Consider the following 72,089-nt stretch of genomic DNA (forward strand, 5'->3'; position numbering starts at 1 on the left):
TGACCGATTCAAAATTGTAGGGCGAGTTCGCGACTTTAGGACGTCTCCCAAGCCTTTGCATTAGCTCCTACAACCTTTACCCCGGGTTCATTTTAATTGACTCCCTATATTCATTAGATTCATTGGTTACAGGTTTCGGGATCATCGCTCTGATACCATTTTGTAACACCCCCATACTCCAAGTGCCTTACCAGGACCACTCAGGTATAAAGATGCTACCATCTCGGTTGCCCGAGGCAATGATAATCATAAGACAATAACGAAACAGTATTTAAATAGTATAAAGTTAAGTGAAAGGTTACAATCCAAAACCAAATACCAAAATACGGTTACATGTTCTCAAAACCAACTGTCTACTCTACTAAACAAAATGTTTAATAAACTACTCAGGCTACAGCGGAAGACTCTATCATCTGAAAGTGGCACATCCCAACTATCCCATGTAACTCGACTCATACCTGCTCAACAACTGCTCACCATCCCCGAATGGATCACCACAGTTTTTAAAACAATAAACGGGGTCAGTACTAATCACACAATTTATATAATCCAACAATACAACAAACAACACAGCTCAATCGTCACAGATATACTCCAAACTCCATTCCCAACTCCACAATACTAACTACACACTAAAGTGTGTAGCCCTGCCAGAGTGCCCATCGCAACAGGTCACTCCACGCCGCCAGTGGGGGACCGCAGCCGTTCCCACCTAATCCCCGCTCATCTCCATTGAACGATAAACCCAAATTCCTTAATGTGCACATCCCTTCTGTGGCGGGTTCCACAGAAGGCGAATAATGGGCGTGAAGCCACTCCCTCAAGTGACTCCACTCAGCCAGGGACGCGCCCCGAAGAACACAGATAGATACAATCAATCACAACTACTATCAACAACCAAACCCAACAATCGTCACAATACGAGTATGATAATATTCAACAATCACAAAACACCAACAACGCATTATGAGACTAATACTGAGTAGGGAAACCCTACCTGGAAAGCAACACAGTCAGACGATCTCAACAGCTGTTATCAAAAGGCCTCTTCTACGAATCCTCCTCCTAACATACAATCATACAATTACTACCAATCAAAAAACACAACAAAACCCCCAAATCCCCAAATTAGGGTTTAACTAACTTTAACGAAATACCATAAAAACAGTACGTAGATCTTACCCTCGACGCAAGGATTACAAAGGTATAAAGAAAGACGAATTCCGACCTTCCAAGCTCCGGGATTTGCCAACAATGCGATTGATGCGAAGAACGTAGATTGTTTTCTCTTTTGAAAGTAATTAGGTTTGTAAAAGTGTCTTAAGAAAGTGACGGAAGTGATTATATACTAAATAGCATTATTAACAAAATCCGACAAATCATCCCCCGTAAACCGGCTACTCGATCGAGTAGCTGACATACTCGATCGAGTGCCGCCTACTCGATCGAGTATCGAGGTTACTCGATCGAGTACCTAACAGGTCAGAAACTGTTTTAAAACACAACACACCCTTACTCGACAGAGTAAGGCCCACTCGATAGAGTACCCAGAGACTCATAAAACCGTAGTATTACAGAGTCGCCATTAAAGCAGTATGTCAGTGAAAATGTAAAGAATTCAGCGGAAGAATCGATGAAAAACTGTAGGATGTTGTTGAAGAATATAAAGGAAATCAAACAAAACTAAAATTGAATCAACATTTTAGGTGTTTTTTTGATGAATTTGACAAAAGAAACAAAGAAATCGCAACGATTTTGATGTAAAAAACGCATCAAAGATGATGAATTAACATCTAATCAGGATCGAGTGACGATGATACCATATTGAATTGTGAATTTATGATGATTTTGTGATGAATGTAAACAATTGATCAACTGAAATGATGAACAACAAGAGTAAATAATGTTGAGATATTATTGATCAAAAGCTTAACTTACAACTATACACAGTATGCTATTTATATACAAATGTAAAACATTTACATTGGAGGAAAATATTTGTAACAAACTTTTGTAGCTGACTGGTGATAGGCTGTCACTGTAACAAACTTTCCTTGCACCGTCAGTGCTGATGTGGAGGAACTATCCAGAAGCTTCTAGATGATGTAGCTGAAGAGCAGACCCTTCATGGTGAAGATTGGGACTGATGCTCTGTCTGGATCAGTGTGGCCTTGCCTCCAGTCGTGCATTATCACTGGATGAACATACCAGTGTCAACAATTAGTGTTCACTATCTATATTTACTACTATTAAAAAATATTGATCTCCTAATTAATTTTATAATATTAATCATTCTTTAACTTTTACATAAACAAGGCTAATAAAATATCTCTTTGAAATTATATATGCAAATTTTCCACCCTTTTCAAAATTGAGGTAAACCGTATTAGTTTAATTAACTGTCAATTTCTCTAATATCTATATCTAAAATACCGTGCATATGCATGAGAGTTACACTAGTCATATTTCAATCTAATAAATCTCTCAATTACTCACATCAATAAACCACAGGCAGAACTAGCCGCCGCACTAGGCCACCCATACCACTGGACCAGTAAATCTCCTCTCCTAGATCACTGAAAACAACTTTCCCTACCCCTCTCCACTGCCACTGTCAGAAACTTGATGTTGCATAATACGAAGTACTAATAGCTATATACTGTATTGCATAATAAGAAGTACTAATAAACAACACATTTCGACACCTTAACACATTAGCAATATTTTTTATTTACAATAAGTGATATGTTAAAAGATAAGTAAAGCGCCACCCAAAATGGAACACCAAAATAAAAGAGAGGGTTAATTAAGAAGCCAACAAGTCCAAAATTGAAAAGCCCAAAACCCTCGGCAACTCCTAATCCCATTCCCCACCAATCCACCACCATTTGTAGATAAACCTCCCCTTTTTACTTTACTCTTCCTAAATTCCCACAACTCAACAAAACCATCACCAACAGGAAAAATGGGTCTACTATGGTGGAAGAACAACAAGACCAATCCCGAGGAAACAAAACCAACCCAACAAAACAACAACAACAACAACAACAACAACAACAACAAGCTATCATCATCCTCTACCACCGGAAGCGGCGGAGAAGTAGCGACGATGTACGGAGCTGAGGAGGTGAAACGCCCTCGCCCTACGGAAGTCACTGTTTTTGAATTCGGGTCGGCTTCGGATCGTGTTACCATTGCTGGGTACTGTCCTGTTTCTGAGGAACTTGAACCATGTCGCTGGGAAATTCTCACTGCTCAAGATTCTGATGCACCTCAGTTTCGAGTTGTCTTTTGATTTCTCTTCAATTTTATCTACTATCTTTTGGTTATGCCAATAATAGCTTGGTAAAAATCCCATCCGTTTTTTTTTTTTTTTTTTTTTTTTTTTTTTAAATGTTATTGGATGGAGTTTACTGTTGCGGTTAATTGTGTTTCTGAAATTGTGTTTATTGATGATGATTATAATCAAGGTCAAATTTGGAAGGGAATGAACAATGTTATTTTGATTCTTTGCTTTCTTAGGCCCGTTCTTTTGGATTGCAATTGTCTGAACTAAACTCAACTCGATTGAACTGAACCCAACTAATTTGGAAAACAAAACTGAACTAAATTGAACTGAACTTAGTTCCAAATGAACGTGGTCTTAATGTCTTATTAGTATTAGATTATTAGGGTATAAAACCATATTGGCCTTAACCTTCTTTTTCTTTTTTTTGACTCATCATATAATGGCCTCAATGACCCTCAAGTCTAGTCTTAGGCCTTGCTTGGGATGAGAGTAATTATTAAAAGAGTAATAGAGCTTAAATGAACTAAAATGGACGGGATAGGTGTTGGAGATAGAAATGGGGAAATATAGTGTAATAGCCACTCCATTAAGGAGTAATTGTTCCCTACCTCTCCCCCAAGTAATGCATTACCTCCATACGAAGGAAATAATTCCTCCCTCACCTCCTCTTTCCACCCTCCACAACCACCAATCTCCTCCCATTTCTTCTTGTTTTAGCTCCCATTACTCCCTTAATAATTACACTCATCCCAAGCAAGCCCTAAGGAGTCTTGTTTCCACCAAATGAAATTTCTTTTAATACACGGTAGTGCGAAGAAGAAAGGTAGTGCGAAGAAGAAAGGTAGTGCTTATTGATGCCTTTCTTGATAGTGCACTTAAGTTTCATGTGGGATGAGAAAGTAAGAGAAGATGAGATATAATTTTGAGGAGAAACATACATAGATTGTAGACATATTTTTCATAGTCGAGAGGGATCAGTTTATTAGAAGCCTTGTGTTCCTCCCCCTTACCATATTCATACCCCTTAAATAGTTTTAAACAGGATTTTGGTGAGAACTATCGGTGAATAGCAATTTTATCTTTTTGACTTCTTTCGGATTGTTTCTAGAAACCTGAATTCAGTCTCTATTTTGTTATTGAGATTATGTGGGTTAAAGTTGTGTATATCTGTCAGTCCGTCAAGTAAGCTGGCCGTTGTGGTCATAGTATTAAATTGCAGTTTTGAACACAAGTTGTGATACTATCACGGCTACTGTATTGAGTATCGCCTAAGAATGCAGTAGAATAAGGTCCTGTCTCGGTGTTTATGCCATGATGTAAGACCAGGCCTGTGGTAGCTTTCAGCAGCTTGCTTATAACGTCTTCCCATATTTCCCAATTGAAGTTTAAATGCTGAGATTATTGCTGAAATTGGTTTCATTTCCCCTTTGAACAAAGAATCTCGAGGAGTCAAAGCCAACTATGAGAAAAAATGATGGTAGAGGTAGAGGTTATAATCCATAGCACTTTGAGCTGAGGCCATGGCCTCGTGGGTGCCATCGTTGAAACTGCCTCTCAGTAAATTGTTTCGCTGTGTCGTTTTATGGTAACCACTATTCGTTACAACGGGACAGAAAAAGAATCTATTATTCTGATTAAGGATGTGCAAACTTCTCTTATGAGTCTTACACTCTTACTGCTGCTGATTCTGGGAAATATAATAGGCAATCAAGCCTTGAACTCAAGAGAGGGGATTAGTAGTAGTCTTTTGTTTTTGAAAACTTAAAAGATGAGATTTCTGAGCTGGATTTGCTAGTTTTGAGCGACGAGTATAATCCTGCTGTTGTGTAAGTCGATTCATGGGTTTTGGTCTGTCAAGTTTCCTGAGTCACTGTTCAAAAAGTTTTCTAATTGACTACGAGCTGGTCTTATATAAGACCGTTTGCTCTTTTATACCTCCAACTCTTCCTCTTTGCGACCACAGAGTTTTGTTTTCCCTTTCATTCTCCTCAATCTCCATGTATCTATCTTTGACGAACTACTTCAGTCTTCGTTGCACTCTATAATCAAGCCAGGGTTTTGGCTGATTTCTATCGATTATTGGGGTACAATGGACCTATCTGGTTCATTCAAATCCAGATTGGTTTATAAGCAATATTGGTCTTTATCCAATTAACAGGGTTGGTTTTGGGCGCATTTCTCGTGTCTGAGCTTTTGCTATCATGAATTTTAGTCTCATGGTAAACATAATTCAACATCATCGTCAATTCCAAATTAAGAATAATATCAATAATACAGAGTAATTTTCTGTGCTAGGTACAGTTTTCAAAGCCAATTAACTTACATTCAAATGGGGATCATAAAACCCAAAAAAAAAAAAGACATTCTCAGTAAGAAGTAAACTCCTGAACCTGTACAGTATAAGTTAACTACTTCTGGTCTCTAAAAACCCTAAAAGTCCTTGAAGTTACTGATGAAGTAGATCAGATATATGTTGTTTGATTGTTTGTATTCTTTCAGAGCTGCCCAGAAAGATTAGAACTGTTGCAATCAACACTATGCAAGCATATGGCCAATAGCATAGTAACCTCCTCTTACCCTTATTTCGGAGGGCAACAGGAATGGGTTTAGTCAATTTAATCTGCTTCGTATGTGAAGACGCCTTCGTAGACCTCTTTGCCACTGTCACCGACTTCTCTACAGCTTCAGGCTCGTTGAGTGATTCGGGCAAAGGTTCCGGAGGCTTAGCAGGCTCATTTTCAGGAGTCTCTGGATTAAGACCTCTCTTCTTTTCTTTCTTCTTTGCCCGCCGCTTCTCCCTCTCCTACAGGGCACAATTAACGATTAGCTTTGCTCTCTCACAATGGATTGAAAGAAATTTGCGTAAAAAGGTTTTAAAGATACTAACCTTCTCCTTTTGCTCTGCTTCTTTCCGAGCTTTAAACTCAGCCCTTGCTTGCGCTTTCAATGCATTTTGTCTTTTCCTCTCCAATGCTTCTTCAGCCTTGGCCTTCTCCTCCACTCTACGCTGCTCCCTCAATTGAGCTGCTTCTTTCTCTCTTTTTAATTGATTTTCTCTCTTAATCAACTCTTCCTCCTCGTTTGTCAGCTTCGGTTCTTCCTTATATTCCTCTATCTCAATTCTATTGGATATAGCTTCATTCTTTTTGGCAACATTTTGCTCCACTTTTTCCGGTGATTTATCTTTCGTAGCTTTACCTTCTATTGATATATCTGTCTCCATGGGCAAGGCTGCTGTTGGTGAGTCGACCTTGATTGAGGCGTTTTCTCTATCATCAGGGAACTTTTCCAAGGATGGTGGCACCTCGTTAATAGGTCGTGTGTCATCCAATAATCCCTGTTTCCAGAGCTTATGCCTCATGTTACTTTGAATGTACTCCTTTCGGAATTCATCATTCTTATTCCACATTTCCATAAACGTCTCTACCTATTAACAGGGGCATGGCAGGTATGTCAGAAAAAGATAATACACACAATATCACATGGATCAACCCGTATTTGGCTTGTCTCAAATACGGGATCCTTACACAAGACACTGTTGTTAATACTTGGTAAACAACTATCTCACCTGGTTAGCACAATGGCGTTCAAGACTATCCCTCTTGCCTTCTGCTGCATAGTTATACGCTATCCTCAAATCATTCTTGCCTTGGTAGAAAGCCGCGTTCTGCCATTTCAAATATATAATTAGAAGTAAATAACAACGTAACTCCCCAAAGAAAACTCCCAAAAAAAAAAAAAAAAAAAACCTTTTGATGCCGCTGTCGCTTTAGTGTTTGGAGATGAACATATGCCTGTTGGCGAATATCATTAGTAGACCTCACTTGACATTTTAGATCAGCAAGTACGGCACTTTCGTCATCGTGTTTCTTCTTAGCAGCTCTGACATGCTCATCTGCTTTGACAAAGTTAACTCTCAGAGCATCCAATTCTTTCTTCAGAACCTTCAATTGCTCCTCGGCATGATATCTCTGATTACGAGCCTGCTGAATTTCTTGCTGCTGCTGCTGAGGATTAGCCGAGAGTTGTTTACGCTGATGACTCAATTGTCTAATTTCACGAACCAACTCTCTTTCTGCTCTTAAGTTGTGAGTTTCATGTTGTAACGCGTGCTCCAAACTAAGTATCTGTTTCGACACAGAGAATACAAAGTCATCTTAAGAAAATACCTTACAATAACAGCACACATTTGAAAACCTAAGTGAAGTTCATTCGTACCTTGCTATCGAGGTCTTCAACTGTTACTCCATTCTTTGCCTGGTTTATTATAGTATGGGCAAAGTCCACATCCCTCTTTTTGTTCCTTGCCAATTCGTATGCAGCTTTTGCTTCCACCTTGGCGGCTTCCAATATATTTTTGAGTTCACGACAATAAGCCTGTTCAAAAAAGCGAGTTAGAAACAAATAATCCCTCAATCCCCGATCAACAAGCATCGATTCAGTATTACTTTACCTGTTGTTGGTTAGCCTTAACTTGAAAAGCATTTCTAGTTTTTGTCTTTTCAGCAAGTTCTATCTCACTTTGTCGTATTTGCTCGTCATAAATTCTGACATCAGCTCTTGGGATTTTGACCAGCCAGTAAACATGGTTCGACCCATCAGAAGGACCATCATTGGCACAAGGATCAGGGTTAAGCTTATGTTCCGAACTATTGGCATCACTTTGCAGATTAATGTCAGCGTGTGAAAAAGGCGCTACACACTCAAAGGAACCAAATCTGAAGTTTAACCCTAAAGTTCCATCAGAAATGTTATTTAACTTGATTGCCATACCAATCTCGCTATTCTTAGTTTCTGTTCCCGGTTTGTTCTCGTAAGTGAACCCACATGCGGAATTATCTGGAACTGAGGCTTTGGGTTCCACTGATTCCATTGTGCTTTCATCAAATTGACCAACAGTGAGTGAGACGGGGATTTCCATCCCTAAAGCCTCGAAATTACCCTGATTACTTGCTCCTTCAGGTTGATTACACAGAGACTGCAAGACTGGAGTTTCTTCTGGTTTGGAAAACGGTTCTAAACAAATTCGGCCTGTAATATCACCCTTGTCACCTAGATCGAGTTCACATCCAGCTGCTTTTGAATCCACAGACTCCTCGCTTCGTGCCACAGGGTCGTCTTCACCAATTTCGTCAATTTTTGCTTGTATTTCAATCAAATCCTGTTTGTCATCCTCCCCATCACCAGGTTGTAAATTCTGCTGCTGACAATCATATGACTGATCATCTACAGAAATTGCATCAGCATTCAATGAAAACGAAGCCTTGAGATTACCATCACGCGATTGTTCAGCATCCTGAACCTCATCTACAACAGGTTCCGAATCATTAGCCTCCCTGACTTCCAAAACCCTGATACTACCACCATTCTCAACCTCTGCAACTTCAATCTCCGACTTGATCTCCCTACTCTCCTCCTCTGAGTCCTCTCCTGCATTGCTCCCGTTCTCGACTTTCAAACCCTCCCCACACACTTTCACCCCACTCTCCACATCACCATTGACCTTAACACTAGCACCTTCTTCCACACTGAATTCACTAGCATGATCATCATCTATTAATGCAACATTACTGTTACCGACAAAGACGTAATTGTTCTTGACATAACCATTACAAACACCATTAACACCAACATTCATCGTCATGATCCCACACTTTTCACTCTCGACAATCTTAACTACTGTATCAACCATCATTGCAATTCCCGCGGTAAATTAAAACGAACAGAGTAACGTAGAACGTAAACTTAAAACAAACAGAAACTCACAGCAGAAAAATCCAGGAATTGAGAAATGAATGCAAGACGAACGAAACGACAGCGTCGAGGAGAACGGTAAAAATAGGGTTAGAGAGAAAAAGTGAGAAAGGACGGAAGAGTGAAAAGGGAGGATATGCAAAGGAAGACGTCTTCTTTTTGTTTATATACACTTCCGTCCTCTTGTTACCAATAACAGTAGGAGTAGGACTGTGATTAAACTTCTTTGTTTTTTATTTACTCTTTTCTGTCGAGGTTTTTAATTTAGATTGAAATCCAATTAATCCTAATCTTATTCTTCTTTACGAGTTTAAAAAACGGTAATTTTATTTTGATATATAACAAAACGGTAATTAACATTCAGATCAAATTTTACTAGGAGTAGGTGATTGGAGTATAGATGGATAGAGTATGGGTTGGAATAGGATAAGTATTATTTTGTTTTTATTTTACCTATGTGCACTTAAATCAACCGATAAAAGGTTGTTTTATCTTAATCCGAGATCTCGAGTTTGAGTTTTGGAAATGCTGTTAAAATTCATTAACAAGATCCCCTTCAAAATAAAATAAAAACTAAAATTCATGAACAAGAACATTACCACTCTAGTGGTCTTACCCGGTTTGATTCCGGACTAATCCAGATAATCTACACAAAAAAAAAAAAAAAGTAATATTTTATTCTAATGAAGAGTGGTAAGACATTCTTAATTGAATTAAAACATCTTTGATAAATTGGTATTACCATATTTATTTACAATAACCGGTACACACCCATGCAATACATGCACAATGTATGTAAAAATTTACTTTTTTTTTTTAATATATTACTTATGAATGTCAAAATTAACAACTCATTTATTTTTTCACATTTCTCATTCTTATATTTTAATATTAAAAAATTAAAATTGCGAAATTAATCTTTTTTGTTATTGATATTTCCAACGACACTCTTACTTGAACTTTACATCTTTTTTTTTTTAGACAACTGTGTACTATTATATAAAATAAAAGCGTCGATTTACATGATACCTGCAAATTTAGAATTAACATAATTAACAGTACAAACTGACCCAGTAACACAAAGACGACGTTTCTTAAGCGGGGAATGGTAAGAACTTTACTAACTTTACATCTTTGATACTATTGAGTAATATTGTTACGATATTATGACGATATTATTGCAATCTTCGGTGTATAATATTTTAGCTAATTGTGGTGTGTATAATGTTGTGATATTTGCAGGCTAACAATTACGGAACGTATGATGTGTAGCTAGTATATAAGAATCAACTATTGTATCATCTTTATTCATCCCCCTACTACTAAGAGAATAAAATTCTCTTAGTAGTTTCCCGCCCAAGTGTCTTCCCACTTTGATGGGTCTGCCTTATGGATTGTAAACAACACAAACCACGTTCTAAGTTGGGCCCTCGACTTAAACTAATTGATTTTACATTGATTTGGCATCATTACTAACATTCTAAGTTGTAATTCTGGGAATCTTATACATGGAAATAAATTATGCTTTGACTTTTTTAATTATACAATCCTATAGGGAAACAAACTATAATTTGTTGCCCCACAAATTATGCAATGCTAACAATATTATTTCGAAAATCTCAAATCACAATATCTCGAATCTCGAATCACAATCAATTACCCCAATATACAATATCTCATATCAATTCATCAAAGATAAAATCCGAAAAAATAACATCATATCATTTACCCCTAATTTACCCCTAATATATTATGCAAACTCCCTTACTACTCTTAATAGTTTTCCCGCCTATGCTACCCACTCAGAAAAATGGGCCGACTCTTTGAATGGCAAACTAGATAATAATTGGTTGGGCTATAATAATTTATTGGTCCATAATAAATTGGATCCCACTACAACTGATAACACAATGTGATATATTAATCAATTATATCCCCTTACTCCTTAAAAGAATGAGAGATTCTATTTTTTTTCCCCTAAACAATATTTACTCATAATTGGGCTCCTTTGTAAATGTTAAACTATAAATAAATAATGGGTTACTAATTGGAGTTCCACTATACCATCTTATAAACCATACATAAATTCTTTACTCACATGTCACATTATTAAACTAGTGTATATTTTAACAAAAAATTACAATATTAGTTATACACTTCACATAAATATTTTATATGGATAAAAAAGAATCATGTGTTATTTGTGTTACTCTGACAATCTTATTTATAATAAATAACTTTTTTTATTAAAAAAATAGTTATACTGCAAATTTCATTCGGGCTAAAATGTCTAATTTTATCCCTGTTACCTATTATTATTACACATTATTAAAATTTACTTTTACAGTCAGTTTAAATGTTAAATTCTCTATGAAAAAACGATCTAAGAAACCGCGCTTTCGCGCGGGATCTGCACTAGTTCAATAATACACAATCTTTTCCATCTCGTCTGTGTTCATCGTTCTTCATGGCATCAGAGCGATTTTGATTCTGGTTCTTTTACAAAAAAAAAAAAAAAAAAAAAAAAAAAAAAGGAATTCCTTCCACGATGACAGCAGGAGATGGAAATGATTCGCCAAAACAGGACTTCACCACGGCAGAAATTGTCCAACTACGCAGCCTTTTGAATACCAAGGCAGAAGGTAGTCAGATGCCGGTTGCAGGTACAAATAATAATAAAATTGTTAATTGGTTACTTGATAGCGGAGCATTGCACCACATGACAGGTAGATGTGATCTGCTAGAGAATTTGTGGAGTGGAAAAGCATCTACCATTGGCCTACCCGATGGGTCACACATGGTGGCAAAGGAACACGAAAGTGTAACGTTAAATGATAACTTTATACTCAAAGACATGCTTTTTGTACCGTCATTAACTTGTGATTTAATTTCCATCCAACAATTGATTATAGAAAACAATTGCGTTGTGACTTTTTATGATAATCATTGTGTAATACAGGATCAATCTACGAGGATGAAGATTGGACGAGGTGAGCACATTGATGGGGTCTATTACTTCAAGGGTGGACGAGAAAATATTGTGGCACGAGCAAGCACAAGTGGTGATTCGCGGCTTTGGCACAAAAGACTCGGACATCCATCAAGCAGTATTTTACCTCTTTTCTCAAATTTAGTTGGTTTTAATTTGTCATGGAATTCTAGTGATATTTGTGACCCGTGTTGTCGGGCCAAACAAACTCGTTCGGCTTTTAAGTCTAATAATAAGAGAAGTGCCGAATTATTTGCTCTCATACACTGTGATATTTGGGGACCGTACCATACAAAAAGTTTATCGGCAGCATATTATTTTCTCACAATTGTTGACGACCGAAGTAGAGGTGTTTGGGTTTACCTAATGCGAGATAAGGGAGAGGTAAGCCAATTAATGATTAATTTTTGTAACATGACAAAGACTCAATTTGGGAAGGAAGTTAAAATTGTACAAAGCGATAATGGAACGAAATTTCTTTCCGGCATAATGAAAGATTATTACAATGAGCATGGGATGCTTTTCCAAACTAGCCAAGTTGACACCCCACAACAAAATGGTAGAGTGGAAAGGAAACATAGACACATCTTAGAAAAGGCGAGAGCCCTCCGTTTTCAAGGAAATTTACCGCTTGAATTTTTGGGAGAGTGTTCTAACCGCTGCGTACTAAATCAATAGGACACCCACTCGTTTACTTAATGGCTTAACTCCTTATGAAGTTTTATATGGTGAGCGACCTTGTCTTGATAATATATGAGTCTTTGGGAGTGTATGCTATGTTCACAATAAAGATAAACCAAAAGACAAATTTAACGAGCGAGGCAAGAGGTGCGTTTTCTTAGGGTATCCACATAGCAAGAAGGGTTGGAAGGTTTACGATCTAAAGAAAAAACATTTATTTGAGTCGAGAGATGTTATATTTTACGAACATGTTTTTCCTTTCGCTGATGTCAAATTAACGGATCAACATGAGTCTCAACAAATGCACACACCAACACCTGACACACCTATTATTGTGGATGACCCACATGAAAATCATGAGAATGAGCATGAAACAAATGAAACGGCAGGGAGTAGTCATGATAATGAGATTGAAATAGAAGAGATGGTGTAACACCCCACGGTAATTGAAGAGGTCCAGTGATAGGCTTAAATGACTAGTGCTTAAAGGGATTAGAAGTACTACTCATATCAACAAAGTGCACTTTCTTTTATGGTCATCCATGCGAAAGAACTCCAAAGTTAAGCGTGCTTGACTGGGAGTAGTCTTAGGATGGGTGACCTCCTGGGAAGGTTTCCGGGATGCGCATGAGTGAGGACAAAATGCGCTATAAAGAACCCGTGTTGATTTGTGGGCCATGTACACAGCCTGGTGAGCTATCATAAGTAACCGCTCCCGACCCGGTTTGGGCCAGGGTGTTACAGATGGTAGGAGACACGGAAACAAGGGATATGGAACAGGTGCCAAATGAACCAGTGGGACGAGGAGCCCGTGAAAAATTCGAGCCATATTGGAAGAAAGATTACGTTTGCAAGTCAGCCCGAATCATAGACCCCGCTACAGGTGCTCACTCGCTCCAATCGATACCCACAAAGAAAGGTACTCGTTATCACCTTCGAGCCCCTAATTCTCTCCATATTCAATCCTCTTCCTTCTAGTGACTGACTTCTGCTTGAATTAACTTGTGTTTCACTAACAGTTTTCAACTTTGGCACAAAAACCCCTTTCAATTTAGCAGTTGACTTGGACAGTTTGAATATGGGTTGTTCAACATGTGTTTCACAAGATTTTTGAGTGACTTGAGTTGTTTGAATGGGTTGGGTTGGTTGGGTGGGTTGAATGGTTTGGGTGGGGTGGGTGCTTTGAATGGTTAACCTAGGACTCCTTCTTACTGTTGGATTTTTTGATATAAGATGGATAGGTGACTCAGGTTCATTGGATAAGTGAGTCAAGTCTAGAAATTGCCCACTCCTCAATGGTGATATATCATGGTCTTGGCTCTTCCTTGTTGACCTTCTTGGAGAAATTCTGGAATTTCGACTTGTTATCACAGTTGTAACATCATTTGTTACCTTCCTCCTAACATCTAATTTCCTCCTCCCACAACCATCACTACTTGGCCACACATACTCCCCTGACTTTTCTGGCCATTTGCAACATAGTTGAAGGATTTGTACCACAACCGATCCAAATATCAATTTCCTTCTCTCCCTCAAACCTACTAAACATCTCCATCAGACCTTTATCATCCAACAATTCAACAAATTTCATCTTAAAACTATAACTCAGTGTTGGATGCATAGGCAGAGGAGCCTTGATCTTCTTTGCCTCATCATAATAATCATTGATAACATCAATGAGTAGGGATCTATCAGTATCGTCAATATCCACATACACACAACGACCTCTGAAATTCATTTTCAACTTACATTCTCCATTTTGCAATAAAAGTACAGTAATTCAAATATAATATGCATAAGAAACAGAAAAACTCATTTTATAAACAAAGTCTTGATCTTTTTATGAAACCCTAAACCATATAAACACAAAGCTCTCTGAAATTCATTTGTAACTTAATATTCTCCATTTTACAATAATCAAGTACCATAATTCAAATATAATATAGATAAGAAATTAAAATACCATATTTTAAAAACAAATTTTTGTTCTTTTTGAAAACCCTTAAATCCTAATTAAAAAATTAAAACCTTAATCTATATTAAATATTGATTCAATGGCCACCAAATACATCGAAATTTAGATGCAAAAACATCAACAAAACAATACACATTATTTGAGATCATCAAATTTAAACTACAAATACATATAACTCGTTGAAGGGAAGATTACATACCTGGTAATGAAGAACAAATAAAGCCTAACCGTGTAGTGGAGGAATATCGAGGTATGAAGAATCGTTGATGAGGGTGAATTAGAAAAGAATGGTGTTTGAAGTTTTGCAGGGTATAAAGAAGATGACGGGGTTTCAAAAGGGTTTGAAATGAAATAGAAAGAAATGACAATGGGTGAATGTGATGTATATGGTTTCCAATTAGGCAGCCAAGTCACGCCCTGTTGACATCGTAGTCATGTCATGTTGGCAACTTAAAAGGGCCATGTTGGCACATAACGTCAAACATTGACGATTTTGTAATGTTTAGTCACGTTTAGGAATTACTAATTGAACTTAGGGGTACAATTAGTATTCTGTGATACGCGATGGTTTAGCTTAAAAAGAAAAGTTAAGGGGCACAAGAGAGAATAACCCTTAGGGTTCGCTTGGAATGAGAGTAATTATTAAGGGAGTAATAGAGGCTAAAATAAAAAGAAATGGAAGGAGATTGGTGATTTGTGGTGGTTGTGAAAGGTGGAAAGAGGTGGTGAGGGAGGAATTATTACCTCCATATGGAGGTAATGCATTACTTGAGGGGGGAGGTCGGTAATTATTACCCCTTAGGGCTTGCTTGGATTGAGGGTAAAAGGGGGGGAATGAATAGGGGAGTGATATGTAAGGTAGGTTTTCCATGTTTGGTATGGGGGTAAGTATTCACCTCCCGAATCTATTACCCTCATGAAGGGGTAATACATTACCCACCCTCCCCCTTGGGTAATGATTAAGGGAGTAAAACATCTACTCAGTAATCATTACTCATATGCAAAACCTATCTTCAAGGAACTCCTTACCCAAGTAATTAACTTCCCTAGTAATTATCACCCAGTTAAAATTTACCCCTTAATTATTTCATGGATTCCAGGCAAGCCCGATAGACTATTACAATATCTTCCTTCATTTCTATCTCCAACCTCCATCACTTTTCTCCATTTTCTAGTTCATTTAAGCTCTATTATCCCTTAATAGTTACTCACATTCCAAACGAGTCCTTAATATAATAAGAGATCTCTCCTAGAAGATCTACTGACACTCTGACATGGACTCACATAAGAATTTGTGGTGGTCAAAATAGGATCATCGGGTGCGGCGCCACAACGAAGTCAAGTATAATTAAGACGCATATTGACTTGAGTACTTGAGTAGCCCTCGACGAACACGATTACTAGTATCTTGCTTACTCTTGCTGATATTAATTTCTACGGCGTAATTATTTCATCGCTATTTGAGGATTACAGAGATCAAGTATGGTTTCTATACTCTTCATTATCTTGATCGATTGATTTTATTTTATTTTTTGTTTATTTCTAATGTGGGGATTATGTCAGATTTTATTGTGACACTAGCGTTTCCAATTGAAATTGTAGTATTAGATTTGGGGGCTAAATGTCTGTAAGCAGCATTGTGTGTTGGTTCAATTTCGTAGGTGGAATACACAAATACTTACAGGTAAGGCGGTCTTACACAAGTTTATCGTAAACGGATTCTTTAAATAAATACTTTTACCCACTAATATGGTTATATACTTATATACGGATTCGTATATGTTTATGTAAAACCGCCTTACACAAGCCTAACTAGATGAAATATGAATGCTCGGACACTTTGGTTTGTTCGTTTTAGTATATGACATTAGAGCTCATCGTTAGAAGGTTGGTAATGGTGGAAGTCCTAATCCAAGGGTATTGGACATTGGTGGTTGAAGTGAGGATGATACCTAGATGATATGGCTACTTATCTCCCTTTTCACACCAAAAAATGATAGGTGGATGAAATTGTTGAAATTAAATTTGTAAATTTTTGAGTATTGGAGCTATGAAAGTGGTATAAGAATGTCAAAATGTCTTATTTTGGCTTGTAAATTTACAGATTTTAGAATTTGGATTGTTCTTTGACATGCTCATTTATGTATTTATTTATGGGTCTATTTTTCATTTTCATGTATATTATTTACATTTTATAATCTCGATTTTTAACCCTTTCTATCTATTGTCGTGACTTATGAAAGAATATTACTGTATCTCATAATTCCCAATTTAGTTTCACACCATAGTTCCACATATAAATGATAGAAAAGGGAAAACACACCATTGACAAACCTTTGAATAGAACTAGTTCATAACTTGGGTGAATTGTCTCAACTTGGTTTTGGTCAGAGGAGTCAAAAAGCTTATTTAGATACTTATACAGGTTTTGGAGGAATTAAAACGAAGAAAGAGGAGGGAGGATGACGGCAATAAAATTGGGTGCTATGTCCGCATTAATTGGCCGCAGCAGCCGAAACTGCGTGCGTGCGTTCTCTACAGTAATGTCACCGCCGTCTAAGGCGGTGGTGTACGACCAGCACGGTGCCCCTGACAAAGTCACTAGGTAATTCAATCAATCAAATCAATTGTTAATTTTCGTAAAATAAATGACTGAGAAGGTGTTGCATTGCAGACTGGTGGAGATAGCGCCTGTCCAAGTCAAAGAGAATGATGTGTGTGTCAAAATGCTGGCTGCTCCAATCAATCCTTCTGATATTAACCGTATGGAAGGGGTTTATCCGGTGAGACCGCAGCCGCCTGCAGTAGGAGGGTATGAAGGGGTTGGCCAAGTTTATGCCGTCGGAAATGCTGTCAACAGTCTTTCCCCTGGGGATTTAGTCATCCCTTTTCCTCCCTCTTTCGGTACGTATACAATTCATTCCAACACTACTAATCTTGCAAGCAAAATGCAAATGTCACCCTTAATTTTGTTTGACTTGAATTGCAGCAGAGGAGTGGTCTGACTTGAATTTACTTTATCCTTCATTTTTATTCTCGCCTTTTCGGATATTTATTTGATGCTGCCTTGGTATGCTTACTACACAGGAACATGGCAATCCTATATTGTGAAAGATCAGAGTGTTTGGCACAAGATAAACAAAGACACGCCTAAGGAGTATGCTGCCACTGTCACTGTTAATCCGCTCACTGCTTTTGCAATGCTTCAAGACTTTGTCCGCCTGCATCCAGGTATTTCCATTCTTTAACTTGTTTGCAAAGGCAATGTTGGACAACAAACCTCAATAGCCATGTTGTACTGTGTACATCTATTTTTTAGTGATGTTTAACGAGATTCATAAAAGTATTTGCGATTTATTTGCCTTAGATTTCTCACGTATGAGTTAAGTCACGTTTCTTGATGCGATGGGTCTGGATACTAATAGGTGATGCCATTGTGCAAAATGGGGCAACGAGTATCGTGGGGCAGTGCATCATTCAGCTTGCATTAATTCAAGGTGTCCATAGCATCAATATAATTAGAGACAGGTACTAATTTAATTTGTCAAAATCAAGCTATTTGGTTTGAACTTTGAAGCATGAACGACATACAAATTTTTAAATTAAGCATACTTTTAGTGGTTTGAAATGTTTAGTGCATAAGTGCATAACATTTTCCCTCTGATTCAGACCTGGAGCAGATGAAGCAAAAGAAAATCTTAAGAAGCTTGGAGCTGATCAAGTTTTTACTGAAAGCCAACTAGATTTGAAGAACGTGAAAGATATGCTGGTATTATAGCCCATGTCATTTTAGTCATTAAGGCCTCTACAGCGTTCCATTAGAAGTTCTACTTCTATCCCCTTTTGATTGTGAGATCATCATTTTTTGGGTGCATTGGCTTGATAGGGGGGCTTGCCAGAACCAGCATTGGGATTCAACTGTGTCGGTGGCAATGCTGCTTCTCTGGTTCTTAAATTTTTAAGGTAGATAAACATAGCTTCTTGGATAGTTGGATGTATCATTCCTTCATATTACGCATATCTTTAAAATCATCTGATTTGTATACTTTTGGCAGAAACGGAGGGACTATGGTCACATATGGTGGAATGGCTAAGAAGCCTGTTACTGTGTCTACTTCGTCATTTATCTTCAAGGTAGTTTATTATACTTCTCAGTTTTCCTGTCTGTGGATGGGTATCCCATCAAGTACGTATTATTAAGTTTCAGTAGAGCATCATGACATTAACCTTTGAAATACTTGTTTGGTAAGAGGTAGTAAATCAGCACACATCAACGGACTTATATTTTATTTTGGTGGTCCTGGCCTCGATGTAAATGGATCTATTTGATTGCCATGGCCGCTCTTTTATTTATCTTCACATTTACACTACTACTTACTATTGGGGTTTCAGGAGGACAAATTATTTTTACCACTTTCCTCCCTTATTGATTTAATTCATTGCTGTTGTTCCCTAATTGATTTAATTCAGTAGAGGCATTGGCTTAATCACTTATGGTATGCAAGCGCATTGGTCTGTGTCATTTGACAATGAAATCCATTTGTTTCATGCATTGTAGGACCTCTCGTTGAAGGGTTTCTGGCTTCAGAAATTGATGAGTACAGATAAAGCAAGTGAATGCAAAAATATGATTGATGAGCTTCTAAATCTAATGCGTGATGGGAAGATAAAATATGAGTAAGTTCTCTTTAAGAAAACAAAATGCTTCTGTGTTATGTGAACCTATAGCTGCATTGCTGGTGTGAATCATGTTAAAATGCTGATAATTCATCTGAAACAGTACTTCTTATTCACTATACTGTTCCTCTATAGCAGTATAAATGCTGAAAATTTTGATTTCTTTTGATTTACTACAAAAATATTTGCATTTGTTATAAAGTTGGGTCAGAGTGTCGTCTTGGAGACAGCGGAAAGTCAAAGGAAACATTATAGTGAATTCAAATTTGGATTAATGTTTATAGAATGTGATTTGTTTCTCCGTTACATGAGCTTGAGACCTGCATGAATGTCATAAAGACACCCACAAAGTCACTGGCAGAGTTATCCAGTTTTTTCTGCCGTCAATCATATTTTCATTTAATCATATTTTCATTTTCCTAAAATTTCATCTTGAAGAAAAAGAAAATCCAGATCTCTAAATATTGCATTTCAGCAAGTTAGTGGATTTTCCAACTTAAATAGTTGGGTGCTTGATATCGGATAAGTTGCATCTTATTGGCTTGGCTTACTTAATGCAGGATGGAACTTGTTCCTTTCAATGACTTTCATTCTGCTTTGGATAAGGCTCTTGGAAAACAAGGAAGCCGACCGAAACAAGTCCTCACTTTCTGATAAGGTGAAGGTGTTTTTGAAGTTATTCGCTTGCAAGTGTGTCTCTTTGGCGGTTGGGCGTTTACACCAAGAGTTAACTAAACTTGACGCATAGTTGCGCAAATACTGAGTATCATGTTCTTCTCTTCTTGATTTGTATTCTCTTTGGGTGCCTAGGTGGTGTGTGACATTCGTAATTAGGCATCAGGCATATTATAGTTTCCATGAGCTGCTTGGCTTTTGCCTCGTGTTATATCCCTTTGAATTCGATATTACTAGAGTACTCCGTATTACAAAGCTCAATGGTGTTCGAATCAAATAAGGTCGCCTTAAAATTTGGAAGGATCTATTTCAATGTACTACACAGTTCTAATTTTATGAAAACATCTCTGTATAGTTATTTGTTAACTACTCCGTAGACACTTGAGGTTGTTTACTTTCGATCCAGTAAACTAACCACTGGGTAGTGTTTGTATTGTGGGATGTTGCATAGAGATTTAAACCCTGCACCTTAGAAACTGATACTTAAGCATTGTTTTTTCGAAAGATATTAGGTGTTTTTTTTTTAAGATTTAGAAAGTCCCATGATTTTAAACAAAATTTTTGACAAGTATCCGAGGTTTTGGAGTTGACTACTAAGCTTCTTATGTGCAAGACGAGATGAGTAGGTTTATCATAGGGATCCCTTGATTTAAAGGGTAGTCGGATCATCACAAGGTCTCCTAGGCGATACAGAACCTTATACTTGTGCTAGAAATACAGTTACACAGTTCTTTTTATGAGTGACCGTAACAGAAATTGTGTTGGGAATAAGGAACAAACAATTTTAAAGTAATGGTATATCCGTATACAACTATATATATCAAGTTCAATGCGAGGGAAGAAACAACTTGACTAATGCAACTAAATGTTTGCCTCTCCATTGGCATGGAGATCATCTTCTCCAAGTTCATCGCCTTCCTCCCATAATTTGCTCTTTCACTAAGGTTAGTAGTTGAACAAAGTTTTCTTCTTGTGCTACCTGAATGATAGATCTGTTTAAACACGGTAACAATCAGATTAAAAACTCAGAAGCTGAATAACTGGGTTCTACTTCCGAAAACAGTAAAACCAGTATCATATGAGTGGTAATAACCAACAACTGCGAAGAGAAAACAACTCCTAAGCTATCAACTTATACAAACGTGGGAATCCATCTCGAAGAGTAAAGATACTCAAACAAAACCCATGGTAATCATGGTAAATACAGTCCAAATTGGATTTGAACCAAACATCTTTGATACAATCTCTCGGAATTTTGTTGTTATAATTCCATGATGACTGTGGTGTTGTAAATTTGTTGGTGGTAAACCTAACTTCTCCAAGTATCTAGAACAATTATAATTTTTATACAAAATCCTAGCATGTCAAGGCGGAATGTCTCTGGTCCTATCTATCATTGGTGTGAAAGGGAGGTGTTAAGCAAATATCTGAAATCCAGTGAACCGATTCCTGAGATGAAAGCTACGAGAGATTCACTTCTTTTTGAGGGCCAAGCAGCCCTGATAGAATACGTTGAATCTGGTAAAGTAAAGGTAGCAGCTAAGATTTGTACAGGTTTTCCAGCCTTTGAATTCCACTTTGGATCTCCCGCACATGAGGCTTTCCCAAAAGATATAGTGATTGCTGCAGCACCCTCTAGTAAGAAAGAGGCTAACTCGATAGCTCAACACCTTTCATTCTTGGTACGGGCATAAAAATACAAGATTAACAGCCTAACCTAATATGTGTATTAGTATACTTAAAACTGTACAATGATTTCATCGTCAAAGCTCCTTGGCTCTATTCTTACCAATCAGTGTCCTTATCTCTTAACACTATCATCATCGACGACAAAGTATTTGTCCCTTGCTTATTTAGATTTTCAGTTCACCTAACACTCTAAGGGTGTGTTTGGATTGAGGGATTTGGAGGGAAAAGAAAGGGAGGGAGGGTAGGGGATATAAAATCCCTTGTTTGGATAGCAAATGAGGGTGGAGGGAAATTGAGGGATCCAATTTCCCTCCTCCAAGCCTAATCAAAATCTCTCCACAATAGGCAAGATTTGGAGGGAAATTATATCCACACCCCCTTTCCTCCTTTCCGCTCCCCTTCCCTACCCTCCCTTTCCCTCCACTTCTGTTATCCAAACACACCCTAAGTGTCACCTAATACTAAGTTTCTTGCTCGTACTGCTAATTGTAGTATAGTTCTTCAGCTAGGCTGTTATGCATAGTAATTTGACATTTTCCAAGTGTTTAGCATGTCATGTACTGTAGTAGTCCTAGTTCATCATTATACACCACATCTACTTAAAACAGCTATCTAACACCTGTATCTAGCAGTTATACCTCCATGTACCCCGGATGCATTATTCCTCAATGCCTACCTATGTAAAAGTAAAACACTCGACACCCGGAGTTAAAAAGTTATCGGGACAAAAATGTTGTTGATGATGCAATGTTACTAGGTTTTTGTCGATTCTATATATTGATATCCATAAAGCATTCTTGTAAATTCTCGTCTAAATTCTCGTCAGTTCTTACTTCTCACTACCCCACTTAACAGAAACACTAATAATATGTGCAACATTTATGTATTGTATCCCTCTAAGTTCTAACCTTCTTGATACAGAGCTTGTTAATTGAATATACTAACCACAGTAAACCTATCTAGTCACTAAACTTGCACGAAACTAGTGAACCTAGTTACGAAACCTGCTCGACACTCAGATATGGACACTGGCATATGACACTTAACACTTCAAATTAAGCCAAAACCTCAAAGAGTTCTCGTAATACAGCCAAGTCCGGTATGTGAACACACACGCGCGCATATTAGAGAAGTCTAATCTTTAGTACCCTAGTTTGTAGATCAATGGTGTAAAACATTACTGCTCTAAGCACTCAAGAAGACATTCAACCGAAAAAAGCAAGGCACAAACCCAAAAAAAGAACATGAAATCAAGCCAAGAAACAAGAGTACCTTCAAGGAATTATCCCATGATATCAAACTACTAACTCTCATTACCCTTAGAGCTCCTAAACTCCTTCTTAAGCTCAGTAACCCTCTTCATACAAGCGGCCTTCGATTTCCCGGGTATAGCGGCCGCAATCTTCTCCCACCGCATTGCCACCTCCTTAGGAAACGTCTTCAGTGCATTAAGCAAAGCAATATCCTCACCAGAACTCCAAACAACCACCTCTTCATTCCCTTCCTCCAACCTCTTATCCACCGGCTTTCGATCCTTCAAGAACTTTGAATACGAGTCGGAATCATCGGGTTTTTCCTTCCCTAATGACTTTGCCTTGTTAATCACACTCTCCACACTATGCCTACCCTTAAAAACCTCACTAATTACCTCCCATCTCCTACTTTTTCCAATTGGGTTTTTCACTAATTGCTTCTTCAACAACCCTAAATCCTCTTCACTCCATTCTTTCTCCTCCATTACAGCACCGCCATTTCCATCACCATTTCTCTTATTTTCAACAATTAAACCTGAATTCTCACTGTTCTTGACAAAATCAAACGACCCATTTGAATTAACCTCAGAAAGATCAGATCGTTTACCTCTATTTCTCTTATTAATCGGCTTTTTCTTGGATTCATCTTCATCAATTGATTCAATTTGAGTGGGGAACTCCATTGTTGTACCTTGCCCAACTCTTATATCTCCAGCAGTGAGAGAAAGAGGAGCAAAGGGGCCAATAAGGAAGGAGAGAAACAGCCATAGGAAGAGAGGATTGAGGATCTGAGAATGGAGGAAGATGAAGGAACAACCCAGAAAAAGGAGAGATATTGTGAGGGAGATTATGAGTAATGGCTTGTTGTTTAGATAGGGTTTTGAAGCTGAATCAATGGAGGTTGATGAAGGTTTTGAGCGTGATTGGAACACGATTCTTGGTCTCGATTCATCGTACTCGTCTAAGAACTCCATTTTCGAAGATCACTCAGATTTCTGTGTTGATTTGTTGTTGCAAAACTTATAGGTTACGAGTTCTAGACCTGGCAAAACGGGTCAATGGGTTGGGTTGGGTTCGGGTCGGGCCAATTTGGGTCAGGTCAATTCGGGTCTCTCGTTGAATTCGGGTTAGGACATGTCTTTTCGCGTTTCAGTTCTGTTTCGGGTTTGTTGTCGGGCCGTTTCGGGTCAAGCGGGCCGGGTTGTTTCGGGTCGGGTCAATGAATAATAGAGAAATAGTCATTTCAAGTCTTTTCGGTTCAATTAGAGTTATATTTTGTTGGGTCATTTTCGGGTTTGGTGGTTCGGATCGCCAATACGTGTCAAGACAGCTCAGGTCATGTTCGGGTTGGGTCGGGTCGGGTCAATTCGGGTTTTCGGGTCACATTCGGGTGATGTAGTTCGGGTTATTTCGGGTCTCGTGTTAGCTTTTTCAGGTCGGGTCAATCGGGTCGGGTTGCTTTTGCCAGGTCTAAGTGATGCATAATATGGGTTACGTTTGGTAAACCCAGGTGCATAGTTTTTCGTCAGTTCCACCTAGACCTGGCAACAGCAACCCGATCCGATTGACCCGACCTGAAAAGACTGACCCGAAACCTGGAGTGACTCGAACTACATCACCTAAATATGATATGACCCAAAAACCTGAATAGACCCGAACTGACCCGAGTTTTCTTGACCCGTAACTGACGCGACTCGAAAACGACCCAATCCGAAACCACCAAACCCGAAAATGACACGACAAAATATAACTCTAATTGAACCGAAAAAACTTAAAATGGCTATTTCTCTATTATTCATTGACCCGAAAATGACCCGACCCGAAACAAAATGATCCGCTTGACCCAAAATAGACCCGACCAACAAACCCGAAACCTGAAATGACCCGTCCTGACCCGAATTAACCCGAAATCATTGAGAGATCCTGTAGATACCCAGTATCTGTTGAATCCCCAACAAACACCCGATGATTATCAGACTACAACATGCTTAAGAATCGCTACATTTGATCGACAATTTCGTATAACTGCGTCGGAAAAATCAAAACGATTTCGAAAACAAAACATTTTCAAAACATTTCAAAAGTACCTAAAGTGTTTTATGCACGATGACGGGGTCGCAATGAAACTAACTAGAGTCAAAACCGACTCCAAAATTCAAATCCCGACTCCAACAACGAGTTAAACCGAGTCAAATATAAAATAACAAACATCACAAGCCTTCCATGCTAAGTATACACGGTATATTTGATGGTCAAGTATAACAATCATGACATACAAAACCTAGGATAAAACAAACTACAAATCCAAATGCGTGATAGTGACAAGACAACTTGAAGACTCGCGGACATGCTTGCACGGTTGCGCGTCTTCAAGCAGTCCATGTGGCCACATCGCGCAAAACGCACACAACCATACAATCCTCTATATATACCCCTCAAATCCCACCATTTGAAGGCATGCGAGCAACCGCCTCCTCTTTTCTCCCTTAAAATTCTAGACCTCGACTTCCCGAGTCAACAAACGACACGTATTTTCGACCTACCGATTGAAAATACGAGCCATACACATTGTTTGGTACTGTCATCATGCATTAAATCACTTGACTTACCACTTCAACCAACTTCAACATCACTAAACAAAGCAACATTCAATACTTTACAAAAACGGTTTTAAATCGAATTTTCCGACTAAACAAGTTTTTACACTGTCAATTTCTCGTCAAGCAACCTAGCATGTAAGTATGAAGGTGCAATTAATCCTCTTCTTTCATGTTCTTTTATCTTTTTTTACGAATTTAATATGCTAAAACATGCATAACATGATCCAAAATACGGATTGTTTGAGCGAAAACTGAGTTTGGACCTGAAGCAGAAGCCCCTAGTCACAACTAGGTGGCTCGCGCCTCTTCTGGCTCCCCAGGTCAGAGCTCAAATGTGTTTGAGTTCATATTTCCCTACCACTTGATCCTTAATGGCTACTTCGTCCCCCAGGGAGAGTCTGCCTTTACAATGGCTTCCCCGAGCCAATATACGACCCCATAGCAAAGGTCAAGCATCCGGGCGTTGAAGTCTTTCAAGACTGCTATTTCATCCCCAATAACACCAATGCTCCACCCCTTGCCTAAACGGGCAAGCTGTGAGCCTCCTTTTCGGAGAAGACAACATCAAGCACCTCAACTACGAGGACATCATAAACATTTCTCTCAAAGACAACCTGTTCGACCCCACTGCCTTAATCTCTGATGCAAACCAAGAAAAAGCTATCCAAGGCTGAAGGAAGACTGTCAAGTGGACCGACCGTCAAGGCCGCATTCTCAATATCACAACTGGAGAAGACCCCATGTTCAAGGAGGGAAGCAAAGACGAGTCTGAGTCTGAGTCTGTCTTAGGTCTTAATGCTCCTGATGCCCCGGAAAGTCGCTCCTACTCCCGCAGAAGGTAGTAACCTGGAACTTGTTCCAGGGGCCACCTCCTCTACTGCGTCGCCTCTGACTGTCCATGGGATGTCTGTCCTATCCGAGCGTTTCACTCAGGTCGACTTAATGAATGCTAAGTTTGCTTACGACTCGTCTCAATTTAACTGCAACGCAATTCTGAACGAATATGAGGAATTTGACTTGAGTGACTACCCACCTCACCTAGCCAAAGAACTCGACAAATGTGAACATAGAACAACCATCATTGAGGAGACCGAACCCATCAACGTAGGGACCGACAATACACCTAAAGAGCTTAGGATAGGGACCACCTTTGATCCCTCGGAAAGACAACAATTAATCGACCTTTTTCTCGAATACAAGGACGTGTTCGTATGGTCCTACAAAGACATGCCTGGAATCGACAGAGAGATTGCAGAGTACAGGATACCCATTAAGCCCGAAGCTAAACTCATGAAACAAAAGTTGCGCCGCATGCGCCCTGAAAATCAAGGAAGAGGTAGACAAACATTTCAAAGCCGGATTCATCAAAGTTTCCGAATATTCTGATTAGGTGGCTAACATAGTCCCCGTGCCCAAGAAAGCCGGGAAAATTCGGGTTTGCGTCGACTTCAAACACCTAAACAAAGAAAGACCAAAAGACGACTTCCCTCTGCCACATGTTGACATCTCGGTAGACAACACCGCCGAGCACGCCCTATTATCATTCATGGACGGGTATGCTGGGTACAACCAAATCAAAATGGCCGATGAAGACATGCACAAAACTGCATTCACTACACAATGGGGTACATATTGCTACACTGTCATGCCCTTCGGCCTAATCAACGCTGGAGCAACCTATCAAAGAACCGCCACTACTCTCCTACACGACATGATGCATAAGAAAGTGGAGGTATACATCATGATCGTCAAATCAAAAGAGCGAGATGGCCACATCGGCGCCCTTCGAAAATTTTCGTTCGCCTTCGGAAATACAACATGAGACTAAATCTTCAGAAGTGTGCATTCAGGGTCATCTCCGGAAAACTCTTGGGACACGTCGTCAGCAAAAGAGGGATCAAAATCGATCCCACCAAAATCAAGGCACTCCAACAAATGTCTCGGCCTAAGAACGAGAAGGAGATTTGGGGATTTCTCGGTCAAGTCCAATACATCATCCGCTTCATATCCAAACTCAATATGATCTGTGAACCTATATTCAAGAAGCTCTGCGCCATCGATCACACCGATTGGGACGATGATTGTCAGAAAGCTTTCGACAGGATAAAGGAAATTCATCCAAACCTCTTGTCTTTATGCCACCCCAGCAGGAAATTCCGTTATCCCTATACCTGACTGTCACCGACACAGCCATGGGAGCAATGCTGGCACAAACAATCGCCGGCGAAGAACGAGACATCTACTACATTATCAAAAAGTTCATCGAATACGAAATAAGATACACCCAACTGGAAAAAACATGCCTTGCCCTGGTTTGGTCAACAAAGAAGCTACAACATTATATGCTTAGCTACACGGTTCACATCTACTCCAAGATGGACCCCATCAAATACATCTTCGAAAAGCCCATGTTAAATAGAAGGCTGTCCAGGTGGACACTCATGCTATCCGAATTTGATCTTAAATTCGTACCTCTCAAGGTTATCAAGAGAAGGGCAGTCACTGATTTCCTATCAGAAAATCCCGTCAATGACGATCCAACGACCGACACACAGCCACTCCCTGACGAGGACATCCTTTGTGTCGACACTGAAGCATGGGACCTATACTTCGACCCTGCATCAAACCTGAGAGGTTTCAGGGTAGGAATCCTTCTGATATCGCCAGAAGGGGGACACGTTCCGATCTCAGTCAAACTAGACTTCGTCGTCACTAACAATGGCGCCGAATACGAAGCATGCCTCATCGGCCTATAAGCTGCATTAACACTTGGCATTAAAAGGTTGGGAGTCCACGGCGATTCCTCACTCATCATCAATCAAGTGTCCGGATCCTGGAAAATCCGAAGCGACAACATAGCACCATACCAAGAAAAAATTAACCATGAGGCCGAATTCTTCGACCAAATCTACTATTTCCACTTGCCACGGGAAGAAAACCAATTTGCCGATGCCCTGGCAAAACTTGCTGCGCTCGTCAACATACCTGACGACATGACATCCATGCCCTTGTGTGTCGAGAGAAGGAGTGAGCCAACCCACATCTGCGCTATCAATAACGATGAGGAAAATCATGTCGAACCTTGGTACCAAGCTATCCTTAACTACAAAACAAAAAACGAATTCCCTCCCAACTCTGAGACAAGAGGACAAAGAGCCATCCGTTTACTTGCATCACAATTCGTGATAAATCAAGAGGCAACTATACAAAAGAACACCCAAAGGGATCCATCTCCTTTGCATGGAATAGGTCCACGACGGAGAATGTGACTCTCATATGAACGCAATAATACTAGCCCGAAAAATCATGCGTCTAGGCTACTACTGGACCACCATGGAAGCCGATTGCAGAAACTACCTCAAACATTGCCACAATTGTTAATTCTTCGCCAACATACAACACATACCACCATCCCTTTTATACACCCTGGCCTTTCTCGACATGGGTCATCGACATCATCGGCAAAGTCAACATGATAGGCACCAAAGGACATTGCTTTGTCCTCGTCGCAATTGACTACTTCACCAAATGGGTAGAAGCATAATCCTATGCAGTCTTGACCGCCAAACAAGTGGCCAAGTCCATCCAACACAACATCATCTCCAGATATGGGGTACCCCATGCAAGAAATCATCAACGACCAAGGCTCTCACTTCCGGGCGGAAGTGCGAGCATTGTTGGACAAATACATAATCAAACGACACCGATCATCCCCAAACCAAGGAGCGGCAAAGGCAGCAAATAAAACACTCGACACCATCATTAAAATGATGTAGGACAATTACCGCGATTGGGTGAGCAAACTCCCATTCGCACTCTGGGGATACCGAACCTCCATTCGAACACCAACCGGAGCAACACCCTTCTATGTAGCATACGTTATGGAAGCAGTACAACCAGTGGAGTTGGAAGTCCTATCTCTATGCATCCTACTAGAAAGTCAATTCCCTGAGGCAGAATGAACCCACCGAAGGTTCGAGCAACTCACACTCCTAGACGAACGACGACCCAATGCCTTGCACAACGTCCAGCTATACCAATGACGTATACAACGAGCATTCAACAAAAAAGTCAAACCCTAGAAACATCAAAGAAGGCGACTTAGTCCTCAAGTCGGTTCAAGCACCGTTACCCGTCGATCCGAGAGGAAAATTCAAACCCAATTGGGCCGGGCCATACCTGGTATAGAAAATCCTTTCCGGGGGGAGGGGGCGTAGTGAGATTGAGTGACCTACACGGGGAGGACTTCACAAACCCCACCAAGCTAGACCAACTCAAGAAATAGTACCCTTGAACCTTAGCACCAGCAACCAACGACCGTTCCCCAGTTTCACAACTGGTGAATGTTCTGATTTGAAATTGCATGTTTAATCGTGTCTAAGTTACGACACCTTACCATGTTTCCAGCAGCCTTTAATCTGTCAAAGGCACCATCCGTTTGCACAACCAAACAAAACATCTGAACTACGAGAATGGTTTGATTTCACCTCTTCAGGTGAATATGTAGGCAGTTCTTTCTTACGCAAGAAGAATACAACCACAACACCCAAACAAAAATTCACACCCCACCAAACGAAACACCTGAACTACGAGCATGGTTTGATTTCACCTCTTCAAGTGAATATGTAGGCAATCTTTTCTTACACAAGAAGGATACAACCACAACCCCAAACAAAAATTCACACCCAACCAAACAAAACACCTGAACTACAAACATGGTTTGATTTCACCTCTTTAGGTGAATATGTAGGCAGTTCTTTCTTACACAAGAAGGATATAACCACAACACCCAAACAAAAATTCACATCCCACCAAACAAAATATCTTAACTACGAGCATGGTTTGATTTCACCTCTTCAAGTGGATACGTAGGTAATCCTTTCTTACACAAGAAGGATACAACCATCCCCATCCCAACACACGCAAAAAAACAATAACCCGTATCAACTTAAAAAAAACCTCTCCTTTTAACAAAAAACGAAAAAAAAACGAAATAGGCCTTTTTCCCTTCCCACAAAAATCCCCTTTACATGTGTAATGTTTAGGATAATTCAAACCGAATTACCTCTACATGATGGATGGAGAAACAACGAGTGTTCTCAACTTTTCTTTAGCACAACAATCCTCTTATTTAATTAATAATGGGAATGATTACAAACTTGACAACAAATAAAGTTAGGCGAGTCCACAAATTGCCGAGCAAGAGTGTCGATCAAGACATCACACATAGTAATACTAACACATAAAAACACACAAAACATAGCTAATACAACATAATAAAACACACACAAACGCTAATACAACATAATAACAAACGGGTAATGGAGGTCTTCACTCTTCCATTCTACCCTTGCCATTTCCCTCGGGGTACATCTTCCCCTTTTTCTTCTTGATAGCCAGCCTAGCATGGCCTTCCTCTTCAGAACGGATCCTCAATGGATCCGCAACGACAACGGCACTCGGGTTCTTACACGACTCAATAATTGGCCCAAGCCGAGCCCACATGCGACTCACCATCTCTTTACGACCCAAGCTCCTCTTCTTCGGTGGCCTCACCAACTCCGGGTTTGTATCATCACCAAAGTCATCAAAGTAGGCGCGATTTTCCTGCTCTCCTCCCTATACTTAAGGTCGACGACTTCATCTTTGCGGCACTTCGACCTTTCCTCCAAGGTTCAGGCTCTTGACCATTTGACATAAGCGGGAGTCACCCATGTCGTTGAAGCAGGGTTTGGTACCTCCCAAGTCGGCCGAGTGGCACACCACCTCTCGAAAGCCTCCACAAGCTCAGAGTTTCGAAAAACACTCTCTTGGAGGAGTCTCTTGAGCGGGCACCTTTTGTTGATGGCCCATTTGCCTCATAACCTTTTCCGGATAAATGAAGGAAGCAACCTTCAAGCCCACAACCATCAAAGAACAAGGAGAAAAGGCCGGAGTGGGGAACCCCGTAAAGAAACTTAAGTGCCACCACGACATCACCCAACGAATATGAGGACCGCCCTCCTCCACCATCGTTGAGGTCCAATAAGCCTCGGCGGACGCAAAGCTATCCGCATACAACTTCTTCCTCATAGTAAGATGGCAGACGGTGTAAGAAGAAGCATCAACCGGAGGCTCAACATACCTTAGCCTCTCCATGAGCCATACTTGGAAGATCCTTGGAGATCTAAATGAAGGAGCTTCTCCACAAGAACTAACCACGATGGATCCCACCCATGCTCCATTTTCTCAACAACATGCACAAGGGTCATGCTACCATACCATCTTGGCCCCTCCTTCATCAAATCATCAACAAGGAGGTAAGCATGCACTAGGCAAAAGGCAAGATCCCTCCTCCTAGCCACCTCCGAGATATTGACATCCAAGAGGTTTGAGAAGATGTTGATAAGAGCCAACATATCCACACCATGGGGAGATAGGACGAAGTTCAATTGGCTCGTCGACAAGCCCAACAGAGAACGAAACTTCTGCTTATAACACAACCGAGTTGGAGGAAGCATCAGAGTACAACTCGGCCACCCTTCTATAGCACCCATTTCTTCGAAGAGGGCAAATTTCACCTTTCGGGAAAACGAAAATTAAACATGATGTTTCGAATCCCAAAAACGAGAGCATGCTTCAAGGAACGAGGATTGCACCTTAACTTGACGGAGCACCAATAATTGACCAACTCCCATTGCAATGAGTTGATACTTCCCGGGAGGCGATAAATCCCGACACCAATGTCGTAACCTATTTTCGAAAGTATCCATGAATTATTTTGTGGAAGAAGAAAAGAAGGTTTTCGTAGAGATGTTTTTCGTGTTTTGGATGATGAAACAATGAAGCACAAACATCCCTATTTATACAAAACAATCAGCACCTTTTTTCGAAAAAAGGGGGAGGTCCCTTGCATCGCCCAGGGGCTCGCGCCTCTTTGGGTTGTTTCTAAGGATCCACGCCTTGACTTGTCCTTATCAAATTGTGCTTCTTTCTGACGCATCGTTTTTCTCGCTTTAAGGCTCGCCCTTCTTCAGGCTTGGCCGAAATTTTTTGTGTTTTCTCACACTCACATTTCCTTGGATTCACGTCTTACGAAATTCGACACGGTTTTCATGACGCAGCTTTAAACATACGGGTTTTCTCTTCTTTTTTTAGGGGGGAAGGGCTAGTCGCCTCGATCCGCGACAGATCGTTTCTATGTCAGTTGAAAATTTTGAAATTTTTTTCGCATTTCCGCAAAATTGATACATAACATCAATTTTTCTCAAGTCATTTTTGCAAATCCGAGTCTTGATCTCGCTAAATCAAAATCAGCACACCCACAAAAATCAAAATTAATACATAACATCAGTTTTTCTCTAGTCACTTTTGCAACTCCGAGTCTGGATCTTGCAAAAATCAAAATTAACACACTCACAAAAATCAAAATTGATACATAACATTAACTTTTCGCAAAACACATTTGCAAATCAAATCTTGATCTCGCAAAAATTAAAATCAACACACTCACAAAATCTCTTTTGAAATTCATCCATGGCGGTTTGAGTTTTAATTTTCGAGTTGCAAATCAATTCTGGCAAAATTCGATGCGATTTAATTCAAGCATGAATTAATTTCCCGAAATTTCGAAACTTTTCAATTTCAAAAGAATTCCAAACGTGACGTCTTGTCACTGAATTTTCAAAAATTATTTTTTTAACAAGCAATTTCAAATTTTAACTTCGAGTCATCTCAATTACTACAAAAATTATCTTGAAATGCCACCATTTCTACACTAACGATGCAGGAACAAATGCCGAAGCAAATGGGGAATCAGCCGTTCACCTGCTTCTCCGAAACACAACACAAAAAAAGCCAAGCACAAACAAACTACAAACCAAAAACACATATATACAAACTGGCTTACGCAAAATACATAAACACATATTTGATACAAACGACTGACCATACAAACAGGGTCCGACACAAATACTTATCATACAGACACTGGCCAAAAAATTGAACTGGGGCTATCCGCCACCTACCAAACTAAACACTCCCCATCCTTCTGACTGGAAAATAAAGGGAGCAACATGAAAGAAAAAGGTGTAACAGCGGAAGCAGAGGTGGTTACCAAGACGATAACCCCTCTTTCCTACTCCGTAACAAAAAAAGAAAAAGTGTCTGGCAGATTTCGGATGACATAACGATCAGGAATCGTGACACAGTGCATTGACCCGATGTTGAACCCCAATCATTATAATTCAGTAATGATTGAAAAGCCACAACATAGCGCAACACGCTCGTGTTGAACCCCAATCATCAGACGTCCAACTCTCTAAAGACAACGACCTATGTTCAACACGTGATTTAAGGCCACCAGGAAGAAACACAACTGGACGAAGATAGGACGACAACTGTCTCTCCTCCCCCTCGAGACCTCCTCCTCCAAGGCCTCAGCCTCGGAACCAGCGGACCTAGCAGCCCCCGAACACTGAACTCGAACAAAAAAAAATAAATAAAAACAACAAAAACAACGTTAGCCTAAATTTTGGCATTACGACGGCACAAAACAGACAAAGCCCCAAAAGCAAAAAAAAACACCTGTAAATACAAAACAAAAGCAAACAACGGCGAGGGCAAACCCGCCCAACCCCATCCAGCATAAAAAAACTCACAAAAAAAAAAAACGACTCGCACTTCTTTTCAAGCAAAAGACGAGTCAAAGCAACAACAAAAAAACAGCAAAAACAACCCACAACCCTCGGGCCCACACAAGGCCTACAAAAAAAACATAAGCAACAAAAATTCCCGACACAACTGGGCGTTTTACACAGCTTAAAATGGGCAATTTTACGCCAAGAGCGAGCGCAAACAGGCCAAAATTCAAACTACGACCACAACAATGAAACATGACTCGGTCACGCCCCAAGACGACCTAAACTACCGTTAAGGTCTATTCTAAGCAAGGCGGCCCAGTTTGAGTCCTCGCCAGCATAAGACTGTCTGATAAAGGCAAAATGCGGAATTTTGCCCCTAGAACCCAGTGAAAGCTTAACATAGCAAAGACGGCCTTCCCCGAATACAATGCAACCTAGTGGGGCACACAATTCAAGCAAACAAGCACGACATTGCGAAATGAGACGGTTTCTTGTCTCATTCACGTTATTCGCACCTAGGGAGCGGGAACGAGGACCAAAATGCAAACTAAAAGCACCCCTATACTCCTAAACAAGTTTCTAACCTAATGCAAGCATCAATTCCACTCGAAAATAGGCAAAACAAAAACGCCCAAATCGATTCCTGTTTTGCCCTAGTTCAATAAAAAAAAACATAAACAAAATTGATGTGACTATTAATTGCGCACATTTAGTCCCTTAATTGAAATTATTTTGCATACTATTATAACATTTCATGGCCATTTTATCCGTAAAATCCTTTCTATTTTGCTTTCCTAGTGCATTTTATATGTCTTATAGAAAAGGAGATAATGAGGCGGAATGCCTGTATCTCGCGCATATTCGAAAGCTTGTTGACGATCTTGGATGAACTAGCATGAAGAAGAGGCAAGAATGATGACCAAGGATGTAGGAATAAAGAGTATATAGAAGCATCATAGGCTTAAAAGCAAGAAAAAAGGAAACATCAACTCAACCCGCGCGGGTCAAGCTCAAGTAGACCGAGATACAGCTCAACCCGCTCGGGACAATATCAACCCGCTCGGGTTGAGGCTCAGGTTGCACATTTTTCACTCGGGACGAGCGGATGGTTTGGCAGAATGCTTTTCCTTGCTACATGATCCGCGCATGTCCCTCGAGAGTTGCAATTCTCTACTCAACACTTAGCATTGTTATTTACTAATCTACTCTTGTTTAACCTAATGATGTACCACTATATATACTCTATTTGTAATAATCAAAGGATTAAGTTCTCTTAGATTAGATTAAGCTTCTTTAGATTAGATTAAACCTTCATTAGGATTAGATTAGAATAGATTAATCTCAATCATTCCACAAAATTACATATTAATCTTTCCTTAATCATTGTTGAAGTTTATTATTATTGGGTAATTGAAGATTATTGGGTTATTATTGGAGAATTGACAACTCTTCATCAATCAATCAAGTTTTCTTCTATTATTCTTTGCTTTATTATTTGGATCATCTCATATAGGTATAATCCCTTTTACTCTTGTTTAATTATTGTTAATCACATCATTTATTCATCATGTTTTGCTTTGTTAGTATGATTGACAACCTTATTAACATGTTAAACTTGATCATGAGTGAGTAGTCCTCTTGCTAAGATTAATGAGGAATTAGGGGAAACAAACATGGGAATTGATCTATGCTTAATCTATTACGTTTTCATAATTAATTTGCTTGCTTGTTGTGATTTCAACTTATGCACGTGTTATGTTTGATGAAATGCGAGCCTATGAATCCTTGAATTTTTTGATCCATCCCTTATCTCTTCAATGAGGCTTGTAAGATATAAACCAACTCGAGCCTCATTAGACCATGCATAGAGTTGAATTGGAAGGATTAAGTCGACTTGTAGGTGTTGTACAGTCTAGACGACTCGGCTCCGGGACCCAAACCTTCTTAAGGATTGTAAGATATATACTAACTCGATCCCATCACAACAATAAGTGCTTGCATCTAATTGAGAACATGTTTGTATGATCTACTCCCATGAATTCCCAATGAACCATGATATCCTAGCACTTTTAATCATTTGTTTACATCCTTCCTTTTGTTGCTTGTTTACTTTCTATTGCTTTTATTAGATTAGAATTATCAACCCAAATTAATTGTGACAACCCTAAGTGCAACTACAATTAGATTGAATAATTTGAATACCCCGTCCCGTGGATCGACCCCGACTTGCTTGCTATGCTAGTAGTTGGGTATAAATTTGTTTGATGACGGACAACGACCCGCTCCATCAAAATGGCGCCATTGTCGGGGACGGTGCTGTGTATTTGGATCGTTCTTTTGTCTAGTTTTAGTTGTGCTTCTTCTTAAGGGATCTTGGTTCCTTGAGGATTTTATTACTTGTACTTGCATTATTTTATATGTTTAACATGTCTACATTCACTTTTTGGCAATATGAAAATGAGTCATTTGATAAGTATATTGCAAGATTTGAAGATTATATGACTCATGCTTGGCATCATGGTTTTACTCTTTCAAATTATGAAACATGTTGTGTTGTTTATAATGGCATGAACCTTGAAACCCGCAACTTGGCATTTCACTTGAGTGGTGGTAGGATATGTGAGATGAGTTGTGAGGAGTTTTGGGAATTTATTGAGTTCATGGCCACCCAATGTCTCAAGCAAACTATACATGACATATTTGAGAGTGCCAAGAAAGGTATAGAAGCGATAAAGACCACATTTCAAAAATTCATTAAGGATGACTATGATGAAAATGAGATTTGTGAGAATGAGACACCTTCCTATAACCTTGAGCCTACCCACTATGTTCACAAATTTGCCCCTCCTTGGGAAGATAGAGTGCTAGATGAAGAGAGTGATAATGAGGAGGAGTACGTTCTTGATTGTGAAACCAATGCTTGGATGCCATCATCCTACTCTTCTTGTGTAACAATGAACCCAACTTCCATGGAATTTGATGTTAATGGGCAAAGTGAGAGTGCGATGGATGTGAGCTTGAGTGAAAACTCACCCTTTGAGGATGACATATTCGAGGGAGACAATTGTGTTGAACTTGGTGAACCTTGTTATGACAACTCCTTTGATAATGGACCTTGTTGGGATGAGGAATATGAGGACATTTGGGAACCCCAAATAGACACCCTTGGAATTACCTTAGATGATAATGAGAGTACTTGCATTGAATGTGGTGATTTTGACTATTTGGAGGACAAGTTGAGTGAATTGCCAACCAACTACCCATTTGATGTCCCCTCTATCCATCACATCTCTTATGATTTTTGTCATTGTATTCTTGATATGCTTGTTCGGTCTTTTACTTAGGCATTTTTCAATTGCATAATCTTGTGTTGCTATGCATGCCTATTCATGTCCCACTCCCAAGAATTTGACCGACTTCTACGTGCTTTGAGTGCTAGTGATATTTTGGCATGAATCTATTAATTGGCAATCTTTGGTTTGATGAAGTTCCTCAATAACCATTAACTTGTATATATGCATTTATTGTAAATTTGCATTCATTCATTCATTTAATAAATTGCATGAGAGATGAAAGGGAGGGATCTCATATTTTGATTAAGCTTTTTGAAGGAAATTGATGAAATCGGGAAGGTAGCAAATGTAAAGAAATGAAAAAATGGAGAATTTGGGCTTGTGCATATCCTACTTATCATTATAAAGGTGTTGGGTCGGAAATTGCTTGAAATCTGTGCATCCCGACAACAACCCGTGCGAATTGAAGGACAAGAAAAGAGAAAAAGTTCCTTGCTCAAGAATCTGGGTGTTTTTCTGAGAAAACGCACGTCCCAGAGCTTCAACCCGAGCGAGTCGATATCAACTCGATCGGGTTGAGGCTGAACTCGAGCGGGTTATTTTCAACTCGAGCGGGTTGACCCTAAAATTTATCTTTTTCTCTCTTTTGGCTCTTGTCATTGCTATGTATGCCTCCTATCTACCATCTTCGTCCCCTACAATGATTGTAAGAACCCTTTCTTTCCCAATCTCTCATGTATAGTTGCATTTATGTAGTTGCCTCATGATTAAACCCCTTTCTTCCTACATTAGAAATAGTGTTTAAAATCGGTTTGGGGAGGTTAAACCATGAAGTAACATACATTATAGTTAATCATATAGAATAGACTTGTATTTGTGAAATATTTCATATTGCTTTTAAATTAGTTAGTTCATTTGCATTGTAATATATCTCACATGATTCATATAGTTAGTTGCATATAGACTAGAATTCATGCATATTCACTAATGACCAAACCTATTCATTTCTACACTAGAAATAGTGTTTAAATCGGTTTGGGGAGGTTTGATCATAGGTGACCATAGGTTACTAGAAATCATGCATCATATAGTGTAATTTAGATTGCATTCATTTGTTATATATGTTATATAGAATTGCATTTAGTTATAGCATGCATTCATTCATATCATTGCATTTACTTCCATAAAATCAAAAATTCAAAAACATGTATTTCTTTCCTAACTCCTACATGTACATTGAGGACAATGTCCAAAATAAAGCGGGGGATGGGAATTTATATTCCAAAATACATAAAAATTGAATTTTTTTGAAAAATCCCAAAAATATGTTCTTTAATTTCATAAAAGCAAAATCCATAAAAATTTGAAAATTTCAAAAACCAAAAACATGTTCTTTAACTTAGTAGTATAAAATTGTATATACTTGTGTTTTTGTTCTCTTCTCACATAGATGCAACACTACATTTGAGGCATTAGCAAGGGAAAATGAAGACCGCTTGGTATGATCGCTCTAATCTCTATTTCCCTTCCATTTTTTTCATTATTCATATGAGGAGGATGGGCTTACATGTCAAGGAGGATGTGATGTATTTTGTTGTTGCGGTTTGTGTATCTATGTGTTGTTAGGAGTTTGCATTTACTTTATGTGGCATAATAGTTGATAGAAGCATATGCATTAGAGTTGTATATATGTTAGTTGCATCATGGCATGTAGGTGCATGGTTAGAAAAGTTTGTGAAAATGCCTATCTGGGAAGTTTGATAAGTGTATATAAGGCCCTTGTAGATAATTTTTCTCCTTGAGACTTTGTTTGCTAGAATACCCTTAAGACACACTATGATGTGTCATACTAGTATATTTTGACCCATGGACTAAGGCCTAGTCAAGAGTACCTTGTGGTGTGATAACTCCTTGGCTACCGTTTATTTCAAGGTGACCTTTGAAGCCATGCAACCGTTCTTTCACTTCTATCATCATATTTTGTCAACAAGGCGTCACTCCGTCATTTTGGACCCCCTACCCCAATTCAATTAGGAGCTAAACATTTCCACACCTAGTCCCACACACTCGAGGCTAACACATCGAGTCATTCCCATGTCCGTTTCTTGAATTCTCCTAGTACACGTTTGGGACACACATACCCGAACCTTGAGTCAAGTCTGTCTTAAACACACAAATTAGATTTAACACGTGTCGCCAATCCCGTCAATAAATTCAACCACATAAATGTCACTCTGTCAAATTCAACACTCGAGTCTAAAGGCCAAGGTCAAACACCGTGAATTCAAACACGAAAGTCACTCACGACGTTTCCTGGATTCATAAGTCAAGAGTCTAGTTATCTCGTCTCGTCATGTATCCTTTGTTTGTTGCCTTAGTATGCGTGATCCCATGTCAAATCAAGTTGTAATGCGCCTCATTTTCTTCTCGGTAGGAATTCTGCAATTTCTAATGAAAGTGTTCAAGAACGTTTATCTGTCGAAGTCGAGGGACTAATTGCTGCAGTCATTAAGCTTCAGGCCACCGTCGAAGACTTGAGAACTCGTGTCATCAATATGGAAGACAAGATAGACATGATGAAACCTTTACCATCCTCTCATACCCCAAGGCCAAGTTATAGCTTCAACACGACTCATCCATCTAAAAAGGCCAATGAAGACAATGGAGTTAACCTCTTGCAAACTCCACTCAGAAGGCCGGGACGAGCTCATAGGGAATTCATTGACCTCGGAACCACATATAAAGTAGCTCTACAAAGACTAGTTTCCCAAGGAAAACTTCATCCAATTGGCCCAACCCCAGATCCCGAAAAGATATTCCCTAGATGGAAGGGCAATTCGTATTGTCAGTACCATCGAGGTAGAGGACACGATACGGAGGAATTTTATAAGCTAAAGCGTATTATTCAAGATATGATCGAGGATGGCAAGCTTCCAATGCCACCATTTGTGGAGCAATTCGATGGGACCGACCCTCTTGGGTCTAACAGCACTAAATACGATGAAGGATCGTTCCTAGACTATTCTCATCTTCTCGATCCTCGTGATGACAAAGAAATCAAAGCGCTGAAGGAGGACGATGTCTAAAGTGGAATGCTCATGCTTTCCAAGATAGAGGGAGCCATTGATAATCTAAACTCTCGGCTTTCCAACATGGGGAATCAATTTGCTGAAATGGATAAGAAGCTCGAGACCCAATCTTTCAAGATGAAAAGTTCCAAGACAAACCCTCAACCTAATAGTCCTAAAGCAACGAGTGGGCAATCCATTCCTACTTCTTCTCGTACAAGAATCAAAATCAACAAAGGCAACTTCATGGAGCCTTCGTCAAAGGAACCTAACAATTCTCCAAAGGCCTCCGAAAAGAAGGGCACACCTCCTAGGAAATTTACCAACATTGGTATTAGATACGCTGATGCCCTTCATAGACTCATGGAACAACGAATGTTGAAGCCCATAGGACCTACGCCTAACCCAGAGAAGAAATCGAAGTTCTGGGACGAGAATGCCTACTGCAAATACCATAGAGGCGAAGGGCATGATACAGTGAAATGTTACAAATTAAAACATATCATTCAGGATATGATCGAAGACGGGAAGTTGTCCCTCTCAAACTTTAGCCCACAAGGCAACTTAGGCAATCCTCATTGATATACCACTTATCAAGAGACGTTTCTTAGCTATTACCCTTTCATTGTTCCCAATGACGAAGATGAGGTGCTCAAATGGGTGAATGCTCAAAGCCAGATGCCGAAGCCAGTTGTCAGGAAAGAAAATGTTCAAGCGTGGGCCGATGATTACGAGTCTGGATCTAAGATCGTGTCAAAGTCCGAGTCCGAGTCCGAGTCTTAGGCTTTCTATCCCATAATTTTTCTAGTGTCTTTCTTTGTGTCCATTTCTATTTCTAGTGACAACCTGGGGGCTATCTCATGAGTCACGTGTCTTCTCATATCTATGTTAAATACATTTATTATCCATTTCAATAAAAGCACACTTTTCAATCCACATATTCTATCATATCTTATCCTTTATCCTTTTTCCTGTGACAGCAAGAATAGATTAGAGACATTTTAAAAAAAACAACAACAACATATGACAGCCAATGTGAGTACACTTAGATGATATTCCGTTCTATGTTGTAGAGGACCTGAAACTCCGTGTTTATTTTTCTTTACCTATTCCATGTCTGGCAGTAGAAACCTTGCTATAACCCTAGTTTAGGACGAGCATATCTCAAGAGATTCTAGGACGAATCCCAACCATCTCCCTTGTTAACAATCCATGACGGAAGGCGAACCCATTCCCCACAATAAACGACCCGTGTTACTAAGACCAACCCATTTCACATCAAGAGGTGCTAGTCTGACCTAAATCTATGGTAGAAAGAAAATCCAAGACGATACGAGCCATGATCAGAGACAAAGGCTCAATCAAGAGAAATGACCGAAATCAATATCCGAGGCCGCGGTTATGCCCGTAATCCAAGACCAAAGAGTCAAAAGAAGAAGGCTCAATCATACATGTCAATATCCGAAGTCAAAGTTATCTTCAAAAAACCCGAATCGAAAGTCTGAGCAAAAAGCAAAGATATACTCTAGACCAAGAATCCAAATCTGAATTAAGAACGAGTATGAAATCAAATATAGAACACTATTGAAGTCTATATAGAATCAAGACATAAATGAAGATGGTCATTTAGCACCCTCACTTAGCCTTTCATACGTCACACACCCTAAGGCCTTCTCGAGACCATTACAGGGAGATGGTTAGGAATTTTGAGAATCCGCTCAAGCTCGTCAAATATACCCATCCTTTAGGGCCAAGACATGGAAGCTTGATCCCATGTCATTTTAACCTACCTTTATGTGCTCAGGCTACATCAAGCCAAGAGACTCCATTTCCAAGCCATATTACAAGCCATAATCCCATCAAGCCTTAAACTCCACAAAATCAAGCTCCAGAGATTTGTTCATCAAAGCCTCTTATTTCCAAGCTCCACATTCCAAATATCCAATCCAGTTTCACCTTGACCCAGACACTGAGTCTTCAAATACTTTGCTAGCTAGAATGGGACATACCCATATCATCCTTAGGGTCCACTAAATGTGCTCACACGACAAGGAAATTTTTACAAACTTAGTTATACCTCTTTTGTCTATGATCAGAGGGAGTTATCTCAAATCGATTCTTCGAGTCACCAAAGGAATATTACCCTTGTGACCCCTGCACTTTAAGGTCCTGACAACATAGCTTAGGCACACACTTGAACTACGAGCATGGTTTGATTTCACCTATTCAGGTGGATACGTAGGCAGTCTTTTCTTACACAAGAAGGATACAACTACAACACCCAAACAAAATTAACCAAACCTCAGAACTACGATCTGGTTTGATTTCACTTTACGTGAATACGTAGGTAGTCCTCAAGGACACAACCATCCCACAACCATCCCTATTATCCACTTTCCACCTTAATTATCAACCATCCCAATTAACAACTTTCAACCACCCCAATTACCATCCCAATTAATATCCCTTCCACAACCAACACCTCTATACTGAGGGCTCCTTTTTGTCGCCCAGTTTCTTTTTACAAAAATCTAGAGTCATCTTCTCATCCTGGGGGCTTCTCTTTCGAGACGCCACCCTTCCTTTATTCCTCACTTATTTTAAGCCAAGCTAGTACTCGTTCTGGACAATGACAAAGGTCTTAGATCGATTCTCCAAGTTATCGTGCCTCAAGAGGGCTCTCTTTTACAGCAAACGGTGGTGAAAGAAGTCCTAGTAGACAGATGATCCATGGCTCATGCCTTGCCTTTATATGCCTTCATCATTCTTGCAATTCTTATACCTTTGGAACTGATACGCATTATCACCCACACTTGGCTAGGGGTTGCGCATACTTAAACAAAGTCTGTCAGAGTCATCCCTGTGTCGCGTCAGTCAAAGCTAAGTCTATATTTCACGTCCACATAAGGTCTACGTCGCGTCAGTCACGTGTCTAAAGCCCGTTTGAATATGCATAACGCATTACAAATGACAAATTTCCTTTAAGCAAGTTTTAAACGACTTTTATAAAGAAACAACTTTTGAAAACCTACGTGTTTCCTCATTCGAGGTCCATGTGATAATTGCTTACGTGTATATATTAGATTGCATTCTTGTGTGGCTACTAACCATACAGGTAAGTATTAGAAGCAGTACTTTACCAAGACCTTGCTTGTCACAAAGAGCGAGTTTTCTCTGACAGGTGATTCGACACACCTTTATTATGTTCCCCCAGCGAGAGTACATGGACAGACAATCTCTCTCGAGACATGGAGATAATTTCCCCCAGCGAGAGTACACGGACAGACAATCCCTTTCGAGACATGGAGATAAGTTCCTGATTATGTTCCCCAAGCGAGAGTACACGGACAGACAATCCCTCTCGAGACATGGAGATAAGTTCCCGATTATGTTCCCCCAGCGAGAGTTCACGACAGACAATCGTCCCTCTCAAGACATGGAGATCAACATCGACCCCAAGCACTTTCGAAGTTTGTTTGAAGACGACCCAAGCAGATTTCCCCCAGCAGTTCCCGCCTACGTCATGCTACCCTTGACATTTTTGTTTCCTCACGGAGTTCGGTAAAGGTGTCATTCTACAGAAGTTCCCAAACCAGCGCCTTCTTCCTTAGAGTTCCTACACTCACACCTTGGTTACCCCTTAAGTTGAACCTATATTTGACCTCCTTCCCGTTGATGTTTTCCTTTAGGGTCCCACGCCCTAGCACAATCCTTATATGTCTTTTAGGTCTTACCCTTAGCTCCTATGCTTACCCTTAGCTCCCACGCAACTCCGGAAACATCTCGAGAAAGAAGTCTCAGGTATGATCTCTTCTTATGGCTGGCGAGCCTTCTTACGTAGTCTAATGGACTTTAAACGACCCTCCCCGATGGTCGACAGACTCTAAAATGTTCCCGACGACAGGTCCTTGGCTCAGACTCCTTGAGCCGCCTCGCGTCGCCATAGTCGTCAGGTTGTAATCTTCGATTGACCTGATTGCTATACTTTGACTTTCGCCTTGTCCAAGCCTCAGTCAAAGTGAGGGCTCTGTAGACACCTCGTTTCTGCACCTCCCGCAAACCACCCGGTGATGATTGGGCCGCATGTTTGGTACACGGAACGATTTGTGACAGTTCATAAGTTCATCGTCAAGTGATATCTCAAATACTTGTATCTACCTCATGGTTGTCATCTAGGTGTTATTACAGACGTTTTGACAGTAATTAGAGTACATTTGGAGTCTGGGTCAAAAAACTGTCTTCATTTCCTAAAACCGTCAAATCCCGAGTCAAAAGCAATGTGCTTGTCTACCTAAGGTTAGGATGTCATAAAATGTTGAGATTATATCTCATTTTGAGTCTCATGTCACTTCATTAGGCTAAACTAAAAGTTTACATTACAAAATGTGCATTTCATTTAGTTAAAATGGCAACCCGACCTTTAGGCCTATTTTACGAGGTGATAACGACTTTGTTGGGTCAGGCCTATTTCACAGAAAGTTCTATATTCTTTCTTAGCTTTCCAACGCCACCGAAATCACCTTATTCCGAGTATTGTAGAGAAAGTTATGCCTAAATCCGACAAGTTGTCAAACGCGCTTTCTTGCGTAGGAGGAACCCGCTGAGGAAAGGACGCAGCAAGTGCTGCGCCTCTTCCAAGGGACGCAGCACCTGCTGCGCCTTTTCCTCAAGGTTTTCTGTTTGTCCAAGTTTCCGTGTTTAACCTAAGTCGGTTATTTTCGGATCTTTCCTTCCGTATCCTAGTCTAACCCTATTTCCTCCGTGTGATTAGTATAAATAGAGACCTTCGGTCTCTCATATTTCTCACGTGAGTGTCCGTCCTTCTCTTCTCCCTTTGCATTCTAGACCACGTTCTTACTTTTTGGCGTCTACGTGCTTGAACATTCGACCACGTAAGCTCGGATCTTTCTGAGTACCAGCCTCGTTTTGCATGACCTACCAATTTGACCAACTCCACAATAATCAACTTAATCAATCTGTTTAACTTCCTCTTACGAGGGCACTTTCGTCGTACATTCGAGTCGAGCATCACTAAACGTATACTTAGTTCATCTCGTTTCGTCAAACATGTAAGTCTGAGGGTGTAAATCCTTCTTCTTATTATTGTTCTTTATTTATTGTAATCATAATGTAAGATTTATGTCGAAAGTATTCTTAAAACCGATTTGTAAAACATTGTTTTAAAACCCTTTTTACGGATTATAAGAAGACAACCGTCGAGAAAGGACGCAGCAACTGCTGCGCCTCTTCGAAGGGACGCAGCACCTGCTGCGCCTCTTCGTGAGGCTGCCGCAGTTCCTGTTTCCTTTCTTCTTCCTTCGTCTTTTGTTAATTTGTTTGTTTTTCTTTTGTTTTCAATTGTTCTTTGTTTCTTCAATATGATAACTTAAGTATAATAATTTGACATATCAATTATTAATCATTAGTAATTAATTCATCTTTTAAATCCCGACTTAAATCCAAAGTAATTCATATTTGCGGGTTTTCGTCATTAAAATCAATCCGGGTTTTAGAGATTCGATTCATTAATATTGAGTCTCTGGAATTTGATCTTTGATATAGTTGCATCTGTTATTCATCATATCCATCATTTATTCGTCATTAGTAATTTGTTTAACCTAATTAATTTGTTTAGTTTGATAATTTGTTAATTAACCCTTCTAATCATGTATATAATTCGTTTTAATTAGTTTCGTTCATATTTTATCACCTCAATCACATGTAAATAATCTGCTAGTCACTTCCATCCGAGTCAAATAATATAATCAAGCATTAAAATCACCAACGAACATTAACAACTTGCAATTCCGCTTCACACTTAATCGACCGAGCCAAGGAAAGACGCAAAGAATCGCTGCTGCGCCTCTTCAAGGACGCGGACTCTCTGCGCTTTGTTCCTGGTTGATTTCTGTCTCTGAACTCCCGTTTTGCTTTGACCTAGTTTGTTAGTTTACGTATTAATTAACTATTATTCGTATTATCACCCTAATTTCTGTTCGTTAATTTATTCATTTATTCTTTCTTTTTTTCCAAACCATCTGTTTCAAATGTATTTTCGACATAAATAAATTAATCCAATGTAATTATTGTAATTTTTTTTATTGTAATTTTTTATTATTGTATTTCTTCATCGTATTATTGCTTGTATGCTCTCACATGTAATCGATCTTAAATTCCTACTTCGACATTATTGCATGTTACACTACGTGTTCACCGACTTAGTATTAATTCACATGCTAGGATTAAAACGTTGGATGTTGCATTGCATGCATATAAATCGACAACATATCGATTATAGATAACTTCCCTAATCATTAGTAGAGACCGCTATCGAGGCGGGCGAGATTAGATGTTCGATCAAAAGAGCTTCCTATTACGTACCCTCACCCCTTACTCCAGATCTCTGTGAACATCCGTGTTCATTGGCATCCACGAGAGTCATTCTAGACATAGAATGCTAAGGGTAATGAGTTCTTGGTGTCTATGTCACTACTTTGTGTCTTGACATGGCACGAGGTATTCGAACGGCTTCCAATTTTCCACAATAAATTGGCGGCGACTCCACAAATGCAACCGCTTGTTTTCCCAAGCGCCCCCGCGGGCCCGCGTCCACAACGACACAAATCAATTTTTTTCAAACTCTTTTTTTCTTCCTTTTTTCCTTTTGACTCACGTGAATTCCACCTCTTTTTTCAATTTTTTTTTCATTTTTTTTTTCTTTTTCTCATTCACGCTTTTCTCTTTTTTTTTTGCTTTTTCCATGTCTTTTTTTTTCATTTTTCCAATCATTCTCCCTTCCTTATTTTCCACCAACTCCAACAATAAAAACGAACCAAACTCGTAACATGAACCAAAATACCACAAAAGATACACTAGACTAGCTTGACTGGGCAGGCTTAGTTTGGATGTAGCTAATGGGTCAAAAAGGCTAAATTTGGCTTAAGTGGAGCTAAATGGATGAAAAATGTAAGAAAAGGGAAAATCTGCAAGCACCTCCATGCATGTGACACCGACCACAAACCCGAATGTATGCATTTGATAAGAAATGGAATGTCATAAATGTGCAAAAATGATGAACATGCTATGCAAGGAGTACTACTCTCAATTCCTATGTAAACCGGTCATGAATGTCACCAGTTATGAGGCTCTAAAACTCAGAATTTATAGAGTAGGTTGCCAATTTATAAGGTCAAGTCTAAACAGTTAGCTAAATTTGAACAAAAACTCGTAGATTATGCGTAAGACTCAGCCGATAACCGTCAATGAAAGTGGAAGGCTCAAGTAAAATGACACGTTAAAGTGCAATATCATCACGGAAATCAACCGTTTCGACTCAACCTATATGCAAAAATAAACGTGATTTTTTTTTTAAATTTTTTTAAATTTTCTAATTTTTTCGAATTAAATAAATACGATGCAAGCTGAAAATAGAAACGTGAATGCAAAACAAATGCAAATGCAGACTCAAAAGATGCATTACCCTCCCCAAACCAAAACGGACAATGCCCAGTTGTCCTCCAGCATACACCAGCAGATATATACAGGGGAACGGGAATATACAACCAATAAAATAAAATAAAAATGAGACAAAAGAAAATAAAAGAGCGAGAATGAACATACAAAACACGAACTTCCCCAAACCAGCTTGAAAACTGGGGAAGTGAGTAGACCAGTAGCTACTCATCAGCCTTCTCTATCATGTCCTCCACCGTCACTCTGAAGTCTGGGTCCTCCTCCTCCTCTCCTCAGCCCGAGCTCTCACTGCCTCCGCTGCTGGGTCCTCCTCCTCCTCACTACTACCTGACTCAAGGTACCCCTCAGCTGGGTATCGGTAAAAGGACGGGTGTGGCCAACCCTCTGGAATGGGACAGTGTCGCCTCATGTGATACTCGTACAGAGGGTACATGACAAGAGCCATGTCCCTCTCCATACGAGCCTGCCTCTCTGCAATCTCAAGCAACAAACTGTCACGACGCCCTTGGTCTATGACCGCGGACGCCTCAAAGGGTAGAGGAGGTAGAAAAGTGTCCGGAAAGACCGGCTGTGCCTGTGTCTGGTCGGGCGCGGGAGTAGTGATGGGAGTAGGGATCGACGTAGGAATGGCCGTGGAAGTCTGGCCACCCGTAAAAGGTGTGGATCCCTCTCCGGTCTCAGGTCTACGCCGCTTCCTAGAAGCGGCTAAGGTAGGAGGTGGTCGGAGCGGTAGGTAGTACGTGGGTAACGGTGGTGGTAACGTGCCCCGTGCACCAGTGGGCAAAGGGGCGAGGCGAGGAAGGGTGGTGCAAGGAAGGTTCTCGGACAAGGAACCACTAATCTTCCATGTCCGGTAGTCTGAAGTCAGCCAAGTCATGGACAACATAGAAGCTAGGTCCAGGAACCTATCCCCAACTATGTACGGTAAGTCACGTGGGAAGGCAGGGAGGAGAGTACGAGCAAGGAAGGTAGCTATGCCACCACAGACAATAGTGCCTGTAGCCTTCTCCCCCTGAGACTGGAAGTACTGGGCGGTCAGGTAAGTAATGTTGAGGGTAAAGGGGCCCTCGCTGTTAATGTTCAGGTACTCGCCCAGAATAGAAAGCTCGGTGTTAGGAATGTTGTTTGGCTCCTTTCGGCCAAAAATAGTACTTCCCATCAAACGTAGGAAGTAACGAGCAGGGGGAAGGTGGACCTGAGCGAGCTTTCGCTCCTCGTAAGTAGTCTGTGCCAAAGTCCGCCAAAGCTGACGGATGACCTTCCTAGGGGCGGCAGTGGCGCCCGTAGAGGAAAGGCCAAGTCTAGTAACAAACTCCTCTAAAGTCAAAGAAAAAGTCCGGTTAAACAACCGGAAAGACACAAAAGCACAAGCAGGGGCAGCGTCGTGTGCCCCAGAGGAGAAGGTAAAGGAGCTGAAAAATACAAGGATCAGCTCCCTAAAGGTACGGGTACTCATGGTCATAAGTCCAGCCATCCCCGTACCCATCAAAATCTCACAAACCGGCTCGTAAATGCCAAGCCTCTCAAGTGACGTACGGCACAAAAAATGAGTGGGAAGAAAGTCACAGTCAAGCAAAGAATAGAATCTAGTGCGATGAATACTATTAACAAAAATTACCTGGGGGTAGTCGGGGTGCGAGGCGAGGGAGTCGTCCCCTCGGATGGTAACACGGCCAGCAGAACGGCCAGCGGCGGGTGTAGCTCGTGCACGAGCCCGGCCTCTAGAACCTAAAGTAGAAGCCCGTTCTCCGACGGGGCGAGGTAGTAGGGCCGCCCGGTAAGCAGCTATGACTACAGGTGACCACGCAGCAGGGGTAGTCGTCGTACCTGAGGTACTAGCTGTAGCTGCAACAGAAAAAGTAACAGAAACCGACACAGAAGAAAAAGAGCTGGCAGCAATGCTAGCAGTAGTGGCTGTGACGGAAGTAGAAGCTGAAACGGGGCTAGCAGCAGTAATAACAGTACTAGCAACGGTAACAAGGAAAACAGTAGCAGCAGCTGTGGTACTAATGGGTGTGGAGATGGTGGTGGCAGCAGGGACCACCGTCTCAGTCTAAGACGGACTAACATTCGAACTGGAAGAGGGCATTGAGCTACTGTCCATCCTAATCAAGTAAGGAGGGGGAAACGATAATCTATTAACAATTAAACAGCAAAATTTCCCAAATCAGTCGAAATTTCGACTTAACAAACCCTAATTCCCAATTTTTCCCTAAAAAATTCGAAACAACATTTAATCAGCGACGAGGGAAAGAGGAATAATCATCAATTGAAGCAATAACAACAGAAAAGCCCAATTTCAGTCGAAAATTTCGACTATGATAATCCCTAAATCACAATTTGCCTCAAAAAATTCGAAATAAAAAGCAATTAAACAATAATGAGGCAAAGGGAATACTTACTTGATCAAAGAAACCTAAAAAGAAGCAATTAATCGACAAAGGATGATGCAAATTGGGCAATTTTTCGAACAAAAACCACAAACCCTAAAATCCTCCATTGACCGCAAAGACGAACGAAAATCAAAGGGGAAATAAGGGGGAAATGACGATTAATTAGCTAAGAACAGATTGTAGGTGTTAGATTTGGTAATGGGCAAGAAATTAGAGAGGATTTGGGGGATTTGATATGAAAATGACGAGAAATGAAAGAATAAGGAATAAAGGATGAAAATAGGGAGTTTAAGAGTTACTTCCTGCGCGGGATTTTCAATTTCACTCGATCGAGTGATTTCAAATCACTCGATCGAGGAGTTTCAACATCAGTTCACTCGATCGAGTAAAAAGCTCCTCGATCAAGAACTCCCTCTTTTTGCCTTTTCGATCGAGCACTTTGACATCTCTCGATCAAGTCCTTTCTTGTAAAATCCTCTCGATCAAGTATAAAAAGTACTCGATCGAGTCCTTTTCTTCGTCTGAGTTATCCAAAATGCGTATAATCTCCCCAAACCTGCATAAAAACACTCACAAACATATCCCGATATATCAAATTGCAAAAATAACAGTCTATAGTCTTTCTAACTACGCTAAAAATATCTAAATTCTAATAGTCCTAATAAACGCAATAAAAGAAATTCAACGGAAATTTAAAATAGTTTTTATAAATTGTTACACGGGGCATTCCCCGCTCAATTCTCAAGACAACTCAGTAGCCCAACGGAGGGCTTCTGACTGGAGGAGGTCCCTTCAGCATCCATGACCGTCCTCTTCATTCTCCACGAGCTTGAATTTGAACCAGTAGGGGGAGAATAGTGGACGTCCACATATGCACGAACTTTTCTCGTGCTTTTTTCTTTCTCACCAGCTTTGACATTGGGATCCCTAATTTGATTGATTTTAATTGCACAACGACCTTTGACAACTCCTGCATCTTTTTCATCTGTACCTGCAGCAAGGAAAACAGACGAATTCTCCTCCTTTTTGCTCTCAATCTGAGGCAGAGAGGTCACAATAGCAACACAAAATTCCAAATTTTCATCTGGAGTGTCAATATGAGGGTCAGAAGAGGAAAGGGCATTGCAAGGTTGAGCTTGCATGGGAGCCCTTCGAGACTTAGACTGATGGAAAATTAATTCCTCGTCTCCTACCTGAAACGTTAGTGTCTTACCCCCGACATCAATCACTGTACGAGCAGTGAATAAAAATGGTCATGTTTGTGCAGTTAAATTTAGTCAAACCAAGTCTCTTAGCAAGAGACAAAGGTAAGATGCTCACGCTAGCACCAAGATCGCATAGCGCGTTATCAATCAAATGGGTACCTATGTGACATGGAATTGAGAAGCTACCCGGGTCTGACTGTTTAGGAGGTAACTTATTTTGAACTAGGGCAGTCCCTACCTCGGTCAAAGCTACCGTCTCATGATAATTAATATGCCTCTTACGTGATAAAAGTTCTTTCATAAATTTTAAATAAGAGGGTACCTGTGTCAGCAACTCGGCGAATGGGACAGTGACTTGTAAGCTTTTCAGGAGTTCGACAAATTTACTGAACTGTTGATTGGCCTTCATGCTCTGTAATTGCCTCGGGAAGGGCACGATAATAGGTATTTCTAGCCCTTTGTTTCTTTCTTCCAACGTATCAGCTGGATCAAGCTCTTTATCACTCGATCGAGACCTTTTGCCTCTCGATCGAGTCCTTCCAGGTGAAATTTCACTCGATCGAGCACTAGCAGGCTCTCGATCGAGGTCTTCATTATCAGCATTGATCGGTCGAGCAAAATTACCTCTCGATCGAACAGATTCCTCAGCAGTTTTACTCGATCGAGCTGTTTGGACTTCTCGATCGAGCTCTTCATTATCCAGTTCACTCGATTGAGTAATATTTCCACTCGATCGAACACTTTCAATATCAGTTTTACTCGATCGACCCCCTGAAACTAGTCGATCGAGTATTTTCTTCGTGGTTACCTCTTTTTCAGCAACTAATGACTGTTCATCATCATTAACATCCTTCGTCGGGTCTGATATGCCATCTGAAATCGACAAATTTGGTCCTTCATATGAACGACCGCTTCTCAAATTAATCAAATTCACCGTCTCATGTGGATTCTTCTCAGATTGAGACGGCAAATGACCCGGTTTCCTCTTGGACTGGTTCGCGGCTAACTGTGCAACTTGAGTTTCAAGTGACTTGATGGATGCTTCTTTCTGTTGGTCACTTAGTTGCCATTGCTTTGTCAACGACTGCAGCATTGACTTTAGCTCACCTAGCTCACTTACCCCAGTTGAAGATAATGCTCCTTGATTCGGTGGAGGAAAAGAAGGAGGCTTTTGGAAGCCTTGTTGAGCCTTATGAGGCGGAATATATGGATGTTGCTGCTGCGGTGGAGGAGTGGGATTAAGAACATTTTGACTTGTCCACCTCGAATTGGGATGGACTGCCCCTTGGTTGTTGTAATAAGAACCTCCTCCTTGCCTGTATTGTTGAAAAGCAAGGACTTGTTCTTTCTCAGTAAGACAGTCAATAGCAGTATGACCATCATCGCTTCCACACCTTTCACAAGTGATAGTTTCCTGTCTAGTCAACAGATGAACCGTCTGTTGATCTCCAGCAGGTTGTAGTTCCAATCTATCAAACCGGGCATTCATGGCTTCTAGCTGAGCCACAACTGCCTTATCATCCGAATGGACTGTTCGAATAACATCCCGTGAGTTCCCATATTCAGCACAATGGGTCGCCATTTCCTCAATAATGCCCCATCCCTTATCATCATCAATATTTTTCTGAAATCTTCCATTGGATGAGGCGTCAAGTATAGCTCTGTGGTCATCGTACAACCCATTATAGAATTGGGTGCACAAAAACGACTGATCGAAACCATGGTGAGGAAGAGACCTCACTAACTTCTTGAACCAACACCAAGCTTCATAGAATGTCTCATCAGGTGCCTGCTTGAAACTAGTAATCGTACCCCTCAGCTGATTAGTGTGTTGTGGAGGAAAATATCTTTTGTAGAAGGCAAGTGCGAGAGTCTCCCAGTTGGTGATACCAGCAGCAGTGCGGTCAAGATCAGTCAATAACTCATGGGCTGAGTCAGTCAAAGAGAAAGGAAACAGTAGTTCCTTTATCTTGTCTTGAGTTACTCCCTTTGTAGCGGGAATAGTAGAGCAATAATCAGTAAACACCTCCATATGCTTCATTGGGTCTTCACCCGCCACACCCCTATACAAATTCCTCTCCACCAGATTTATGTAGGACGGTATGATATCAAATGTGTTGTCGTCCTCAGTATGGAGGTTGAAACCTTTAGGAATAGAAGATGCTTTAGGCTCCGAGTGACTTGCAATATTCGGCATCTTTACTGGTTGGTTGGCAGAAATAAGATTATCTTCTTCTAAAGACTGGTCTTCTGCGAAAAGAAAAATGTTGTGGCTCGGGCTCGAAAGTACTCAAGTCTTCCTTTCGAAGTTCTTTTTGCAGATGGAGTCTATGCCGAAATAGTCTCTCGGGCTCAGAATCAGCTGAAACTAACTCCGACCTGTTTAACATGGGCATACACAACACTGAAAGAGATAAATGAGAACTGTCTCAAGGAATAAAAATTCCCTGAGACGGATAAAAATAAACGAAAGAAAAAACAGATAGGGCTATTGCCTCCCCAGCAACGGCGCCAAAATTTGACAGGCTTGTCGTATACCTACAAAAAATAACCAACTCGCACTAACTAATATAGCTAGGGAAGTCGGGTCGATCTCCACAGGGAGGCAAGATATCTGTTAGAGGTCCGTCTATTTGGTCACAAAGTGGGGGGTTTAAAATTGGTTTTCTAAACTAAAAGTTTTAAGTAAAGAGTAATAAAGAAAAAGCAATTAAAGGCAGAAAATGTGATAAAGAGTGATCAATAAAGAGAGAACATGTCGGGGTTTCGGTTCACTACGGTAGTCTAATGACTCAACTGCAAATAATCTAGATAATTTAGTGCGAGACGGATACTGGAAAGTGTGGACGCGGGCCCACGGGGGCACTTGGGAAAACAAGCGTTTGCATATGTGGAGTCGCCACCAATTTATTGTGGAAAATTGGAAACCGTTCGAATACCTCGTGTCATGTCAAGACACAAAGTAGTGACATAGACACCAAGAATTCGTTACCCTTAGCATTCTATGTCTAGAATGACTCTCGTGGATGCCAATGAACACGGATGTTCACAGAGATCTGGAGTAAGGGGTGAGGGTACGTATTAGGAAGCTCTTTTGATCGAACCCCTAATCCCGCCCTCCTCGATAGCGGCCTCTACTAATGATTAGGGAAGTTGTCTATACTCGATGTATTGTCAATTTATATGCATGCAATGCAACATCCAATGTTTTATCCTAGCATGTGAGAATTAGACTAAGTCGGTTAACACGTAGTTTAACATGCAATAATGTCGAAGTAGGAATTAAAGTTCGATTACATGTGAGAGCTTACAAGCAATACGATAAAAGAAATACAATGAAAATACAATAAAGAAAATTACAATAATTACATTGGGTTAATTGATTTATGTCGAAAATACTTTTAAAACGGATAATTTTAGAAAAGAAGAAATAAAGAAATAAACGAACAGAAATTAGGGTGATAATACGAATAATAGTTAATTAATACGTAAACTAACAAACTAGGTCAAAGCAAAATGGGAGTTCAGAGACAAAATTCAACCAGGAACAGGCGCAGCAGAGCTGCGTCCCTTGGAAGAGGCGCAACAGTTGCTGCGTCTGTTCCTTGGCTCAGTTCTGGCTGTGAAGCCGGAATTGTAAGTTGTTAATGTTCGTTGGTGATTTTAATGCTTGATTATATTATTTGACTCGGATGGAAGTGATTAACAGATTATTTACATGTGATTGAGGTGATAAAATATGAACGAAACTAATTAAAACGAATTATATACATGATTAGAAGGGTTAATTAACAAATTAACAAACTAAATAAAATTAATTAGGTTAAACAAATTACTAACAATGGTGACGAATTAATGATGGATATGATGAATAACAGATGCAACTATATCAAAGATCGAATTCCAGATACTCAATATTAATGAATCGAATCTCTAAAACCCGGATTGATTTTAATGACGAAAAGTCACAAAGAACAATTGAAAACAAAAGAAAAACAAACAAATCAATAAAAGACGAAGGAAGAAGAAAGGAAGCAAGAACTGCGGCAGCCTCACGAAGAGGCGCAGCAGGTGCCGCGTCCTTTCGAAGAGGCGCAGCAGTTCCTGCGTCCTTTCTCGACGGTTGTTTTCTGATAATCCGTAAAAAGGGGTTTTAAAACAATGTTTTACAAATCGGTTTTAAGAATACTTTCGACATAAATCTTACATTATGATTACAATAAATAAAGAACAATAATAAAAAGAACAATAATAAAAAGAAGGATTTACACCCTCAGACTTACATGTTTGGCGAAACGAGATGAACTAAGTATACGTTTAGTGATGCTCGACTCGAATGTACGACGAAAGTGCCCTCGTAAGAGGAAGTTAAACAGATTGATTAAGTTGATTATTGTGGAGTTGGTCAAATTGGTAGGTCATGCAAAACGAGGCTGGTACTCAGAAAGATCCGAGCTTACGTGGTCGAATGTTCAAGCACGTAGACGCCAAAAAATTAAGAACGTGGTCAAGAATGCAAAGGGAGAAGAGAAGGGCGGACACTCGCGTGAGAAATATGAGAGACCGAATGTCTCTATTTATACTAATCACACGACGGAATTATGGTAAGACTAGGATACGGAAGGAAAGATCCGAAAATAACCGACTTAGGTTAAACACGGAAACTTGGACAAAAAGAAAACCTTGAGGAAAAGGCGCAGCAGGTGCTGCATCCCTTGGAAGAGGCGCAGCACTTGCTGCGTCCTTTCCTCAGCGGATTCCTCCTGCGCAAGAAAGCGCGTTTGACAGCCTGTCGTATTTTAGGCATAACTTTCTCTACAAGACTCGGAATAAGGTGATTTCGGTGGCGTTGGAAAGCTAAGAAAGAGATATAGAACTTTCTTTAAAATAGGCCTGACCCAACAAAGTCGTTATCACCTCGTAAAACGGGCCTAAAAGTCGGGTTGCCATTTTAACTAAATGAAATGCACATTTTGTAATGTAAACTTTTAGTTTAGCCTAATGAAGTTACATGAGACTCAAAATGAGATATAATCTCAACATTTTATGACATCCTAACCTTAGGTAGACAAGCACATTGCTTTTGACTCGGGATTTGACGGTTTTAGGAAATGAAGACGGTTTTTTCACCCAGACTCCAAATGTACTCTAATTACTGTCAAAACGTCTGTAATGACACCTAGATGATGACCATGAGGTATATACAAGTATTTAAGCTATCACTTGACGATGAACTTATGAACTGTCACAAATCGTTCCGTGTACCAAACATGCGGCCCAATCATCACCGGGTGGTTTGCGGGAGGTGCAGAAACGAGGTGTCTACAGAGCCCCCACTTTGACTGAGGCTTGGATAAGGCGAAAGTCAAAGTATAGCCATCAGGTCAATCGAAGATTACAAACTGACGACTATGGCGACGCGAGGCGGCTCAAGGGGTCTGAGCCAAGGACCTGTCGTCGGGAACATTTTAGAGTCTGTCGACTATTGGGGAGGGTCGTTTAAAGTCCATTAGACTATGTAAGGAGGCTCGCCAGCCATAAGAAGAGATCATACCTGAGACTTCTTTCTCGAGATGTTTCCGGAGTTGCGTGGGAGCTAAGGGTAAGCGTAGGAGCTAAGGGTAAGACCTAAAAGACATATAAGGATTGTGCTAGGGCGTGGGACCCTAAAGGAAAACATCAACGGGAAGGAGGTCAAATATAAGTTCAACTTAAGGGGTAACCAAGGTGTGAGTGTAGGAACTCTAAGGAAGGAGGCGCTGGTTTGGGAACTTCTGGAGAAAGACACCTTTACCGAACTCCGTGAGGAAACAAAAATGTCAAGGGTAGCAGGATGTAGGCGAGAACTGCTGGGGGAAATCTGCTTGGGTCGTCTTCAAACAAACTTCAGAAGTTCTTGGGGTCAATGTTGATCTCCATGTCTCGAGAGGGACGATTGTCTGTCGTGAACTCTCGCTGGGGGAACATAATCGGGAACTTATCTCCATGTCTCGAGAGGGATTGTCTGTCCGTGTACTCTCGCTGGGGGAACATAATCGGGAACTTATCTCCATGTCTCGAGAGGGATTGTCTGTCCGTGTACTCTCGTTGGGGGAACTTATCTCCATGTCTCGAGAGGGATTGTCTGTCCGTGTACTCTCGCTGGGGGAATATACTAAAGGTGTGTCGAAACACCTGTCAGAGAATACTCGCTCGTTGTGACAAGCAAGGTCTTAGTAAAGTACTGCTTCTGATACTTACCTGCATGGTTAGTAGCCACACAAGAATGCAATCTAATATATACACGTAAGCAATTATCACATGGACCTTGAATGACGAAACACATAGGTTTTCAAAAGTTGTTTCTTTATAAAAGTCGTTTAAAACTTGCTTAAAGGAAATTTGTCGTTTGTAATGCGTTATGCATATTCAAACGGGCTTTAGACACGTGACTGACGCGACGTAGACCTTATGTGGACGTGAAATATAGACTTAGCTTTGACTGACGCGACACAGGGATGACTCTGACAGACTTTGTTTAAGTATGCGCAACCCCTAGCCAAGTGTGGGTGATAATGCGTATCAGTTCCAAAGGTATAAGAATTGCAAGAATGATGAAGGCATATAAAGGCAAGGCATGAGCCATGGATCATCTGTCTACTAGGACTTCTTTCACCACCGTTTGCTGTAAAAGAGAGCCCTCTTGAGGCACGATAACTTGGAGAATCGATCTAAGACCTTTGTCATTGTCCAGAACGAGTACTAGCTTGGCTTAAAATAAGAGAGGAATAAAGGAAGGGTGGCGTCTCGAAAGAGAAGCCCCCAAGATGAGAAGATGACTCTAGATTTTTGTACAAAGAAACTGGGCGACAAAAAGGAGCCCTCAGTATAGAGGTGTTGGTTGTGGAAGGGATATTAATTGGGATGGTAATTGGGGTGGTTGAAAGTTGTTAATTGGGATGGTTGATAATTAAGGTGGAAAGTGGATAATAGGGATGGTTGTGGGATGGTTGTGTCCTTGAGGACTACCTACGTATTCACGTAAAGTGAAATCAAACCAGATCGTAGTTCTGAGGTTTGGTTAATTTTGTTTGGGTGTTGTGGTTGTATCCTTCTTGTGTAAGAAAAGACTGCCTACGTATCCACTTGAATAGGTGAAATCAAACCATGCTCGTAGTTCAAGTGTGTGCCTAAGCTATGTTGTCAGGACCTTAAAGTGTAGAGGTCACAAGGGTAATATTCCTTTGGTGACTCGAAGAATCGATTTGAGATAACTCCCTCTGATCATAGACAAAAGAGGTATAACTAAGTTTGTAAAAATTTCCTTGTCGTGTGAGCACATTTAGTGGACCCTAAGGATGATATGGGTATGTTCCATTCTAGCTAGCAAAGTATTTGAAGACTCTGTGTCTGGGTCAAGGTTAAACTGGATTGGATATTTGGAAAGTGGAGCTTGGAAATAAGAGGCTTTGATGAACAAATCTCTGGAGCTTGATTTTGTGGAGTTTAAGGCTTGATGGGATTATGGCTTGTAATATGGCTTGGAAATGGAGTCTCTTGGCTTGATGTAGCCTGAGCACATAAAGGTAGGTCAAAATGACATGGGATCAAGCTTCCATGTCTTGGCCCTAAAGGATGGGTATATTTGACGAGCTTGAGCGGATTCTCAAAATTCCTAACCATCTCCCTGTAATGGTCTCGAGAAGGCCTTAGGGTGTGTGACGTATGAAAGGCTAAGTGAGGGTGCTAAATGACCATCTTCATTTATGTCTTGATTCTATATAGACTTCAATAGTGTTCTATATTTGATTTCATACTCGTTCTTAATTCAGATTTGGATTCTTGGTCTAGAGTATATCTTTGCTTTTTGCTCAGACTTTCGATTCGGGTTTTTTTGAAGATAACTTTGACTTCGGATATTGACATGTGTGATTGAGCCTTCTTCTTTTGACTCTTTGGTCTTGGATTACGGGCATAACCGTGGCCTCGGATATTGATTTCAGTCATTTCTCTTGATTGAGCCTTTGTCTGTGATCATGGCTCGTATCGTCTTGGATTTTCTTTCTACCATGGATTTGGGTCAGACTAGCACCTCTTGATGTGAAATGGGTTGGTCTTAGTAACACGGGTCATTTATTGTAGGGAATGGGTTCGCCTTCCGTCATGGATTGTTAACAAGGGAGATGGTCTGGATTCGTCCTCGAATCTCTTGAGATATGCTCGTCCTAAACTAGGGTTATTGCAAGGTTTATATTGCCAGACATGGAATAGGTAAAGAAAAATAAACACGGAGTTTCAGGTCCTCTACAACATAGAACGGAATATCATCTAAGTGTACTCACATTGGCTGTCATGTGTTGTTGTTGTTTGTTTTTAAAATGTCTCAAATCGATTCTTGTTGTCACAGGAAAAAGGAAAAAGGATAAGATATGATAGAATATGTGGATTGAAAAGTGTGCTTTTATTTAAATGGATAAAAAAATTATTTAACATAGATATGAGAAGACACGTGACTCATGGGACAGCCCCCACGTTGTCACTAGAAATAGAAATGGACACAAAGAAAGACACTAGAAAAATTATGGGATAGAAAGCCTAAGACTCAGACTCGGACTCGGACTTTGACGCGATCTTAGATCCAGACTCGTAATCATCGGCCCACGCTTGAACATTTTCTTTTCTGACAACTGGCTTCGGCATTTGGCTTTGAGCATTCACCCATTTGAGCACTTATCTTCGTCATTGGGAACACTGAAAGGGTAATAGTCAAGAAAAGTTTCTTGATAAGTGGTATATCCATAAGGATTGCCTAAGTTGCCTTGTGGGCTAAAGTTTGAGAGGGACAACTTCCCGTCTTTGATCATATCCCGAATGACATATTTTAATTTATAACATTTCTCTGTATCATGCCCTTCGCCTCTATGGTATTTGCATTAGGCATTCTCGTCCCAGAACTTGGATTTCTTCTCTGGGTTAGGCGTAGGTCCTATGGGCTTCAACATTCGTTGTTCCATGAGTCTATGAAGGGCATCAGCGTATCTAATACCAATGTTGGTAAATTCCTAGGAGGTGTGCCCTTCTTTTCTGAGGCCTTTGGAGAGTTGTTAGGTTCCTTTGACGAAGGCTCCATGAAGTTGCCTTTGTTGATTTTGATTCTTGTACGAGAAGAAGTAGGAATGGATTGCCCACTCGTTGCTTTAGGACTATTATGTTGAGGGTTTGTCTTGGAACTTTTCATCTTGAAAGATTGGGTCTCGAGCTTCTTATCCATTTCAGCAAATTGATTCCCCATGTTGGAAAGCCGAGAGTTTAGATTATCAATGGCTCCCTCTATCTTGGAAAGCATGAGCATTCCACTTTGGACATCGTCCTCCTTCAGCGCTTTGATTTCTTTGTCATCACGAGGATCGAGAAGATGAGAAAAGTCTAGGAACGATCCTTCATCGTATTTAGTGTTGTTAGACCCAAGAGGGTCGGTCCCATCGAATTGCTCCACAAATGGTGGCATTGGAAGCTTGCCATCCTTGATCATATCTTGAATAATACGCTTTATCTTATAGCATTCCTCCGTATCGTGTCCCCTACCTCGATGGTACTGACAATACGAATTGCCCTTCCATCTAGGGAATATCTTTTCGGGATCTGGGGTTGGGCCAATTGGATGAAGTTTTTCTTGGGAAACTAGTCTTTGTAGAGCTACTTTATATGTGGTTCCGAGGTCAATGAATTCCCTATGAGCTCGTCCCGGCCTTCTGAGTGGAGTTTGCAAGAGGTTAACTCCCTTGTCTTCATTGGCCTTTTTAGATGGGTGAGTCGTGTTGAAGCTATAACTTGGCCTTGGGGTATGAGAGGATGGTAAAGGTTTCATCACGTCTATCTTGTCTTCCATATTGATGACACGAGTTCTCAAGTATTCGACGGTGGCCTGAAGCTTAATGACTGCAGCACTTAGTCCCTCGACTTCGACAGATAAACGTTCTTGAACACTTTCATTGGAAATTGCAGAATTCCTACCGAGAAGAAAATGAGGTGCATTACAACTTGATTTGACATGGGATCACGCATACTAAGGCAACAAACAAAGGATACATGACGAGACGAGATGACTAGACTCTTGACTTGTGAATCCAGGAAACGTCGTGAGTGACTTTCATGTTTGAATTCACGGTGTTTGACCTTGGCCTTTAGACTCGAGTGTTGACTTTAACAGAGTGACATTTATGTGGTTGACTTTATTGACGGGATTGGCGACACGTGTTAAATCTAATTTGTGTGTTTAAGACAGACTTGCCTCGAGGTTCGGGTATATGTGTCCCAAACGTGTACTAGGAGAATTCAAGAAACGGACATGGGAATGACTCGATGTGTTAGCCTCGAGTGTGTGGGACTAGGTGTGGAATTGTTTAGCTCCTAATTGAATTGAGGTAGGGGGTCCAAAATGACGGCGTGACGCCTTAGGACTTGACTTGAAATTTGAAAAGACCCAAAATGTAAAGAGAGACGGGTTTATGACTTGACAGAGTTCCGACTAGGACATAGTCGCTTTGAACTTTGACTCTAACTTAGCCCAATTGAATTTACATATTTACATTTACACGATTCGAAAATATTTTGATTAAAACATCTTTGTTTTTTTTTGGACTCTCTTTTTTTTACGTTTTTTTTTTGTTTTTTTTTTTGTTTTTTTTTGTTTTTTTGAAATGGGTTTTTAGGCCCGACGTTTGACTCGACATTTGGACAGAGTTTCGGCTTATTTTGTGCTATTTTGAAAATGTTTACATTTTGAAAAGGATTTTATTTTACAAAATTTCGTCATGGTTTTGTTTATAAAATGGTGATCACATATTGATACAAGCATTTATACAGGCATTATAACGGGATGCTGAGTGCATTTAAAAGGGTTTTGGTTTAAAGGGTGGGTTGCCATACCGAACAATCAAACCCGAAGTCTGTGGACAGGCTCGTACCAAACAAGAGTAAGGCCGATTCCTAGTCCATTTCCTCAAGTAGTGAAAGTCCTTGATACAAACAAGAGTAAGTACCATGGTATGGATGACGTCAATCGATATCCATCCTTAGGCCCAAATAAGAATTAGGACCGTTTAGACGGGACAATTGGTCGAATGGGTTGTGTTGGGCCTAGGAAGGCCGAATGAAACGATCTAGGAAGACCGAGTTATAAAAACCGGCAATTGTCTCGTACAAACTATTCCCTAACCTTGTTCAAGTTTTACCCTTTTGGCTACACGTAAGTGTATTATCCCCAGCGGAGTCGCCAAACTATGGACGCGGACCCACAGGGGCGCTTGGGAAAACAAGCGTTTGTATTTGTGGAGTCGCCACCAATTTATTGTGGAAAATTGGAAACCGTTCGAAAACTCGTGTCATGTCAAGACACAAAGTAGTGACATAGACACCAAGAATTCGTTACCCTTAGCATTCTATGTCTAGAATGACTCTCATGGATGCCAATGAACACGGATGTTCACAGAGATCTGGAGTAAGGGGTGAGGGTACGTATTAGGAAGCTCTTTTGATCGAACACCTAATCCCGTCCGCCTCGATAGCGGCCTCTACTAATGATTAGAGAAGTTATCTATACTCGATGTATTGTCAATTTATATGCATGCAATGCAACATCCAATGTTTTTGATCCTGTTGAGGTCGTCACTCATCCAATCAAACACATTTATAATACTCAACATACAACTAGCTAGCGGTAAGTCGAGGTCGATCCATGGGACGGTGTGCTTTGGGTTCTAAGTCCATCTATCTCAATTTATGCTAGTGTCACAATTGATGGGGTTTGTAGTTGTGTTCTAGACTAATAAAAGCAATAAGGTAAAACAAGCAATGAAATAAAGGATGTAAACAAATGGTTAAAAGTGCTAGGATATCATGGGGTCATGGGGGATTCATGGTTTTGATCATACAAACATGTTTACAATTATATGCAAGCAACTAGTGTTGTGGGGGAACCGAGTTGGGTTATGTCTTACGGTTCATAGGAAGGGTTGGGTCCCGGAGCCGAATCGATTAGATTGTACAACACCTACAAGTCGACTTACTTTCCTCCTATTCAACTTCTATGCATGATTTAACAAGACTCGAGTTGGGTTATATCTTACAAGTCAAGTTGAGTAGATAAGAGATGGTAAAAATGCAAGGATTCATAGGCTTAGCATTTCATCAAACATAACATGTGCAAAAAGTTGACATCACAACAAGCAAGCGATTTAATCATGTGAACATATTAGATTAAGCATGAATCAATCCCATGTTGGTTTCCCTTAATTACCCCACTAATCCTAGCTAAGTAACTACTCACTCATCATCATGGGAAACATGTCATTAATGGTGTCAATCATCACAACAAGTATAAACATGATAATAGAATGAAGAAATGAACAATAAAGATTAAAGAGTAAAGTAATTATACCAAAGTTGAGATGATCCAAATAATAAAGCAAAGAATAATAGAAGAAACTTGATTGATTGATGGAAGGTTGTCAATCTCCCAATAATAACCCAATAATCTTCAATTACCCAATAATAAACTTGAATAATAAACTTGAACAATAATTAAGGAGAGATTAATGTGTAATTTGTGGAAAGATTAAAGAGTAATCTATTCTAATCTACTCCTAATCTAATCTAAGAGAGTTTCCTCCTAAAAACTCCACACTTGATTAATTACAAAGATGGGATATTTATAGTGGAAATTAGGTGGGATGCATTAGGGTTAACCTAAGGGTTAAACTAGTAATTACACTTTTTGAAGTTGAGCAGGGAGGAGCCGGTATTTTTCGAAGGAAGGCCTTCTTTCTTTGTAGCTTGGGGAAGACGAAATCGTGCTGAGAATAAATCCGTGCGTATTGGAGTCGGGACGGGCGGAATCTGGCAAAGGAATCCGAGCGGATTCAAGAGAATCCGGGCGGATTCGGGTGGAGGAATCCGAGCGGATTCAGAGCAGGACGCTCGGATTGTTTAGTGGAGACGGGCGGATTTGAGACAATCCGCTCGGATTGTTCTTCAGCAGTGGTTCTTCTTCTTTTCTTCCCTTTTTGCTCATTTTCATTTTATTCTTGCGGGATTGGTCTTTAGTCCTTGCTTCTTCTTCATACTAGTCCATCTATTATCGTCAAGTAGCTTCCAAATGTGCGCGAAAGACGGGAATTTCCGCCTTATTATCTCCTTTTCTACAAAACATATGAAATGCGATAGAAAAGCAAATAGGAAGGTTTTGACGGATAAAATGGCCATGAAATGCTATAATAGTATGCAAAATAGGCTCAATTAGAGGACTAAATGTGCGCAAATAATGTTCACATCAAATATCCCCAAACCGAACCTTTACTCGTCCCGAGTAAAGAGGTGACTAAAACTAGACCTTTATTTAAACTAACCTAATAATATAGCCGATATGAGACAATTAGCGGGTCTCACTCCGCCCCTTCAACTCACAACAAGACAACCATGAGGTAGGATGCCTTCTTGCAAGGCAAGGTGGGGCTTGCCAAAATGGCGATACATCCAAACATTAAAGCACACAAAACAAGTAATGGATGCATCTACAAAAGAATAGCCACTTTCCTCATCTAAGTGGCGGAAATTACCTACAAGGGAAGCAATTCAAGGGTACACAATCCTTCATAGATGCAATTTGTTCAAACTACTAAGCCTAGAAGGATACCAATAAATCACCTCCAAAATGTGTCAAGCTAGGGTACCTTTGTCCTCAATCGTTAAATGCTTTTGTCAAGAGTAGACTCCCTATGGTGTTAGAAACACTGGAGGATCGCGGAATTCCCCCTCTTGCCTAGACAAGAAGAAGGGTCGTCCCCTCTCTACCATGCACAAAAATGGATACGGTGGATAAAGGGATCAATAGATATTTGAGTTTCACTTTGGGAGTTTGCTTTTGTTTTTGTTTTCCCCCCAATTTCTTGTGGCATATAACATTTGAGAACACTTGCCTTGCCATTTCTTTTTGATTTTTGGCATTTCAATACTTGACAACTTTCAACTTTTTGCATTTCTTTTTGAACATTTTCAAAGTCACCCCATATGTAGTGAGGGTGGCTTATATTTGAAGCTTTAGGAGTTCTATTTTTGCTCCTCTTTTCATTTGATGCATTTTTTTTTTTGCAAACTTTCTTTCACTTTTCATTTCATTGAACTCAAATTGATTTGTTTTTGTGCCCATTCCCTTTTGTTGACAAAATGTATGGTAGAACATGGATGAATGATGGTTGCATGGTTTCAAGGGTCACCTTGGAATAAACGGTAGCCAAGGAGTTATCACACCACAAGGTACTCTTGACTAGGTCTTAAACCATGGGTCAAAGGATACTAGCATGACACATCCTAGGGTGTTTTACAAGTATTCTAACAAGCAAAGTCTTAAGAAGAAAAAGCATCTACTAAGGCCTATATACACTTGTCAAGCTTCCCAAATAGATGGTTTCACAAAATTTTTCTAACATGCAAACTACATGCCATGATGCAACTAACATATACACATCCTAATGCAAATGATTCTACCAACTAATATGGCATATAAACTAAATGCAATCCTAAGTTCACATTGTTTTACCGCATCAATCAAAATAAAGCCACATAGTCATTAACATAAAGAGGAAAAAGGAGATTGGAAAGATCATACCATGCGGTCTTCAATATCCTCATGTCTCGGATGTGGCGTAGTCAATCAAAGTGAACAAGGATAAACAAACACAATATATACAAGACAATATATACAAAGGAAATGAACTTGTTTTTGGTTTTTCAATTTTCAAATTTTTATGGTTTTTGTTTTTATGAACTTAAAAGACATATTTTTGGGATTTTTCAAAATTTTTCAATTTTTATCAATTTTTGGAATATAAATTCCCATCCCCCACTTTATTTTGGACATTGTCCTCAATGTACATGTAGGAGTAGGAATAAAAAGGAAATACATGTTTTTGGAATTTTGATTTTTTGGAAATAAAGTACAAATGCAATGATATGATATGAATGAATGCATGCTCTAACTAAATGCAATTTTATATGACATATATAACAAATGAATGCAATCTAAACTATCCTATATGATGCATGCTTTAAACTATGGTCACTTATGATCAAACCTCCCCAAACCGATTTAAACACTATTTCTAGTGTAGAAAAGAATAGGATTGGTCATTAGTGACTATGCATGAATTCTAGTCTATATGCAACTATCTACATGAATTATATTACAATGCAACTATATTATATGAACTAACTAATGTAGAAGCAATATGAAATATAATACAAATGCATGCAAAAGCTATACTAAATGTAATGTAAATGTAAAAGAGAGAGGGAGAGATGGGTATCATACAAATGGAAGTGGTGAAGTAGGCCTCTTTCACTCGTCATCCTCATTTTGGTCATAGCCATAACCATGAGAGCTTCCGGCTTGATCATATCCGGGTGCTTGGCCCCAATATCCTCCTTGGTCAAAATCTCCTCCTTGACCCGAGTACCCTCCACCTTGGCTAGAATGCCCTCCATCGCCGCGACTCCAAGCTTGGTCCCCATAATTTGGGAATAGGAGTTCCGGTTGTGCCCAAGAGGGTTTAGGACCATTGGGGTCAATATACCCTTGTTGAGCCATGTTATAGTATTGGGGGTAGAGGGCTAAGTAGTTGTCTTCCCTCCCTTTATGCACCCCAAGGTCCACTCTATTCATGAGTGCCATCAAATCATTAATCCCCGGGGTATTGGGGATTGCCGGTTGAAACTCGGTATATGGAGTGGGGTAAGGTGGGATAGGGATGTAGGAAGGTGGGCGCATTTGTATACCCGGCCCTCCACGGGGTGGTTGACGGCGTGGCTCTTCCCTTTGAGGGGGATTTTCAAGAATTTGGATATCAAGGAGGTAGCTAGGTGGAGGAGAGTATGAACTCAATCTTGGGTCAATGCCCGGTATCTTCCATCCTTCAAGGATCATCGAAGTGCAACCCTTGGTGTACCATTCCACACTCCCATCTTGAGTGTAGTTGCACCATCGGTGACTATAGAAGATGGTGTGCTCATCAATCAAAGTCCTCCCTTCAAGAGGAATATAGGTTCCTCGGGCATTGAACCCGGGACAAAGGTGTTTAGCCAAAATTGTAATTAGACCTCCCATCACGAAGGTTTTAAGTTGAGATGTCCCTTGAGCAAAGTCATGGAACCTAGTGAGTATCTCAAGTGGCGTATTGAAGTTATAACGCCTCACCGCTCGAACATTCAAATAAGACTCAAGAAAAGTTAAGTCGATGAGAGTGCACCGATCTTGCTCGTACCTCCCATTGATGCACCCGGCTACAAAGCGTTCGGTGAATCGAATCACCGGATGTTGGATAGCAAATGTATAGCAACGCTTTATATGGGTAAAGTCCCTCCCGGAGATAGCTTTCCAAAGAAAATCCACATTAAAATTATCGGGCTTTTCGGTATAGTTGGTGGGTAATTCAAGACCGAAAACATAGGCAAATTCCTCAAGAGAAAGAACATGGTCTCGGTTGCATAACCTAAACTCCATGCCTAAATTGTTGCGGGCATCCGCCATAATGCGAAGGCTACTCAAGAACTCAAGGGTGAGACTAAGGTAAGTCTCTTCATGAGCATGGAAAAAGTTCCCAATGCCAAGGCCATTGAAGAATGCCTCAGTAGGGTACCTTATTTTAAGGATTTCCAACACCCTAGTGTCAACAAATTGAGTAGGCTCGTATTTCTTACCTAGAAGCTCGACGAATTTTTCGCGGTGGTCGTCGGAAAGAAAGATCACTTCTTGGAAGTTGTTGAGTTGTTCAATACCTCCCCTCATTATCACATCTCGCGGTGTTGAAGAGGTTGATCCCTTGCGCTTCTTCCCGATTGATTCAATCAGTTTCTTGGCCTTTCCCTTGGAGCTCATGTTGGTGATGGGGGTGTTTTTGAGGATTGGAAGGTGATTTTGAGGATTGAGATGAGTGTTTAGGGTTTGGTAAGATGAGGAAATGAGGGAGAAGGGGGGGTGATTATATAGAAGAAGTAGGGAATCCGAACGGATAGGGTTGGACCTAACCCGTTTTATCCGCATGAACAGTACAATCCGAGCGGATTGCAGTCGGGACGGGCGGATTCTCGATGGGGAGGACGGGCGTCTTCTGTAGAATCCGCACGGATTCTAGAACAGAGAAATCCTATGGTTGAGAAGCAGGGAAAAGACGGGCGGATTTAGTACGGGACGCACGGCTTTATCAGGACGGGCGGATTCTTGACAATCCGCACGGATTTTGGCACAGATTAAAATCTTGCTTCTGAACGACATACGGGACGGGCGTCCCGTGGAGAAGACGGACGGATTGTCTGGGACGGGCGGATTTCTTTGAATCCGCTCGGATGCTTCCTCAGTTTCAACTTTTCTTTTCCGCGGGCCCTAGACGGGCGGATTTGCTTGGATCCGAGCGTCTCTGCTTCTTTCTTCTTCCTCTTTCTTCTTTCGTGAAATGATAAACCCCTTTTCACTGATTTCCTCTTTTTCCTTATCTTTTTCTGAAATTTGCTTAGGAAACATGTAAGATGACTCTCTCTCTCTCTCCTTTCTCATGCAAGAAATTAAATGCAAAAGTAAAATGTACACTATTGTACAGAATAAAAGGGTTCAAGAAATATCTTACAAATGGTGGTTTGAGGTAGGACTCCACCAAACTAGTTCAATTTGTAACAATTCTTATCCATAGAGCTCAAGGCTCTCAACAAAAGGTCAAAGGTTTGTGAACAAGCTCCAAACAAGCATAAGTATGGGTTGCTCCATTTGAAAATGAAATTTGGCCAAGGAGGCTTGTAGAATGCTCTTTTTCTTGTCTTCTCCTTAGCGTTAGAGCTTTCCCAATGTTTTAAGTAAATACATCCATGATTCTTGTTAAGATTAAGCATGAAGTGTGGTTCGTTTCCATCCGGGGACTTCCACTTACCAACTTCTTCTTCAATTTTGGTGATGACGATAGCATTTTGATTTTTCAATCCTTCCAAGGTGGAAGGAGAGTTTTCATGACTTTGATGATCGGATACCATAGGAGTTGAGATTATGGGTGCCAAATCTTCACAAGTAGCCTCACGAGCAATTTTCTCTTTGAGCTTTTTCACCAAATAACTCTTGTAAGACACTTTGGCTTTTTGAAGAAGGTCTAACATATCCTCTTCAATGATCATTGGCTCCATGATAGGTGCCAAGTGGTCTTCGTGAAGGATAAAGGAAGGACGTTCTTCTTCATGATAGGGTATCTCGAATGTCTCAAGGATAGGCTCCTCAAGCAAGGTGATATTATGAATCCCTCCTTTAGGTTCATCATCATTGTTGCTATCTTCGCGTAAATCATGAATGGGGGCTTCATTTAGCTCTTTTTCCAACACCCCAACGTTCACATCAAAGGACACACCCTCATACTCGCAAAGGTTAAGAACATTTGGTTTGCTCAACCTCATGTCTTCCTCATCAAACACGACACTCTCATAGTCACAAGAGCTCAAGGAACTTGGCTCCTCCCACTTCTCATCTTTCATGTCAAAGGTCACTACTTCAAACTCGCATTTATGCTCAATATCCAAAGAGTGGTGGTGAGTGATTGCTTGGAATTCTTTTAATTGGGCAATTTGAATCCCCAATTCCTTTCTTTGGATAGCGATGTTTTTAAGAACATCTTCTTCTTTTCGGCTCTCTTCTAGCATTTGTTTGAAGAAGTTTTGTTGGTCTCCCATCATTTGGAGGATCATGTTTTGAATGGGTTCATTTCTTTGTTGTGGGTGGGTGTGAAAATGGTTGTATTGCGGCAATTGAAGTTCATTGTGAAATGGGTATTGGGTGGGTGGTTGTTGTTGAGATTGGGTGTGGTAATTTTGGTGGGAAAAATTGGGGTAGTGGTTAGGATTTTCGTTGTACAAATAGTAAGGTAGGTTTGTGTTGACTTGCTCCTCAAACTCCCCATACCCATAGTCATACTCAAAAGATCCACCACATACTCCATAACACATGTCTTGAGTCATCATAACTAAGACAAGGAGATAACTACAAACACGGAAACTACACGAAAAATGGTAAGAACAATCCTTGAGGAACAAGTTCCTCAAGGTGAAAGCAAAAATAAAAATAGACAAACAAGTAAGAACTTAATCACATAGCACCGTCCCCGGCAACGACGCCATTTTGATCCTGTTGAGGTCGTCACTCATCCAATCAAACACATTTATAATACTCAACATACAACTAGCTAGCGGTAAGTCGAGGTCGATCCATGGGACGGTGTGCTTTGGGTTTTAAGTCCATCTATCTCAATTTATGCTAGTGTCACAATTGATGGGGTTTGTAGTTGTGTTCTAGACTAATAAAAGCAATAAGGTAAAACAAGCAATGAAATAAAGGATGTAAACAAATGGTTAAAAGTGCTAGGATATCATGGGGTCATGGGGGATTCATGGTTTTGATCATACAAACATGTTTACAATTATATGCAAGCAACTAGTGTTGTGGGGGAACCGAGTTGGGTTATGTCTTACGGTTCATAGGAAGGGTTGGGTCCCGGAGCCGAATCGATTAGATTGTACAACACCTACAAGTCGACTTACTTTCCTCCTATTCAACTTCTATGCATGATCTAACAAGACTCGAGTTGGGTTATATCTTACAAGTCAAGTTGAGTAGATAAGAGATGGTAAAAATGCAAGGATTCATAGGCTTAGCATTTCATCAAACATAACATGTGCAAAAAGTTGACATCACAATAAGCAAGCGATTTAATCATGTGAACATATTAGATTAAGCATGAATCAATCCCATATTGGTTTCCCTTAATTACCCCACTAATCCTAGCTTAGTAACTACTCACTCATCATCATGGGAAACATGTCATTAATGGTGTCAATCATCACAACAAGTATAAACATGATAATAGAATGAAGAAATGAACAATAAAGATTAAAGAGTAAAGTAATTATACCAAAGTTGAGATGATCCAAATAATAAAGCAAAGAATAATAGAAGAAACTTGATTGATTGATGGAAGGTTGTCAATCTCCCAATAATAACCCAATAATCTTCAATTACCCAATAATAAACTTGAATAATAAACTTGAACAATAATTAAGGAGAGATTAATGTGTAATTTGTGGAAAGATTAAAGAGTAATCTATTCTAATCTACTCCTAATCTAATCTAAGAGAGTTTCCTCCTAAAAACTCCACACTTGATTAATTACAAAGATGGGATATTTATAGTGGAAATTAGGTGGGATGCATTAGGGTTAACCTAAGGGTTAAACTAGTAATTACACTTTTTGAAGTTGAGCGAGGAGGAGCCGGTATTTTTCGAAGGAAGGCCTTCTTTCTTTGTAGCTTGGGGAAGACGAAATCGTGCTGAGAATAAATCCGTGCATATTGGAGTCGGGACGGGCGGAATCTGGCAAAGGAATCCGAGCGGATTCA

General features: G+C 40.2%; 3 protein-coding genes and 1 non-coding gene across 4 annotated transcripts; 2 read left to right on the forward strand and 2 right to left on the reverse strand.

Moving 5' to 3' along the window:
- Positions 1-5,072: 5,072 nt before the first annotated feature.
- On the reverse strand, positions 5,073-9,174 carry LOC141638547 (uncharacterized). Its single transcript, XM_074447958.1, has 6 exons — positions 7,743-9,174; positions 7,508-7,666; positions 7,039-7,416; positions 6,858-6,956; positions 6,177-6,716; positions 5,073-6,092 (listed from the first exon to the last, which is right to left on the reverse strand). Exons 1-6 carry the CDS (start codon positions 8,982-8,984, stop codon positions 5,736-5,738), a joined length of 2,775 nt encoding a protein of 924 aa, XP_074304059.1. The 5' UTR covers positions 8,985-9,174; the 3' UTR covers positions 5,073-5,735.
- Positions 9,175-15,954: 6,780 nt separating this feature from the next.
- On the forward strand, positions 15,955-20,406 carry LOC141638538 (enoyl-[acyl-carrier-protein] reductase, mitochondrial-like). Its single transcript, XM_074447950.1, has 10 exons — positions 15,955-16,168; positions 17,114-17,293; positions 17,363-17,592; positions 17,776-17,919; positions 18,114-18,216; positions 18,358-18,457; positions 18,575-18,651; positions 18,744-18,822; positions 19,247-19,365; positions 19,926-20,406. Exons 2-10 carry the CDS (start codon positions 17,151-17,153, stop codon positions 20,017-20,019), a joined length of 1,089 nt encoding a protein of 362 aa, XP_074304051.1. The 5' UTR covers positions 15,955-16,168; positions 17,114-17,150; the 3' UTR covers positions 20,020-20,406.
- A 317-nt stretch (positions 20,407-20,723) lies between these two features.
- Positions 20,724-23,999, reverse strand: LOC141638540 (transcription factor MAMYB-like). Its single transcript, XM_074447951.1, has 2 exons — positions 23,002-23,999; positions 20,724-21,032 (listed from the first exon to the last, which is right to left on the reverse strand). The coding sequence occupies exon 1, from the start codon at positions 23,954-23,956 to the stop codon at positions 23,033-23,035; it is 924 nt and encodes a 307-aa protein (XP_074304052.1). The 5' UTR covers positions 23,957-23,999; the 3' UTR covers positions 20,724-21,032; positions 23,002-23,032.
- A 29,351-nt stretch (positions 24,000-53,350) lies between these two features.
- Positions 53,351-53,456, forward strand: LOC141638618 (small nucleolar RNA R71). Its single transcript, XR_012542163.1, has one exon. It is a non-coding gene; the product is annotated as a small nucleolar RNA R71 (small nucleolar RNA).
- Positions 53,457-72,089: the final 18,633 nt, after the last annotated feature.

Source organism: Silene latifolia, unplaced genomic scaffold, assembly GCF_048544455.1.
Source record: "Silene latifolia isolate original U9 population unplaced genomic scaffold, ASM4854445v1 scaffold_20.1, whole genome shotgun sequence".
Taxonomy (NCBI): Eukaryota; Viridiplantae; Streptophyta; class Magnoliopsida; order Caryophyllales; family Caryophyllaceae; genus Silene; species Silene latifolia.

Coding starts and splice junctions, on each gene's coding strand:
- LOC141638547 (XM_074447958.1), bottom strand. CDS start 8,984: ATGATGGTTGATACAGTAGTTAAGATTGTCGAGAGTGAAAAGTGTGGG. Junction 7,417..7,507: donor TTGAAGACCTCGATAGCAAG/GTACGAATGAAC, acceptor GTGTCGAAACAG/ATACTTAGTTTGGAGCACGC. Junction 6,957..7,038: donor AGCGACAGCGGCATCAAAAG/GTTTTTTTTTTT, acceptor TTGAAATGGCAG/AACGCGGCTTTCTACCAAGG.
- LOC141638538 (XM_074447950.1), top strand. CDS start 17,151: ATGACGGCAATAAAATTGGGTGCTATGTCCGCATTAATTGGCCGCAGC. Junction 18,217..18,357: donor ATCAATATAATTAGAGACAG/GTACTAATTTAA, acceptor CCTCTGATTCAG/ACCTGGAGCAGATGAAGCAA. Junction 18,652..18,743: donor CTGGTTCTTAAATTTTTAAG/GTAGATAAACAT, acceptor TACTTTTGGCAG/AAACGGAGGGACTATGGTCA.
- LOC141638540 (XM_074447951.1), bottom strand. CDS start 23,956: ATGGAGTTCTTAGACGAGTACGATGAATCGAGACCAAGAATCGTGTTC.